Here is a 72,089-nt window from a genome sequence, read left to right as displayed (position 1 = left end):
TCTTTTTGCCACCCAGTTTTTGGAAATAGAAATAAAAGTGCCTTAGCTTGCTTTGCTGTTGGGTTTTTTTTTTTCATTCCATAAGTGTATCCACAGCCTCTTCTCATATATATTCTTTATACCAAAATTTTTTTGCACTATTGGTCACAGGATAACCAAGTAGACATAACGGCAAAAATGGAGAGACAGGACAAAAACCAGTTGCTGAGTATTCATGAGTTTTCATACAATTTAGATCACAGAAGACTATTTTGGAACATACAGAAGACTATTTTGGAACATACAGAAGACATATAGAAGGTTAAAACAGACTTAAACTTCATGAAGCTCACTGAAAGCTGTGTTTAAACTACTTGGAGTGACTAATGATAATGAATTACCTCTAAAGGAATTAGAAAATCCCTCTAAGTTTTAGCTTTTCTGTCCAAAAATAACAAACAAGCAATCTAGAACAATCTTTGAACTGCAGAAACACATTGGCAGAGGAAGGTGAAACCTTTGCACAGTGAACAGTAATATACCCACTGAATTTAGGTGTCTAATAGGGACAAAAATATTACAGAAAAGGATTATTCATCCTCAACGTTTCCTTTCTCCTTTAGTTTATTTCACCTCAAATTTACTCCCTTTTATGTTTCCATTTTAACGCCTTGAGAGCTTTATGTAATAGGAAGACACAATGAAATCAGTAATTCTGAAATCTTAGGATTAGAGACAGACTGTCTCGCTCTGCGTCCATGAGGCATTTTATTTGGAAAAAAAAAATGGTTCAGATTTATTCTAAGTGTTCAGGTCTTTTGCAGAGTCACTTCAACTATGAGAACACATAGAGATGATCTGGGGCTCGAGCACTGAAGCCTGATAAGTCTGTCCACACCTTTCTGTAGAAATACCCAAATTTCTACTGGTGCTGGCAAAAATAACTTCTTCAAAGTAGCAGTCATGGAAAAACACAAACCACAGGAACCTGCATCAGAATTTTACATGATAGGATTCTTGAACCCCAAACTTCAATGCTTTTGCTCAAAATTAAAAAATCAGTTGAGCAATAGCATTTAAAGACCAACTGAACTGACAGATTCATTTAAGTCACACCAGCAGACTCCCACATCTCAATGTTTATTACCATCTGTTTTACATTCTTTAGCCATCAGAACTTTTCAGTTTAGGAAGCAAATTATTATAATTGAGGGACACCAATAATATTCCAGTGCAGCCTGTGGGTTAATGTAGTTTGTTTTAAACAAGTACAAAGCATTGGCACTCTATCTCACTGTTTTTATGCTTCAAATTTATGTATTTGATCCATGGACTACACTAGAAACTCATCTGGGAAAGGCCTTTGTACAGATTATGTGAGTGACTGCTGCATTTACTGCTCAGTCAAGCACTGGAATGTACACCCTTAAAACAGATTCATCAAAACCGTGATTATTCAAGCCACCAAGGTGCAGGAGAAATATGTGGGAGAGATCTAAATCTCAGCAACTATCAATCCAGCCTTCTATAGTAGAAAGCAATTTCAGTATGATGAACTAAAGACAAACCACAGGATATATCTAACCATTTCTAATAAAATAAAAATGTTTGAATATTTTATTTCTAAAAAATGTAATCATATAGTCTACCTACAAAGAAAAAAAAATTTATTTCTGTGAAATTCTTACCATCCTCCTCACTGCCTCCCACCAAAAAATAAATAAGCACACATTTATTTTGAGAGGAAAAAAAGCTACACTAATGTTTTATGGCAGTGTGACTGTAAGGGTTTTTTTTTTCTATTTAAAATAACTGAGATTCCCATGCCTGACATTATATTTTGGTATAGCTAGCATTAAAAGGTTCATTTTCCAAAACATTAAAGACGCAAAGTTTCAAACCACAGGTGAATAGGGAGATTTTCTACTCATGTTTTTAAAGTATCATAAGAACTTAGTACAGGTGAAAAAAACTTGAGCAGGAGCTTGAAGAGTAACAAGTTTCTCTGAGCTGCACAATTATTGCATTTGTGCATTTGGTGTACTCAGCTGTGTGGATATCAGAATAATATCTGTACCAGAATAGGCTTTTCCTGAGTCCTTTTTTTTCCTGACAGTTTGCTGCTGCTAGAGACATATCTGGAGTACTATACACCATTACATCTAAAATTATGGACTATCCATTGAAAGCTGTGATTGATAAGAACTAACTTCAATTTGTCATACAGGTTTTAAACTTTCCTTAAATTTTGCTATACTCCAAATTATACTAAAATATCTAAGTTCTACTTTTCAGTGCAGGGGAAAAATGCTTTTGAAAATAATGTCAAGATAAAGCAAAACCCTTAATTAATTTACAAAAGTACAAAGATTTAAACAGTTTCAGAACATTATCTATAATTAGTTAGTTTCAGAGGTCTACTTCTTCTATTGAGGGGCAACATATGAAAATGAAACAACAAATCTGGGATGAAAAGATGGTGATTATATTTAATTTAAGTGTGGTAACAGCTGCTACATATGAAAGGCCCAGAGCATATAGTGAGTGACTTTCAGAGGTTGCAGATGAGGTACAGCTGAGTGAACTTGGCAAGGTACACAGTGAAGTGGGCTAAGGTTGTCAATCCACCACACCCAGAGCATTGAAAACAGGCTTAGTTTCAGGCATATCTTTCTGGAAACTGATATCTCCCTGGACTGTTTAAATACCTAGAAATATACATCCTTAATTTACCTGGAAATTGGAAACATAGGCAATCCTGTGTCTAGACTAAGCATAATTGTTCTAAAATGAAAAATTAAGATAAAAATAATAGTTTTAATCTGGAATACAGGATTGTTAAGAATGGCAACAAGCTCTGATGAATTTATTTTCTTATCACATGCATCTCCTTACTGAGTTTTTGGAACAAACTACTAATGTGTCATGACACACAATTGTCAGGTAGCCCAGGTGATGGACAAATCAGAGCAGCAAACGAATTTATTTTTCCACCCACAAGGCAGATTTCTTACTCAAAGAGGAAGACTGATTCAGAGCTCTAAAGTCAACTATGTAAGATTCTTACAACAAAGAATAGACTTTTCCTTTGTTGCAACAACTATGACCTAAGAAAAAAAACATATCAGTTGAAAGCTGTAAGTCAGCATTTCTGGCTGCAAAATTTAAGGTAAGAGGCAAAACTGTGCTTTGATTGATTATTTTGGAAATTCCACCAGACACCTGTTAATTATATTTAGAGACAGAATTATGATATTCTGAAGCTGATAAAGCAGGAATTAACTTTCTCTAGAACATGCCTATTCTTTCATGGCTCCAAAATTCTGGTAAGCTACCTGTTTTCTGCAGGAAGCAATAGTTCTGACTCTGTAATTTTTGTCCATCAAGTTACAATGACCTATCTGAGAGAAAACGTCTCTGTACAGGCCAGACAACTTGGAACCATTTAAATCAATGGGAATTTTGCCCATATGAACAAAATGCACTATGTATAAATGCACATTGTGATCCCGTCTAAAATGTTTTCAGTCTCACAAGCCCAGCAGCCACAGGATGCTCATCTTCTACCAAACTAACAGACTTTAACAGGAAATCTGATTCTTTTATGGCTTGAACTCAAATGTATTTTAATAATTTTCTTATGTACAGACAGAGCCATCTGTGAAGTTCCTGATACATTCCATGCCAGACTTTTGCACTACTTTGACCTTTTCAATATTCTGTACTTTAATTGCATAAGCCATTCTATAGTTTCCTCACAAATTAGCTGCCTCCAAGTAGTTGAGGAGGTGGCAGGGAGCATCCTACAGTATTTGTGAACACTGGAAAGGTCAAAGCTGTGTAGAGCAGTCTTAGGCATCAGGGAATGTGTAAGGCAACAAAATCCCCCTGATGTGTTCACCTGGTAAATGTTGGGATATGGAGAGAAAAATTCACCACATTAGCATCCTATGGCAATCATGAAGATAACTGCAGATAATTTTATATATTCCTAATGTGGTTAAAATTGTGAAATTGTGATTGTCAAGGTTTTTTGGATTTTGTTTTGGTTTTGGTTGGTTTTTTTTCCTCATGGAACCCATTGAAGCTGATGAGCAGCTGAGTAAAATGCCTGGCAGGAAAAAAACGCCTGGCAGAAAAATGAGACTAAAGTACTGGGTAATTAATACTGCCTTAACCTACACAATGATTTTAAAGACCAATCTCTAAAGGGTAAACTAAATCAGCATTCTGTGAAATCCATTAGTAATGATATTATACTAATAATATTTACAAAAAATACCGTAAGGATATCACTTTCTACTTAATGAGTCCCTTGCTGCTGACTAGAATATTCTCACAGTCTCTTTTTTTTCCTTCTCAGGCAGTAAAAACCCAATATTTTTACCATTTTCCTGCAAATCACACTTTTCCTCTTGTATTGCTGGAATTGTCCTATTTTTAAAAGGTCTCATTCAATATAGCATTATGTGATAATTCACGCTGCAATATCATAGCTAAAAGCATCTCCTTACATGTAACTTCATAACTTTTTAGTTTCATTAAAGCACAGTTCTAGGAAATGTCAATACAACAGTTCCCAAGAGTCATAAATATTACAAGGAATCCAGCCCTTGACTAAATAGACTTCCTATCTATGAAACAGTAACAATAAAATATTTTGGCAATTTCTTAATACTGAGAATTTGATTCAAAATAATTTATCAATGAATATCAGATACAGTTTTCAATTTTGGATATTAAATTGAATAAATAAGCATAAAAATGAACAAATTAAGTGCTACAAACTGAACAGATTAAGTGCAATAAGCCACGAACAGAAGTAGGTCTCAAGGGTCTGATACATTAAAATTAATTTTTAAAGTACATTATGTTGTTTTCCTACTGGATACCTTGAGACAAAGAAGAGGATGGTACTTCTATAAAGTAAAAAAAGGAGGATTTTCTTTTTTCTGCAGTTGAACAATTTAACGTAAACTGTAAATTCAACCATGGAGAGACAATTCAACCATTGGTGGGAACAGGTTTCTATTCTCAGATTCATAGTACTTGGTAATAAGAAGTGAATAAGTCTAGTGAATATTTGCTACTGGGTGTATGGCAATCAGAAACTATGGATAGTTCAGTCCCAATAGTACTGGTGAAAAATTTACCTTATTTTGCCTTTTTGCCTTCCTGACAAACAATATTTCACTTCTAGATGTAAAAGTTTGAATGTGGATATTTATGCTCTGAAAATAAATAACAAAAAGAAAAAAAAAGAACACCTCTTTTTGAGATGGTTTTTTTTAAGAAGAATAGTATTTGTAACATCAACAAAAACTACAGAAATCATTAAAACAATTTTTAAAAAATTAAAATTTAAAAATTCACAAGTATGCTGGTACCACAAAAACTTGCTGGTGACATGTATTCAGGTCCTTATTCACAAAATGAATGTGATGAATTCTGATGAAGACCCACACTTAGGACTAATAAATGTAATCCATATAAACAAGAAAACCAATATTATATTTTCAGTTTTGGAATACCTCTAGAGATTTAAGCTATCACTAATTCATAACAGAAACATACAAAGTTAGGGATAAAAAAAAAAAAAGAAAAGTAATTGCCAGTTTAATTTCTTCAAGAAATTGAACATCATGGATTGGTGTAACATCTCTTGCTCAGATCAGTTAGTGTGCAAATCAGGATCCAGCCAATTTGATCTCCTAAGCTGACTGGTATTCAGGAGCCGTCCAGCGAAGTACCAAGCTTTAAAAAGAGAAATCAAAAAATACCAAGTTAGATTTTACAGGGCCCAGACACTTTAGTCAGGATATTGAGAGCAAATGTTACTCTATTTCTCTCTGGTCAAACACTGGTGAAACGTTGATTTACACTGGACTAACATGCCTAATATGTTTGTCACACATATATAAAGGACTTGCACTAAATGTAAAGGTGAACTAAAATATCTGAGATGCTGGATTTTTCCACAAAACATCACCTGAATAAAGGTGGAGGCAGTTCAGAGGATCAAAATGCCAGCACCAGAGGAAGAAGATTTCTTTCAGTAGGAATAGAAATAATGTTTTGTCCTAAGTATTATTTTTTTACTCTTGTAAAATTTTACTGAAAAGTCTGAAAACAATCTTAAGTGAGTGGACAATAACATTACTTCTGATGAGAAATAAACCATAATCATCCCCAACAATTAACTAAGAAGTCTTCTAGTAATAGAAAATCTAAAAGTCTAAACATTTGGGATGAAACATTGACTCATTTGACCTCACTGAAAGACATTACCATGGGGGGGGAACCCTGGAACTGCACCAGTCACCATCTGATTAGGAAAGGATTTGAAGTTTAAAAACTCTGGAGGTTGATACATTGCCAGAAAAAGTCACTGGCATGTTTCTCCATCTAGGAAGTCAGTAAGGTGTACATATAAACTATTTTTAGTATGTTTTCTCCCAAATATTTTTGTTCCAAACCCCTCCGATTTGTGCAAACTGTCTCACAGATTTTGACATTGTTATGGTGCTTCAGGAAATGATGTGAGTATGGACAGAACTTGGGCCCTGAAAAGCCAGTGGAGGAATCCAGAGGTTGCTGGAGAGCTGGAGGAACTGCTTTAAGAGGCTGTCTCAAGTAGAAACGTATTTACCACATCAACCATGTGAATTCTACTATAAATGTAATGTTTTCTCATTACAATTCCCTTTAGCATCATTCAGTGAACCTACAATGCTTTCCCAAGACCATATTTTGTTTTATTCCACCATTTGGTTCCTTGGGTACAGATAAGAGCTACATGTTAATCATGAGAAGTAAATAAACCAGACTTTTTTCTAGGATTTCTTTACTTAAGATATCATTAAGGGTTCTAATAAAACAAGCCTACTCAGAGTTGAGCCACTTACTTGGATATTTCTCTCCTCACAGTCGGAACAGAAATATAATTGAACTATTTCTTGGTTTAGGAATCTCTGACAAAAACCTAGGATCATGGACAGACTTATCTGGGCCTAAAAAATTACTTTACACCAAATTTTAATGAATTCCCACCTTTAGAAGAAATAAAAAGAGACTCTTGCCTAATCAGTTATCTACTAAGGAAGACATCAGGGTATATAGTTCTGTCTTGGAGCAAGAGGATGAACATTCTGAGGTCTGAACTAAACTTACTTTTTATGTCTGTGAGAAAATAAATTTTTTTAATTTCCTTTGTCTTTGTTCACATATATTCTTGGGATACTCTTTTTGTATCAAAATTAACTTTTTTTATGTTATTACTATTTTGTCAAGACAATGTTGTTTGAGAATTTAGAGTTACTGTATCTCATCTCTTAGATTTGCTGGAGGAGGTGGACCTTTCCACTGGAGTAGCAATACCTTTTTCTTTCAGCATGCATTCAAACATTACATTTGCATTAGGAGAAGAAGCAAAAAAAAAAAAGGATACAAAATTAAAAGAAAAATTTTCAGAAATACAAAGAAGTACTTCTTCTGCCTACTCTATAATTAATCTTATAATAGTTCAGTTCAAGTATTGTACTATAATTTTGTGCTATTTGGAAAAGTTCAACCAATCCAGTAATGTGGTCATCGATATGTATTCATGCATGGAAATGTATTAAAAAATCCCATAGAATTAAAAGTATAGTCATATTGACAGCAAAGTGCAATTAGTAGACAAGCGATATCAGCATAAAACACTAAAAAACAAAACAAAACAAAACAACAAAAAACCACACACACAGAGAAAAAAATCCCTTAAAATAAACATCTGGATCACCTTCAAAAGGAGAGGCTGAGAAATCCTTTCCTTGTCTTTGCGAGTTTTTGCTTATATTTCCTTACGTTTTCCTATAATTTCATTAGGATACTTGATTAACATTTATAAAACATTAAGATAGAAAAATTGGATTGCTTCAGGACACAGGTTGAACCTGAACAATTCCAAAGTCATGTTTCATTCATTACTTTTGCTCACTTTTATGAAAAAAAAAGTTGATATGAAATAATTTTAAAATTAAACTACAACGTTCTAATTAGAAATTATTTACCAAAGGTGGGGGTTCTCTAGATTTTTACAAAATTATTCTTAAATTTAGAACTTTGCAAGAGCTGGTTTCCAGTAGATGTTTCTCATCTCAACAAAACAAGGCTGATAAAAGGTATGGAAACCAGAAATTTTCCAAGTTCTATTTCATTCCTCACAGGCATTACCATAATGGAATTAAAGGAGTATTCATCTCTCATTGAAGATTTTACACCTCTTTTCTAATATAATTGCTAGCATTGTGGTATTGCTTTCCTTACAGACTTTTAGATAGAGAATTGCTGTATTTTAAAGTGGAGTCTATTGAAGAAAAAAGTATTTCACTAAAAAATATTCAAAAATGGTCATAAAATAGATGCAAACAGTTCTATCATAATATTGGGATTTCTTAAAGAAGGACCCAGAACAACAAGGAAAAGGAGATTTACAGTGTTTTCTACTTGAAATTTCTTTATTTAACATGAAAAGCAGAGAACTATGTGAACTGAACTGAAATATCATGTGAACACCCTGTAAGAAACCTTAAATCTTTTAATCTTGTACAAAATTCACTTTTTCTTTTCTATTTTTCCTTTTCTTTTCAAGTCTTTCTTTACAACTCTTTCCTTTCTTCTTTCTTTACAGGGATGAAGGCAGAATGACAGAGCTTTGCTGCTTCTTAGGTCAGGTGGGAATTTCTCAGAGTCTCAGTGACAAAATATGAAAACACAGGCAAAAATTAACAAATATAAAACAAATATTAAATTTACCTGTTTATCTGTTATAGATGACTATCACAAATATTGGCTGATATATTAGTTCCTGAACAAATATCTGGTTATGAATGGTATTTCACAGCCATTGGTGATTCTTCATATTTTTTCTGCAATTGATTTTCTTCAAGACACCCAGATATTTCCACTCTCTGCATTCCAAAATGTCTTATATACTCTACTTACATCCTTTTTTTTTTTCTTTTTCAGATAAATAACATTCTTTTATCATTATGGAGCACAATATAGTATCAATACATCCACTGAAAAATTTTGTCTTGACGTAAAAACTTTGCAAAAATAATTGTTTCAATCCTCACATCCTTTTCTGAAAGTTTCAATCATTTTTACTGGAGCAGGAAACAAAAAACTTTCAGAGCATCAGGTGACACTGAAAAAGTTGTTTTGAGTGACTGAGAGATATCTACACTTTTCTAACTCAATAATACTACCTTTGCTTAGATAAAATATTTAAATTTATCTGAAAATATGTTAGCAGACCATACAGGACAGGTAGCACCATTAAGTGTTGGGAAAACATACAAGAAGTGCAAACACAATACAAAACCTCTTGTCCAAATATTGCCTCATGCATTCTGTGATATTAGCTTTATAAATATGCTCAGATAATTAGTTTGGTGATCACATAATGTGGCACCTCAGTTTTGTTTTGCTTTTCTTCTCTTGCTACATTTTTCCTTTTAAATACTGTTTTACAAGCCAGAACTTCTAATTCCACTGTGAAATAATATAAGGAATACAAAAAATAAAAATATATAAGTAATATAAATATGTTTTGCCATTACAGCAATCAGCAATATATGCCTGCCCTCTCAATCTTTGTGCTTGTCCCAGTTAGAACATCTGGGGTCAGTTCATCACTGGATGGGTGTAACCCAAAACTGTATATTCTATAACCTTCCATGCCATTTCCCAGAAGCTGTTATCAATGAACCATTTACACCATCTGCACATAGAGACTGACTTGTCAGGCTATAAACTGGGTGCTAAGAGGCCTGTGAGATAGGAGGATGCTCTTGTCCTCACACCCATTGTGGAGCTCCCCGTCCTGAGGGAAGTACTGAACATTCCTGCCTGAACTGGAAAATATATAATCTTGGAGTCTTGGAACTTTTTTAACCACTTGTGGGATCCAGAGGAAGACTGCAGCCACCACTCTCGACCGGACTGCAATCACCATTCTTGACCAGATTGCAACAGCGCTCTCACCAACAGGTTTTCCCCTCTCCTTTTACTTTGAACTCAGGGGGCCCAAAGAACACCACTTTGTTCATGCCCCAGGGTGCTGATTATGCATTTGGGTTTTGTGGGTTAAAACCAGTTGTTTGTCTGTATAATCGTACTTATTGTGTTATTTTATTAAATATTTGTTATTCTGATTTATAATCTCTCTTTTGAGTTGAGTTCATTTCCCCTGCTGGTTTACCTTTAAACCAGCATAGTGCTTCTGCATAAATCTTCTAGAAAACATGGATGTGACTCCCCTCATTAAAAGGGGCCCTTCCCAGCCCCTCTGAGGAAAAAAATAAAGATTACAAATATCTATCAGATCAAAACAGGAAGGTATTAATAAAAAAAAAAAAAAAAAAGATAATTACAATAACAAGAGTAAGCAATAATAATAAAAATATTCTACAATTAATATTAACATGAGGAGAAAAAAAAACCCTGGCAGTGATATCACCATAGTTTCTTTCTTTTACCTCCCTTTGCTGAAAAATGGTATTTGGTTTATCAACTAAAAAATACCATCAAATTCCCTTCTCTGCAAAGCTTTCAACAGAGCCAGGACGTGTTGTCTCCACTCCACCTCAGTCCCCCTCAGACTGTGAGCAGCTGAGCATGCTGACCATATTCCATCCAGGGAATACAATCCCATTTATCCCTATAATTTCTATGCTATTATAAATTTGTTATAACTTTACAGTTTTCTTCAATTTTAGCCCCAGTCTTTTTTTTACAGGTACATATTGGAAAAAATCAGAAGTTTGTTTTCAAACTCAGATATTATGCATTCCCTACCATAAATATTCAAATTAGCTTTCAAAGACCCATAGGAAGCTTGGGAAGTAGCCTATTGACATTCCTTGAAATACACTCCAAAAAAGCCACTTCCCACATGCTAATCCCAAGCTCCACACTCAGTTTTAACATTCAAAATTTGCCATTCTTCTACTTGCTATTTACATAAATTAACCAGTTGAAAGCAGAAGTAACACCATATGACTTACACAACCAGTCAACACATTCTGAATTATTAATATTTATAGCAAGTTCTTTGTGCACCAGACATGAAAGAAAATTACACATAGAAATTAATGAATATTTGTGAATAACTCTTAGTGGTGAATTTTACAACCCATTTGCAAGCAACATGCAAAAGAAGAAGCACTGAGTGTTAATGAATATTAGTGAATAATGAATATTATTAGTGTTCCTTCTTTTGTCTGACATACACAACCTCTCCCCTAGTCAGTTCAGTAGAGTAATGTGGTTGCACCAGATGGCAAAATTTGGTTCACAATATGGGTCGCAATTGCCATTCATATTCACGAGTAGTCAGATTACACCATGCTCTCAAGTAGTGTGTTGGTAGAGCATGTAGGTATGTTCCAGCTAGAGCCAGGGACATCAAACCGTAACACCAATTAGTTGTTTGAACCTGCAAGACTTTTGGCTGTGAGATTTTTGGAAAAGGTCATCCAAACTCTTGGGCACATAGGGCAGAAACAGAAGTTGCCAAACAAATTTTGAAATACTTTTAGTTTCAGCAAATGCTGCCTATTATTATAAAAAAACTTTTTAAACTCAGGGGGAAACTTAAAAAAATCTGTGCTTTTAAAAGTATTTACAACCTGACTGTTTTATGCAATCAAAGTGATATAAGCAAATCCTCTCAGGTTTAGAAAACAATCTGTAGATCAAAGGATAAAATCAGTGTCTGCAGGCTAAATTTGAAAATAGTTTAGGCAATGGGAATCCCACACCTTCCCATAAGAACACAGCATTAGGTTTTGCTGCATCGTTTTCTATCCACGGGTTGCATTTGCCCTGGTTTCTTTATAAGCAGAAGTAAAGATTAATAAAAATTATCAGTGCAGCATGTCATTTTATTTTAGCTGAGTTTTCTCTCTGTATTCAAATTGAAAACTATCTGTAACCAAAAGCAGCTGAAGTTGTGTTTTTAGCTTAGCCCGTGTTTTTCTGTTTCTTGTCTGAGGATAACCAGAAGCTTTTCTAAAACATGCATCCATATTCCTGAAGGGGGTAATACTTTGTATATCAAAATAGAATGTAAACTTAGAAGACCTCCTTTTGCTGCAAAAGAAGGCAACTACAGAAGTTATCCACTTTGCCCTTATGGCAGCTTGATACACATGGAAGAATTTCCTGTAGAAAAATATCTAGGAGTCTTGATGAATTCAACACTGGGTAGAGAGGAAAAAAAAAAAAGTCTTCAATAACACTAGAAAAATTGGCAGATACAATAGTAAATCCTAATTAAGAAGACAAAAAAAATGCATATTTCATGTCAGCTTGCAAATTTTGCTTTTCCCTTTTAAGTGACACTAATTATTTGAACACTGGGGACACATTCCGTTTCCTGGAAAAGAGAAATGCCCTAGGTGCTCATGTCTAACAATGCCAGCAGCACTGCCCTTCCCCTGATCTCTCTGTCCTCGGGTGCCTAGTCCCATTCCTCCAAATGAACCCACACACTCTTCTTTCCTTGTCCTGGATATGACAAGGGGAAAAGAAACAGATGATTCCTTTAATCTCACTCTGATGGAGAGTTGGATGTGATGAAAACTTGACCTGCACAGAACACATGGTTCCCTCAATTTTTATGCAGCTTCTGGGTGATGTAACTGAGATATTATCTCACAGATTTAAGGCTTAAGATGTGTCTCAGGAGTGGTAAAAAAAGTGAAACTCATGCATTTTTAGAGCTGCTCCTGATTTGATATATCACATGAGTCTTTCCTGAAGTGAAAAACCTCCCCAGTTTTACTTCAGTTATCACACTCTTGAGAACCTGTGAGAAGCAAACCGAAACATCCTATTTCCATTCAGAATAGGTTCAACAAAACAAAAAACAAAGAAACAAACAAAAAATTACTTTTAAACAAGAAATTTAGGAAAACCTTTGATATCTGCATGGATAATTCTCACACTCCCCTGTGTGAGACAATTTTTGTTTTAGCAAGGCAGAAATGGGAAGAAAAGGAATCTTATTTTGGAAATCTGGGATTTAATCAGGTACTGATTCACCCTCTAACCAAAGAAATTAATTTTTTCTTCTCACTTTCAAAACTGAGAGGATTACAACACTGTTTATCTTGTTTTTCTCTGTGTGTGCTGTGTGCTGGCTACACTCTCTGTTTTGTCAGAAACCAGCCCTCAACCTCCCCTTTAGCCCGTGTTCCTCTGTCTGTGCCTCATCCTTTCTCAGATCCACCTCAGTTTCCCCAAATGACCAGGGGTTCCTTGGCAGAGCACCCAAAATGTCTTGGAGTGGTCAAACACAGGATGCTTAAACAAAGACCCTGATAAATCCAGGTTAGAGGAAGCATTGCACTGTCTGAAATGACATGTCAGCATTGACACAGCCAGACTTTTCAGCATCCATATTTAGCAATAATCCCCTAGTTCATCACGTCTGTACTGAGGTGAACAGAAGAATATTGGTTTCCATCTAGACCTTAGAGATCTGATTCTGATCTTTTAAATTACTTTATAATAATCTTTTAAAGAGTCTGTGTAAATCAAAACAGTGTGGGACCTGTGGTTTCCTTTTGCAGATTTGGTTTGATAGCTAAATTCACCAGACCCCTTTTTATTATTATTAAAAGAATTAAAAACCTAAACCAAATCAAACCAAACAAACAAAAAAGAAACCCAGCCCACACACCTAACAAAATAAAGAACATTAAAATGCAAGTTTTTCTTCAAGACGTGCAAATGCCTCAGGATGTTAAACGTCCAGGGTCAGATAGGCACTGCACACACACCAGATAGTTGGGAGGGAAAGTTTACAAACACACTGCATCACTAAGAAATTAGAGAATTCCATAAATTTGAATAATCTCAAAGAGTATTAAAGACTTCATCAGCAACCTCGAATGATGGCCAAGAACAAGCTCCCTTAGTTATTACTGAATGTTAAAAAAGGTTTGCTTTTGTTTCAGTGAATGTTTCAATGGACTTGGTTCTGCTCTGAATGAAAAATGAATGTTTTAACAGCTTGAGGTAAAAGTTCAAAGTATTCTATTTATTTAAACAACAAGGTTTACACAAAAACAAATAAAACCACAAAAACCACAAATACACAAACAAAACAGAAAAAATCTAAAAACACACAGGTTGGAATCTTTGCAACTTCAAAGAGTTGAGTGCAGAATGGAGGGAAAATGTAGAGTTTTAATGACTACTTCACACAATACATTTCCCAAATCTTCGTTTGCAAAGCCTAGCCATGACACAATACATTTATTGTGACAACACTTCTGAAGAGTTTGAAATTCTCTTCATTGACCTCTCAATTACAAAGACAGACATGAACAAGGAGCTCAAGTTAGAGCTCCAGAGCAAGTTATACACACAAAAAAAATTGAATTCAAAGGGTTTCATTTCTCAATGAAAAGTTAAATTTAAACCCAAAATCACTTGTGAGAGCTCTGAGATGCAGGATGGAAATTAGAGATGAAGTAGCAACCTAAATGAAATATAAACTAAGACTCTAGAATTTCTGCAAGCAAATTACATTTATAATATATCTTGACATCTCAGTGCTTTGTAACCCATATTACCATGGTAAACCATATTTTTAGAATTGAAAGTATAAACTTTTTTCAAGTTCAGCTTTCCCTAGAATTTCAAATGCTCCTAGAACTTCTCTGTAGAAATCTCCTTGCAGCATTTATATTTCTTAAAATGTTTAATGTCTACCATGTTATACAACTAGTGGGGCCTCTGGTGGTCTAGTGGTTAGAGTGCAGGACTCGCACTGCTGCGACCCGGGTTCAATTCCCAGCCCCCCGGGCAGCTGGAGCTCGTCAGCCTTGTATGGCAATCCAGCTACGTCCTGGGGACCTCACTGCCACTGTCCAAGCTTTGCTCGGCCCCGGCAGATGAACCTCAGGATTAAAGGGTGGGCTCAGTTCAGCGCACGCTGTGTCTCACCTAAAAAATCCACTGCGCAGGCTCAAAGGGTTTATGACCTTTCCCAAATCTTCGCTTGCGAAGACTGGCCATTATTATTATTATTATACAACTGCACTTATTTCACTTCATGGAGTATATTCTAGTTCATTTTCCTGTACAGTATATGATGAAATCAAAGTTTATTTTACCTTTGCAACTAGACATATTGTTGTTGCATTAGACTACAATTACTAGTACTCACAGAATTAATGCTCCTCTACAGATTATATTTTTTTTTACTGAATTACTCCTTAATATTTATATTTTGATGTTGATTCATTGGTTCCTTAACAGCTATTCTCAATATTAAAAAAAGAAAAACATAGAAATGCAATATTTGACCAGGTAGTTAACAAACTACTAGAATTAGAAAAAAGTACCTTAGATTTTTAGTCCAGGCTACATCAAAATAGAGATCTGAATGTGAAGAGTTCTGCATAATCCTTCAAAAACATGATAGCATGGTTAGTAGCGGAAGTAACGCATTATTTTTGAACATTCCTTAAGCAAAGGAAGATGGTTAAAAGACCATCTCTCTTTCACATCCTCTTTGCAATTTCACACATATGCTCCAAAAGTATTCATTAGGCAATAATAACAATAAATAAATATAGGATTTTGGGAGAACTACTCTCTGTGACACCACAGGAAACACAGAGCAAAAATTCCGTCAGAACATCCTCGCAGCCTGTTGAAGGCACTTGTTTAACCAAGAAATGCACACATCCCTGTATTTTAGACCAAGAGACAGAGCTGGTTCCAGAGCTCAGGAACACCCATCGCCCCCAGAGCTGGGCATTGCCAGCATTTAACGGTCATAATTCACATTAGAACCACTAATGAGGCAGATCATTTAGGGTGTAAAATACCTGGTTTTCTAACTGATCATCTCTTAGTAGTAATTTCAGATGCAAAGCACAGATCTCAATGTTTATTTAGCAATGGCCTTTGCAGATACTGATTTATTTACAGCTGGTGTAAATGATGTTGTTGACATATACATTGTACTATTTCACATTTTATTACAGATAAAAATGTATTTTTTCGAAATACATAGGATACCTTGAGGCATTGATAATGCACAGGGAATCAATAGACTGTATCTTCTGATGCAATACGTTCATAAAACCTCTTAGCACTGGTTGTTTCTGAGCACAGAGTGTCAATAACTACAAAAGGAATCACTTGTGGGAAGGGGCACTTTCCAGAAGTAGAAGCAAAATTTCCTTTCTTCTTGGAAATGCTCTAGGTTCACATTTAGTTCTGTACACTGAGCTTTGTGAAACAGCTTTCCTCTCCTAGGGTCAGTGCAGAACCCACACAGCTAAAAATTATTTAGCTCTGATTTTTTCCAATATCGTAAAAGATAAAAAAAGAAGTTTTTTGGATAAGTTTCCATCAGTTGTGAACCCTGACACAAATCACCTAATAGAAAATGGAAATATAAAAGTAGTGCAATGTCCTAATAACTGACTTATTGCACGAGTGTAACTAAAATAGAGATTTATCTAAAAATAATTTTATTGCTAGACACAATACTTTATCTTCAAAAAGAATTTGAGTTTATAGTTCCCATTTCTTATTAAAAGAGAAGAGCAAATTCAAGTCTGATGGCAAAAAGGCACAATAAAGAGTTAACAATGGTTCAGTTGGTATACCTTGTCCTGTTTTCTCTACCTGTTTTGGTAGAAGAACATTTTAGGAGCATTGGTTAATATCATATTCTGTTCTGCTCACTGGACCAAAGGCCTTATTATAGAAAGAACAGGAGTAGTACACCCAAGGTAATAAATTAGTTAAGCTAGACATTTTAATAAGATATAGAAGGCCCAGAGCCAGGATTTTGCAAGCTTGAAGAATTCAGGTCACCTAACTTGAAGAGGTCAAATTGAGGAAGATGTCCATGGCGACCACCAGAGGGATGAAGGCTCGAGGAGAAGACCCCCACAGTAGAAGACTGCGCATGTCCAAAAAGATTCCAGAAAGACTCCGCCCAGAGACTAGCCTACTTTTTAATATGTATTTTAGATGATGTAACCATGCATGTAAAGTGTATAAAATGGCTTGGTTTTGCACTTTCAAGCTGAGCAAGTTTGTCCAGCTAGAGCTGGCTTGCTCCCAACCTTGAATAAACAAATACATTGCTGCTCATAGATGCAAAGTCTCTAAGGAGTTAATTATTCAAGGTTTTTTGTCATCAAGTCATAGATAATTTAGACATCCTTTGGATGGGTTGAGAGTTTTGAATTTGTACCTCTTCAGGAATTTTAGAGGAAAAATATTACTGTCCTTGAAATTCTTTTCTGCTTTGTTTAATCTTATGAGACAGATGGACAACTGGGCCAACAGGAGTCACAGGTTTTTTTAAATGCAATCCAGCAATCCAAAACCAATGGGAAAAGCAGTATTAACTCAACTATCCTACAATCCAGATGCAGTATCATTTGCTTCGAGACACGTGAAGATATTTGCACATTTTTACACATTGACTTTTTAAAAAAGCATCAGTAAATTTAAAATTATTTTCTTGCATATATTTGAATAAGTCTTATTTAACAAAATTACATTTGCACTTTGAAAATATAATTTAATCAGTTGCCAACCATGGCACAGACTGGACCATTTGCTCTTGCTTTCCTTCCTCATGTTCTTTCCTCAGCATTTCCACTTAAGTATCCTCTACTTAGAGAAGAGAAAAATACTATAGTAAAAATATATTGATACTGTTAGGGACTACTAAATCCTTGACCTTTGTTCAGGTTATCAGAAATATTATGGGGGGAAAGTTCATGTGAGCAATTTGTACATGTCCGTGTATAAAAATACCATTTCAACTACCTGTATCTGCACTTGTTTTGGAGTCCTGCTAGTATTTTCCCTAAATTCAATCCTTAGCATTTATACATTCACAGTCAATAAATTTCAAACATTTATCACATTGACTGGAGAATTCAGAGCACTGATGTTCCAATTTGTTTTCTGCTGAGCCAAGGCTTCCTAAAAAAACAAGAGCTTAGAGAACTCTTCAGTGCAGTGTTAATATTTCACACAAATAATGACTCACAACTAAATCAACATCTGAATTTTGAGACAGTTTTAAGAGTCCCCCATCAAAAACGGAAACAAATATTAGTCCTTGTCAGGGAAAACACACATTTTCCTCAGCTGGTATTTGTATTATTTGAAAGTAATCTTGAATGTGAGATTACTTGTTTGCCCACAAACACCCTGCAGTTGTGTTTTCAAAAGGCTATTAAAATTCATAGAAATCTCAGATTTATATATCTTCTAGCTATTTCAGCTTATAGAAAGGATCATAAGGCTATTCTATTTAAAATCCTTGGGGCTGCTTCTTTGGGTCAGGATTCTACAACTCTCTTTTTTTTTTTTTTTTTGACTCTTGTTGCCAATTCCCACAACCACCCTTAAGTCCTACAACCCTTCCTCCCTTCCTCCCCCACCACCAGTTCTTTCTTGAACTCAGTTTACTAAGAAAAAAACCAAAAGAATGCCCAAATCCCCTAGGGGTGGCAGAAACATTTTTTGTCTCCATCTTTATAGACAATACACGTTGCTACATTAATTTTGTCTTTGAAGGTCACAATTAATTACCAGCTTGTATATGTAATGAGCCTTTAACACCGCACTGACAAATATTAAAATGGTATGAGAAGAGGACAACACAAAGATACCTTCAAGGACAGCAACAGATTTTTAAAAAACTCCAAGATTCTACAAACTTTGGAAGTGAAACAAGATATTTTTTGTCAAGTCAAAATAATTTTTTTCCAAGTAGTAATTAATAGAACACAGTTACACTTATACCACAGGGAAACTGCTTTCCAATTCAGAAGCAAAGTAATCACAGATTGTTTCACATTGTTCTTGTTGGGAATTCCCCTAAACTTTCATTAATTCATAAAAGAGAAGTCCCACAGCCCTCTTAGCACTGTATACACTGAAGTGGAAAGTGAGACAAACCTTTGCCCAAGGAACATGGTATACAATGTTTGAAAAGAATGTAAAATGTTCTCCTTTTGTACATTTCCATTAACTTGAGATAATTAAATGATAGAAAGACATACTATTTACAGAGAGAGTAATTAAAATGAAAAATTGTGAAAATGTGATTGCATTGAGGTAGTAAATATTTTGATTGCCTCATGCAACCAATTAACATTGCACAGTATTTTGCAGTGGATTATGTTCATATCTTCTAGTCTCTTAGAAGAATAAAGAGATCTAGACAACTTACTTTTTAAAAAAATGAACTAACTCATGGAAAATACTAGTATTTTCTGATTAGTCTTGAAATTAGAATTAATTCAAGCAGTTCATTTTTCAGTGTGAAGAAACTATCATTTCCTGAATAGTATTGTTTATCTCCAGAAAACATCAGAATGGTCATATAAATATGCTGTAAGTATGAAAACTGCAGTAGAAATCTATTTTAAAAACTGGTAGAAGGCATATAAGGTATCAACATTAATACACTTAAAAAGCAGGAGAGAAAGCTCACAATAACACTGCTGCTTAACAACACAAAGGAAGCAGCACTTTCAAAAAGCACACAAACGGAATATGTTCTAAACTCTATCGAAAGGTTCCAAGTAAGAGAAGTTAAAGCTTATAAATAGCATTTTCTATCTGATCAGATGCTTGTTGTGTAATACATTTATTTTCTGTCTTTAAAGATTATTATTTTTAAACTGTCAAGAAGCAATCACAACATTGAAGTGAATAAAGGCATGGCTACTGCTCTTCACCTCCTGACATGTTACTAAAACAAGCATATTCCTTCACCCCATTAAGAAGTACTAAACAATCCAATGAATGAGTATAAAGAACAAACTACCTCAATGCCAAAATTATACATTGAGGAAATTAGTCAGGGTACTCCACTCATTGAACTTGGCCATGACATATTTAAGCAAAAGTAATATTTAATTTTCAGACAGCTATATGGGAAATAGAACACATGACAGAAAAAAATCCCTGTCCAAGTCCAGTACTCTAACCAGCTTATTTTAAATATTCCATTCTTGGATGGTGCAACATTTAATGTCAGAAGCGATTCATAAAATGAAACAAAAGATTTTTTTTTTAGGTTTAGTTTTAGTTTTTGTTTGTAAACAGAACCTACTTAAATTTGAAACTAGAAGAAAACCATTAGCTTTTAATGGAGCCAGATATTATAAAGACTCTGTAGACTTTCTATCATTACCGTCTTTGTTTAAACAAATAGCATAACCTGTATAAGTATAGACAGCATTAGGCAGTATTTCTAAAGAAAATTTTCTAGGTTGTGACAGATACCACAATTTTGTTTTTGTCTGTTTAAATAAAGAGTCTACATAGTTGAATTAAAGCTCTGAAACTTAATACTGCAGTGTTAAGGAACTGTACTCCTCTCTTTAAGGTAGTTTGAATTGGTTTCTGCAAACAACTGCATTTTATTGCTGCTTTTCATTTGCTACCATAATTAAGCTTTCTTGTACTGCTTGAAGAAAAGTATCTTAGGATGACACAGATAAAACATTATGACTAGCAAAAAAAAGAAGGGTGGCTGTCTCAGTCTTTCAGGTCTTAAAAGCAGCTCTACTGTAGAACAGTTTCTGGTGTTCTTTCTCTCCATTTCACTCTAATATTTCCAGATGGTAGACAACGATCAGTGTCAGATACAGTATTCCCTAGTTCACCTTCTGATCCCTCTCTTCAAAGCGTGAGATCACACAGAAGCAACAATATCTTTTCAGGCAGTGTAGCAGGGAAAGAGGTTTAACACTGCTTAAACCACTTCCCCCAGCTATTGAATTAGGTACTCTGTCTGCTAAACCGTTCTATCAGCCCAGATGCATGAGCAGATTCTGCTCCATTTCTCTCTGTAATGCTGCCAGCTTTGCTGATAGAGATATGTTACATACTTCAGCATTTCTTATAAGAAAAATAAAGCCTCTTTCGTAAACCAAGCTGGGGGATAGACATGTATCATACATTTCAGTTTTCTACAAATGAAGGATGCTTTTCTCTCTGATTTTTAAAGAAGGATGGTACTGATTTTGTTCATATTGTCTACACAACTTCTGTTCAATCACACTGTCAGGTGTTTCTGGTAATGAGTATATTGCTCTTACCCTTTCATGTGAAGTGGGAAAAAGAAAGAAAAACAGATTACAAACGTAAATTTGAAGTATTATAATCTCAGTGCTGTCACTCCAAATATTTACTATTCATAAGCAACCAATGAAAGTAATTCACAAAAGCTGGTGCAAAAGTGTTGAAGGCAGACCCAGGAAAAAATGAAACTTTCCAATTCATTTGGTTATTTCTAAATAACATAGGAACACACATTAACCACGACACCTAACCAGATTCTGTATTATCAGCAAGATTAATTCCTCTGAGAAATCTACACAAAATTCCCATTTCTTATCATCATTTCTGCACAGAAACTATAGGCATAAAACTAGCAAATATCCTAATGCCTTTGCAATCTGAAGACTAAGGTACTATTTGAATATAGAATTCCTATTATTATTTTAAATCTCCATTTTTAGTTTCGTAATCTCATAAATCCAGATGCAGATTTTGTTCAGCTAAGCATGTGTCTTTGAGATTGCCCCTCCGGGAGCCGGGGGGCCTAGAGATGACTGGGTGCCAGGGCAGTCTCCCCTGCAGGACCAATCACTGCTGGTTTTGTTCGCTCCTGTGAAAATCAGATATACACAACGGCCAGAAAGGAGTTGGCAGAGTCTGTCTGCTGCTGTGTCTGCTGCTGCGTCTGAGTGAGTGTGTGAGAGAGAACAGCCGAGGGGTGGACAGAAGCTGCCCCACACCACTCGGAGGGGCCCCCGCACCCCCACAGCTCTAGCCAAGCTAGGTCTGAAGGCAAGATGTAAGAATGAGCGTCTGTTGTGAGGGAAAGGACTCACAGCAGCTCAAGGTAAGCAGGAGAGAGAGGAAGCTCCTTGCAAGAAGCCCTCTTCCCCCCTCCCTTTCCAGCCAGACTGCGGAGTGGAGGCTTTTCTCCCTCTTACTGTAAGAGTGGAGGGAAGGCTCAACATTGGAGCCGAGCCAGGAGACGGGTGGAGGAGGCTCGGTGCCAGGAAAGAAAAACCCCAGGAGAAACTGGAGACGGACCGAGGCAGGTTCAGCAGTGCCTACATTGAATTTAGACACGGCTACCAAAATAGAAAACTACAGCAGCTACAGAACCGAGAGAGAGAGAGAGAAAGAAAGAGAGAGAGAAAGAGAGAGAGAGAGAGAGAGAGTCACACAGCACGGACTCAAACTATTTTCTTGGACTTCGTAAGGAAAAAGAGACTTCAGTAAGCAGCTGGAGTTTGGTGGGGGAGTGAATCAGAGGAAACCCTTTCACCTTTACACTCCCATGAGAGATAGACTGCTTACCTATCAGCCTGAGGGCTTCTCCTCGACTGAATTATGGGAGGGGCTTAGAAGGATGATAGAAGTGTGTAATACTGTACAATATTAGCTTATGTTTGTGTAGAATAAGTGTATATATCTTCCCTTCCCTTTCCCCCTACAGAGGTGTGCCTGCCTGAAAGTTTCTCTTTGGTGTTGAGGTAATATTGTGGGAAGGTGGGGGAAGTTTGGATTTTTGTGGTGGTTCAAACCATCACAGCATGATATACCTCTGAAAAAATATTTCTAAACTAGCTGAACACATTGTTAACACCCACTGTTTGAGAAGCATTTGTTGTTTTGTGACTGACTTCCTAAATATTTGCTGAAATGTAGCTTTCTATGAATAATAATTTAAGACACAAAAAATAAATTATGTGACCATTCAAAGCCTCATGGTCTAGTAAAGATGGTCTGTGCATTGCTTGTACTAGGCCACAGGTTGGGATTGACCTATACCTCCAGGTATGTTTGGCTGGACAGATCTCACCTACCTAAGATTTGCTTTAATTAATAAAAGCATTTATCCAATATTATTCTATCTTTAAATTGTTTTAGCTTTTCTTTAACTTTCTACATCTGTGTGGTGTAGCACAGTGTGTTTCTGTAATTAATGAAGTGCAGCGGAGTACAGGCATAGAGTGATGGCAGGTGCCTAAAAGTTGTGATCATGGACTGATGCCAGACAATAAGGCAATAAACAATTCTTCTCTGGTCAAATACAGCTCAGAGAATCAGTCATTGAATCACAGTATTGCCTGGGTTGGAAGGGACATTAAAGATCATCCAGTTCCACCCCCTGCCACTAGACTAGGTTGCTCCAGCAGTTCCATGTCCTTGCTGTGCTGGGCCCCCAGGGCTGGAGGCAGCTCTGCAGGTGGGGTCTCACCTGAGGGGGCAGAGGGGCAGAATCCTCTGCTCCTTCCACCCCCACTGCCCAGCTATTTTCACCTTAAATTTTGTAAGTATAATTCAGCATAAATTTTCTGAAAGCATAAACCTGTAGATTCAATTATAGTCCTTTAATTTAAAAAAATATAAGTTAGATATGGACATATTTAATTCGTTACAGATTTGGAGTTTTTTTTCCCATTAACAGCTTTATCTAAAACACTAAAGTGAAGTGATTCAAATACACATTCTTTTTTCTCCTAGAAAGAAGACTGAATGTCTCAAGAGGATAACATTTAAAATATGCACATACATATTAGGCTTCTTATCTATTATTTGCAAATACAGGGAAAGGCAAGTAATGAAAGCAAAACAGAGGTGAACCAATTAATAACAACTAGAAATGATTTCTTACTCTCTCTCAGTCACTCAGTCACAGTTTTATAAGGACAGAGTCTGTTAACCAAAGTGATGTCTTATTTCTATAGGAAAAAAATCAGTTTTGGGGAAGAGTAAAAATGCCCCTTGAAGACTCATCACAATTTTGGAGTCAACTTAAGAGACAAAAGCAATGCAAGTGCTAGGATGTAAGTAGCGAAAAACTAACATTCAAGCATGGTAGTCAGCAAAGTGCTGTAATTTTACTTTTACCAGATTAGCTAATGGCACTAGATGGACCTTTTTCTGTTTAAGTTCAGCTGTTCTTATAGCTTAAGTTAATTTAGTTCCCTTCCAAACAGCAGAAGCTTTTTCATTACATAGAGTCTTCCGTGCTGCCTCAGAAGATGTTCTTCCTATAGGTAATAAAAGAGCTGTGTTTCCGAATTTATATGCAATATTCAGGTTATGTTTTCTTCATGGTGACCCTTTAAAATACCTCACTCATAATCAAGCAACACAGTTTTGATTGTAAAAAGCAGCACTAGTCTGTTCTTTCAGTATTTGGAGAAGGATAATATGTTTCATGAGGTCTTTTCCATGAGCTTTAGTGATTCCATGATTCTGTGGTTCAATAAATACAGCAGCTCTTGCTTCAGGACTGTGGATACTTCAGTACAGTCTGATTAGTTACCATACCTAGAAAATTTATGGGAATCAGCCTCTCACTTAAAAACAAACTTGAAAACCCCTAACAAAACCACTCTTAAGTACTCTTTTTCCTTTAAAGATTGTTTAGTTTTTGTTGTTTGCTTAGCAGACTTTTATTGGTTTTTTTCCCCTAAAGTTCAATTGATTGCCCCACTCTGTTCAACTGATTACCTTCTGATTTTGCAATTTAAACTTACAGTTTAATTGCAGTTGTTGCTTAAGCTACTTAGTTAATTATTAGCATTTTGTAGTTGTAGCTGCTACGAACTGTTCTGTCATTTGCAAGAAGAGAGGTGGTGGGACTGGTTTGGTAATTTGGAAATTTCATTTTTTTGAGTGCAAGCAACCTGGAGTCCAGTCTTGAGGGTATATGAAGAGCTGTATAACATGCTATGGTGATGCTTATTCTTGTTTGAAAGCTGCTCTACTGCACACAAAATATCTGTCACCAGGATTAGCAAAGTGATTCCTCCCATCTGATCTGTTTCTGTTCTGGTAAGACTCTTTGGAATAACTCTGCTTCTGTAGATTATATAGGAGAGTTTTGAGAGGAGTGAATGTGAGTGTCTTGCAGCAGGACACCATTCAGTTGACAAGGAACTCATTAGGACAATCAGAAACTGGATTTCAACACTCAGCAGAGGAATAAAGGAGTCAAAGCTTCACTGCACAGACGACAACTGTTTACTTGTAATTTACTGTGTAGCACTTTTTTTTTTAGTACCTTTTTTTTTTCTTCATTTCAAAGCAGTAGATTTTAGACTGAGTGTCGCAAAGAGACTGTTAAAGAGAACTGCTCTGAATCCAGTTTTCAGAGCTGACTGGAAGAAACCTGGAGATTTCACAGGTGTTATAGCCTGACATAAATAAAAAATAATGTATTACAAACAGGATAAAGTCAACCAATAAGGCACAGCTGAGATGTGAGAATTTTCTAAAACATTCTCTCTGACCCCCAGTCACAGTATTTTCACCACTTCTCTATTTCTTTAAGTGCACCCTTCTATTTAAACAACAAGTTTTCTATTTGTTTGTTTGCTTTCCTTGGGGTTTTTGTTTGGCTAAGTTTGTTTTATTAAACTAGCTCTGTGTCATAGATTAAAAAGTAGCACTTTTTCCCAAAGCCCTGGTCCTGTCATCATGACCAAAATTTTTTCAAATGCCAGAAAAGAAGTGGAACACAATATTTGCCATGCATACACACTTGAATCTGTTTCATAATTAACTCAAAAGATATCAAGGTTGTATAAGATTATAATCATTACAATAAAAATATAGGAAAAAAAACTGCAAGCACATAGGTTTTTTGCTAACCTAACAAGCACCATCCGCTGTAGAACACATCTGTTAGCAACCTACAACTTAATTTCTCATACGATCGCAGGAGTTTTCTTTCTAGTACCAAATTTTCATTTTCGGTTTGTGATAAATAAATTAACTTTTACTAAGGTCAGTCTAACCTCAACAGGTATCAGAATACCCAGATGCAGAAGCTGGGGGCCTGCAAAAGTCGCTTTATTAGCACATGAAATTATCAACAATATGGGCAATCTAGTTTTATTCAACTGCCAATCACTGTAATCAAAGCAGTCTAACTCCACATGCTGAGGAAGAGTTCTTGCTCTCAGAAAGACTTCTGTCTGCCCAATAAATTAATTTTGAGATTCTTAAGGTTATTGAGATATGAAACAGGCAGAGCTGGATTGAATATCAGAGTGATTAAGTCTGAATGAATTCTAATTACCTCTGAGCAATTAATAATGATTAATCACAGCCCAGAGCTACATGTTTTGTAGGTACACATTATCAAATGAGTGTCATGAATATTTAGATAATGTTCACTTCAATCAGAGGACAATAATGATGACAAACAATTATTTTTTTAAAAAAAGAGAACCTTTATACTTCAGAGGCCAATGTAAAAAAAAAAAACCTTACCAAAAAAAAACCCCAAAAATCCCCCCAAAAAACCACACACACAAAAAAACCCCACAAAACAACAACAAAAAAACCCCCAAAAACCCCCAAAAAAACCCAAAAAGAAACAAAACCAAAACCAAAACTAAAACCAAAACCAACCAACAACAACCACAACAAAAACAACAACAAAAACAAACAAAAAAAAAACCCCAAACAAAATAAAAAACAAAAAGCAGAACCAAGGCAAATACTCTTAAGGAATAAGTGAATTTCATTGCCTTCACAATGTTTAGGCTTTGTGAAAAGGACATTAAATGTGGCTCTTACTCAAAATACAAAGTAAAGAGTTATTTTATGCTACTATGCTGCAGATCTCACAATAAAGATTTCAGCAAAATACTGGGTATTTAACTAGTAGAACTATTTCCCTCTACCTACTACTTTGGTAATCTCTGCTCTGCAATCAAGAGGAAAGAGGAAGATTAATGACCTGTATATTCTAAACAAATTTATTTCTCCAGCTGTTTTTAAAACATTTAATAGAACTGCACCTCTTCAACTATTATCCTGTAGCCCTATTTAATATCTTCTTTCAATTAACACCAGATGAACAACAAAAAAAATATTTCAGTATTCAATATAAGATTAAGACGACTGTCACTGAATAAATATGGCTTATAAAACTGTATGTGCAAGATTCAGAAAGTACAAACTCTGACATATGTCAAATAATGAAGACAAAAGGACAAAAATATTTTAAATAGAAATGTAAAGTCAAGCAAATGGAGGTTGACTTTCAAGGATTTCTTTCTTTTTACCAATTATGTTATTTCTCTTGCTTAATATTTTACATGCTTTCTCGTCCACACCACATAATTTGAATTATTAAATTTTAAAAAGAATGGACAAAATTAGGTCACCTCACTTTCCCTCAAGTCCATAGGTGGAATCCATGGAGTTTCACTTGGTTTAAGCACAGAAAGTGTTTTTGTGTCTATTGAAGATCCCCAAGTATCTAAAACTCTGCCAAAGGACATTCTGTTATCTCATCTAGAAAACCAAGGATCCACAATTTGAACATTACTCTTCCCTTGCATCACAGGGAATTAAACTCGGTAGGCTAGAAACACCTTGAATCCAACTGGCAGGATCAAATCCCTCACTAAATGCACTTGGGACTAATTTTTGCTGAAAAGGATTCAATTCAGCCCTGAAATAGCATCATTCAGATTTAATCCTGATCCATTTTTTATCATTTAAAATTGACACACTTAAAAAGCTAGTGAAATAAGATTGTGAGCATATCTCAGCTGACAGTTGACATCACACTTTACATTCTTACTTCATTCAGCCTTGAAAATCAAAGTTTTATGATTTTATAAAATTTCTAACATCCCGATATGTATGAGTAAGCATATTTTAAAAAACTTAGGTTTATTATACGAATTATTTCAAGTGCTAGTCTTAAAAATACTTTCATAAAGATATATTCTCTGAATGAGAATTTATTATGAATGGTTTTGTTTATATTTAGAGTTAATTGTGTTAGGTTCAGTGTTGCTCTTTATTAAGCTCATCACTGCTTATTCAGTAATTTATTAATATTTAACAAATATAAATAGTGTCTTAATCTAATCTGAAACCCTCTTTGATTCTAAACTGAGCTGTACCAACATACAGCAGTACCCTCTGCTTTGTTAACAAACCTTTACTTAGGCTCCAAACTTTGTTTAATTTATGGTGTGCTATATTCCTGTACTAATTTCTAATGCAAGATTTTAAAATAATGATGGCTAACACCTTTACAAAATTGAAGTACAGCAATTTTTTAGGTAGTAGTTGTATCATTAAATACTAATTTACCATAAAATTATTTCTTCCTTCTTTTTCATAATTTCTCTCCCTATGTGCTGCATATTTTACTTTTAACGTAATAATTCTTCTGCAGAAAAGAGCGATGTACTGCTTTGGCAAATCTTGAAAGTAGCCAAAGACTTCTTACCATAGTATTAATAGAAAGAAAACAAACTAGTTGCAGTAATTACCTTTAAAATAGATTTTATTAACTTTTTTATCCTATTCAGGTAGGGAGGGACTTCCAATGAGGGTAACAGTCATTTGTCTCAATAGAGAAGAAACAATTATTCCAGTATCTTTTAAATATTAATTACAATACATAGATATTGTCAGAATTTACAACTGACAGAGTTTTTCCACTGACCAGGAGCCAATCTGAGGTCAGATTGCTTGCTCACGGTGTTGTCCAGTTGGGTCTTGGAAACCTCCAGGCATGGAGGTGTTGCAACCTCTGCACAACGTGTTCCAGTGCTTCATTGTCCTCATGGTGAAAAGACATTTTCATTACAACAGCTGATCAACATAAACATGTAAAATCTGCCAGCAGAATAACCCAGTTAAATAAAAATAGTTAAAATAGCACAGTACCAGGCAGTTGTGAGTATTGCTACCTCTATGTAGAAACATCAATTAAAGAAATTAGGGCACTTGAAGAGAGAACAATAGAGAAGTCCAACCCTAAAGAAACTTGATAAAAAGTTTAAACTAAGAAAAAGCTTTAAGATTTTTAACCTGTTACAGCTTTTACCATTTGACTTTTTAATTAGAACTTTATATGCCTACTTGTAATCAGAGAGCCACAGAGCTTGTTGATAACAGGGTCTTTAAAGACCTAATTTATTTTCATGAAGACTGCTAATAGGATGGGGAAAAAGTAATTAACTATTATCTCTTTTTTCCCCTAATAACCATAAACTTATTAAATAACTAACAGCCAAATGTGGGCATTCAGCATTCATTTTAGCATCATTTAATCCTGAACACTTAAAGAGAAAATGTTTGAGTGTAACAAAAAACAAAACTATTTACAGAATTATGGTAATCCTCTGACAGCTTCACATCAACATATACATGACATTTCCCTTTCAAATGGTTTGGAATTTCAGGTTCTTTACAATTTTATGAATAACTTTTTTGTAAGAGTCCATGGAGAACTTTGTCCGACTAATTTTTTCTCATGCTGTGCTCAAAAGCTCCCAGTTCCAATCACGGTGACTTTAGAAAAACAAATGTATTTTTCATAAATAAAAGCTTATTTAAGTTAGAGTTTTTTGAGACCAGTTGATCAAGAATTTTGGTCTTGCTTCTACATAGAACTATACACTCTATAAAGAACATGGCTAAACATTAATCGCTGTTCTACAAGTAAATTTCTTGACTGAAAAAAAGGTGTACAAAAGAGAAACGTATCAAACAAAACTTTAAGAAAGTCTATAAAAGCACCCTTTAAGATCCTAAAATGCACATGAACTAGGTAATGTGATTTCAGTAGCTATTGAACACACGGAATCCCATAAAAACATACCAAGTCAATCATTGGTGTCAATCATCTGCACTCTGATGATAGTGAAAGTTGTGAAAAACATTTGGGTTTGGGGGTTTTTTTTTGCAATTTGTCACATGCACACTGCCTTGAAAAAATTACCATAATAGTTCACCCATGTCATTTGCATCATTTTATCTCCTTTTCATTAGCAAACTCTAGTATCATAATAATAACCAAAATGATAGCACAGGTCAGAAGTTAGTTTCCATGAATCTGCTGCTGGTGGTGAGCAAGTGATGTAATTAAGAGAATACATGTCTGAGAAGAAAAGATACCTTCAGAACTGAAAAAAGAAGACTAGACTAGATTTCTCCCAAAGTAAACTGAGAAAAAATTATTCTAAGGACAATTTTATAGAAAAAGAATTGTACTTCTCAAGAAAATAAAAGCATTTATGCCAAAACTTTTTGAATGAAATGTAACCAAGTTCCTAAACACATTTAGTGTTTTAATTTAAAGGCTGGGTAATGTCCCAAACGCATTCAAAGGTCATGAAAGTGAACCTTAGCCCAGTCTTCTAAGCACATATATTTGGCATTATTTGCAAAGCCAGGATCTTTATCCAAGACAGCCCCTTCTTTCAATTTTAGGGAACTGCTTTGCAGATGTTTATCTGTGGACAGCAGTGAGAGGAAAGTGCTCACAGGAAGTTTCAGTGTCCTTCCAGTTCCCCTGACATGCCCTACTGAACTTTCATTTCATGAGAGTTCAACCTCAGATACATGAAATGTTCTCTATCCTGGAGATGCTATTGACTGCTTTGCTGAAGGGAGAGGAAGACGCTCTGTTATGAGCACAAAAACGCTTCCTGAATAATCCTTTGATGATGACTTCACTCTTAGAGGCAATCAAAGGATGAATACAGCCTTATGAACCTCCCCTGGCATCATGTGACAGAGATGCATTCAGTCAGACACAATTGTAAGTCCTTATGAAATATGTCTGTGACTTTGCCAAGTCATGCTAGGCAATATCCACTCATGATCCAAACCCCATCCCTTTAAATATGAAGTAACTTCAAGCTTAACTGGAGTAACTTCATTAATTAGTGTATATTTCATAAGACTTTCTCATGGAAAGTGCTTGATAGTTTTGGGGGGAGGGGCGTGTCAATGAAATTAAAATTAACTATTTCTATAGGATAAAGAAAATGCATTTAATATCTGAGTGGTCTGAAAAAGACTAAATCTATTAAGAAATTTTCATTAAAATATATTATTAAGAATATTTCCTCCCTGCCACAGGTTGGTTCAAGTAATATCATGTTTATTTTATACATAGTCCTCATCTGTACCAATAAAAAAAAAATTATAGCACACATTTGGAAAGGATGGAAAATAACTATAGGTAAAAATGTCCCATGAACTATAGGTAAAAATGTCCCATGTTAAGTTGAAGACCAAGTTTTTGTTGAGTTTTTATTTTTCCCAGGTTGCCAAATGCTATATGTTCATGTATTTCTGTTAAACTGAAGTCAGAGATCTAAGTATTTATTTCAGTTCACTTACGTTCTTCATTACTTTGTTCTACCTTGGAGGAGAACAGTGCTAATAAACTGAAGTAAAAATTATTAAAGTTGTAGTTTTCAGGAAAGCAACAAAGCTAGAAAAACTTTACAGGCTTGCAGTCATAAAAATGGTTCTGTTGAGTTGGAAAGGATCCTCTCAGGATCTTCTGTTTGCTTCCTACATTTGATTCGTAACATTACTGATTTAATTATACCCTAAAGATAACTCAGTTATTATCATGAAAGTATTTAAGGATGGTCGTAGGATGATAATTTTCCTAATTATTCAGATACTGATTTTCCCTTTAAATTCACCTTGGACCTAAAAAACATTTCAAATATAAAATATAAATTTTCTTGGGAGAGTAAAAATGAAAAGGTTAATCCAGGTTCAGAGAGAAGCCTTTGTTCTTTTCCTGGAAATGCGGTACTAACCTAGTCCCTCCATTTCAGTAAACTATAACAGTCATTCCTTTCAGAAGAATCTTGGAGATCTCTGCCTTTCACCAGGATCTCCCAGTGATTCCATTAATAGACAATTTAGATGAAAGACACAATTTTGACCCTGAACTTCTTGGCAGGACTCAATCTATAACCATAGATCTGAAAGAAATTTTCAGTGCTTCAGAGAAAAATGAAAATTATAGAATATGAACTAAGAACAGCTACTCTACGTTATTATTCTGCCAGATGTTAGTCTATGCCCAGCACAAAAATGCATGTGAATCAAAATTAATGCAACATCAGCCCAAGTAATTACTTAATTCTCCATCTTCTTCCTTTTAAGGTTCTATATAATTTTTGTTAATTGCCACAACATTGCATTACTGATTCACTTCACTTTATTAAGTTAAATGATCCACATGAACTTTGATTCAATGATGGCCTTTAACACAGTTTGTACTTTCTAATGCATGCATTTGAATGACAACTTCTGCTCCCATCCATGCCTCTGGCCTGCTGCAAAAATGAGATAGTTTCATCACACTCTGAGAAGAGTGTGAAATGTAAGGTGCAGAGCGCACATTTCTGATACTGCACATCGCGCTTCTCTAGTATCTCTGTTAGCACTATGCCAACAGATTCCTCCTCCACGGATATCTGTGCTTCCATTATTTATTCCCCAATGGCTCACCTTCTTTCTAGGTGTCTGTAAATGAAGTCTGGACTTCCTTTTCGGCTATAAGGTCCACCGGTCAGCTATCGGTCCACTGACAAATGCTATGTTGCCACTGTTCTCAGGTTCACAGTTCTCTGCAATAAATCTTCTTTATTACTGCTCTAAGGTCCGCAGTTTAATGCAAGAAATCCTCCTCGTGGTAAAACTTCTTCGCAATAAATCGCGTCGGAGTTCACCAGATGCTGCAGTCAGGAACACGCTCAGACAGCAATTAAGCAGGGAAAGGCACTCGGCATAAGGTACAAGGCAAGGCACAAGGCAACTTTATCGCAACAGGTTACAGATATTTATACTCTTCACACAATACACATATCAGCCTGTTATTGGTACTTTCATGTAAACATACATCACACCATACGCATGTCAACCTACTACAGGAACACATACATCAGGCCATCAGGTCACGCATATGTCAATCCACTATTGGTCTTTTCATGTATAAATATATCAGGATTTGCTGCAAAATAGCAAAGTCATGGTGACTTGAAAAAGGTCCAGGAAAGTTGTTTACATTCTTTACAACTTCACAGCTGCAGCTGCTCAAATTCAAGGCCTACCATCCAGTTGTTTCCCACAACAGTTTAGTGTTCTTTCCTAAAAACTTCTATCCACCTTCTAGTCCATAAGACTTTTCTTTAAGGAAACTTGTACAAGTGTTGAAGGAAAAAATATGAGGTGTTCTTCAAGCTTAAAAAATAATTATTAGATTGGTGGTCATTAATAATTCTGGACAGCTGTAAGTGACACCATTCTCTGCTGGAGCAGAATATTCTGCTGTTGGTGGCTCAGTCTGTAAAGTGTTGGATAAATATTAGCAAGGGACAGTGAGAAACATACATGGCATGTTACAACAGCATCTTTAAATTATCACAGAATTGTGGAATGGTTTCGGTTGGAAGGGACATTAAAGATCATCCAGTCCCAGCCCCTGCCATGGGCAGGGACACCTTACAGTACACCAAGTTGCTCCAGGCCCCGTCCAACCTGGTCTTGAACACTTCCAGGAATCAGGCAGACACAGCTTCTCTGGGAAACCTGTGCCAGGGCCTCACCACCCTCACAAACAAGAATTTCTTCCCAATATCCCATCTGTCTCTGCCCTCTGGCAGTGGGAAGCCATTCCCCCTTGTCCTGTCACTCCAGGCCCTTGTAAATAGACTCTCTCCATCTTTCCTTGTAGTCCCTACGGTACTGGAAGGCCACAATTAGGTCACCCCAAAGTGTCTCTTCTCCAGGCTGAACAATCCAAACTCTCTCAGCCCTTCTTCACAGCAGAGCTGCTCCATCCCTCTCATCATGTTGGTGCCTCCTCCGGACTCGCTCCAGCAGCTCCATGTCCTTGCTCTGCTGGGCCCCCAGGCTGGAGGCAGCTCTGCAGGTGGGGTCTCACCTGAGGGGGCAGAAGGGCAGAATCCCTCCCTGCCCTGCTGCCCACACTTCACACTCTATAGCATCGTGGCTAGGCTTCGCGAACGAAGATTTGGGAAGGGCTCTTTGGGAACATTTGCTACAAGTGCGCTGGTAGCTACAAAAGGCCAATGCGAGATAGACAAGTCTGGTTGCAAAAGGTACAGCACAAGGACTCCTTGGGTGGTATCGACAAGATATTGTTCTTTCTGTGTTGTCTTTTCTCCTCAAGAGTGATCCTCTGTGCGTTCTCAAAGGAAGCAGCAGCGTTATGGATAGTGTGTCTCCAGACCTCTCGATCGGAGGCCAGAGTAGATCAGTTATGGTGATCAATGTGGCCAAGTCTGAGATGTTGTTTCAGGGAGTCCTTGTATCTCCTCTTGGGGGCTCCTCTCATGCAGCAGCTGGTGGCAAGTTCACCATAAAGCATGATCTTAGGGAGGCGGTGGTCCTTCATCCTTGAGACGTGTCCTGCCCAACGCAGCTGTGTTCTCAGTAGCATGGCCTCAATACTCGTAACTGCTGCTTGTTCTAGAACAGATGTATTGGTCACATAATCTGACCAGTGGATGTTTAGGATTGTACGGAGACAGCGTTGATGGAAGTGTTCTAAGAGTTGCAGGTGGTGGTGGTAGATGACCCATGATTTGAACCCATATAGAAGAGTAGACAGTACAATGGCTCTGTAAACACTGATCTTTGTACTTTTCTTCAGGTGTTTATTTTGCCAAACTCTTTTATGTTTCTGAAGGCACTCTATGCCTTTGCTAACCTGTTGTCTATCTCTCCATCAATCTTACCGTCCGAGGAGATGAGGCTGCCTAGGTAATTAAACTGCTGGACTGATCTGAGCTCTGATTGGCCAATGGTGATATGGGGATGATGGAAGACTTCCTGAGGTGCAGGTTGATAGAGAACTTCTGTCTTCTTTAAGCTGACTTCAAGCCCAAAAAGCTCAGTAGCCTCTGCAAAGCAGGATGTTAAACACTACAGAGCTACTTCTGTGTGGGCAATGAGGGTGGCATCATCAGCATAAAGCAGTTCATGGACAAGATGATTTCAGGTCTTAGTGTGGGCCTTCAGTTGCCTTAGGTTGAATAGGCTTCCATCAGTACGATATCGAACGTAGATACGTTCTATATAACGATCTATATAACAGGATAAAAAAGCACCAAAATTGGGTCTAGAGATCCACAGTACTTTTCCAAGTGCCTGATAGTCACAAAGACTACAAAATCTTACATGTGAACAGTTTAGTGAGTCATGCAACCAGAGCAGTTGCATGTGCTGTGTTTAACCAGGATAGACGCCACTGACCAATCAAGTAGGTGCCATTAGGTTTTGAACACAATTTTTGGAATGCAACCTTTTCAGGGTCATGTTTTAGGAAAAGCAGTAAGTTCTCAAGTTGTAAGCATTCTTTGCAGAGAGCTCTGAGTAAAATTCCCAAAATGAAACACTGCTATTGTCCTTTGTGCCTTTTTAGCCTCCACTACAGAGGATCAAACAAAGGGTGACGTTGAATTCAAATTTCTACTCTCTTCAATCAAACTGTTGGGAGGATGGTAAATCCCTTACCTTACTTCAGGGTTAAATAGAGCTGTATAATTATAATGTTCCATAGACCTAACATGAGGATCAAACTAAATAATTTTAAATCCATTCTGCAACCATGTTGAACTATTTTACATGCGATGTACTACATTGTTCTCTAATTAGCTGAATAGCTAGTAATAGCTGAAGTAATTTATATGATTTATTTAAAACTAGTCACAGAGTGGTGGCAGAATTCTGCAGATAAATTTGAACTTAGTTTAATATCACCATCACCTGATTAAATTCAACTCTCTCCCACGCCTCATTTTCCAACCTTCTACACGTAAATTAGGAACAATATTTGTTTTAGAGCCACAGTCTTGAGTTTCATTTACAGGAGAGGTTTGTGTCATCAGCAGCATTTTAAGCTTGAGCATTACAATTTAAGAAGAACAACATGAGGTAAAATAACTTTTAACCTTTTAACTTTTATAATATAAGCATTTAGCTTAAATTCTCCTACAAAGCTGAAAAGCAAGCACAGGGAGGCAATGGAAGATGCCTCTTTAGTAACTTTATTAAATCCATATTTTAAAATTTATATAGAGATAAATATACCACTGCCCTCCCCAGATTAAATTCACTTTGTGCTCAACCTGAGCCAAGTAATATTTAATCTTTTTCTTTTTAGCCTACATACCTTGGCTTCCTTAAAATGCCATGGAGGACCAGAAAAGTGTAGAAGTGGCATCAGTAGATCACAGACCTCTTCCTGCTACTGTTGGCTGTAACTACACAGCCATATTTCTTCCCCACATATTTTTTTTATTTTATTATTGATTTCAGTAAACAGTCATCTATTGAGACAGAGAGTAGCTTCTGTGGATGACAGGACAGACCAAGATTTGACAACAGGCTGCAGCCATCATCACTCCACACATCTATAAGAGGAGATGAGTTGCTGATTTATTTCCTTTTCCATGCTTTTTTAATGTCTTTTTCTGATGACAGCTGAGCTTGAGTGGGAGGCTTTGGGTCAAGTACTATGGACAGGGAATTTTCCACTGGTGTTGGCAGTGGGTTTCATTTTTTTAATCACTGTCATATTTGGCTATGAATACACCCGTTCAGCAGCAACACTGTAAGTTGTTTCAAAAAGAAGTTAAAGTGGTTTCTTTGGACTGATGTTCTCTCAGCTGAGCCAAGATTAGGCTGTTTGTTATCACAGACTTTCTTTAGCAGCAGCTCCGAGTAGTCAGAACTCCCCACATGGCATAGCTGAAGAGATTCCAATGGATGGGGGACAGAGCCATGCCATCTGCTACACTGCAGTCTCTAGAATTTCTTGGAGTGTGGAGTTTCCTCATGTGAAAGCCTCTCAGAAAAGCTAATACTGGGCTTGTCCTTACACCACTTTTATTAAGTCAGAACAGAACTTTGAAGTAACAGTTTTGCTGCTTCCTTCCCATCTCCTTCCCTTCCTGTTTTTAAAATGATGTTGATTGCACAGGTTGAATTTAGCTGAATCAGAAAACTGTTCTTTTTAAACATTTTAATTTTGTTGTTTAGTAACAGCCCTCATTGCATTGATTCAGAGTTCTCAAGAGATCGTCATGATGACTTAAGTGACTCCAAAACTGTTTTTTGGAGTTTTCAATAATTTAACCAGCTTTTTTTTTTTAGATTTTCAATTTTTTGTCAACAGTCTCAACTTTGTCAGCTTGTCAGTCAGTCCCATATTCCAAACGTCTTTTGAAGATTCTCTACTGTGAAATATATAAATTTTTTTTCTAATTTTTTTAAATGAAATTAGAGGAATATAAACTTGTTTCCAGTACAAGTACAACAAAACACCCATCCTTCTAGCCAGGGATTACATACTTTTAATTGACACTGAATAAGTCTTCTATTTTTTTTCTTTCTATTTAGAAATCTGGGAGCAGTGATTTTTAATTTTTTAATTTCTCCCCTTAAAAGTTTCTCTTTGCGAAACATCACATTTAAATTAAATTTCCCTGTAAAATTGTAAAGCGAAGCAAAACAGAATATTTTTAAATTTTGGAAGGTCCTAAAAAGACACCTCTTACATTAAAAAAAACAACCGTGAAATACTGTATTCAAATCTCACTGAATTATTTATGTGGGTCGGACCCAACTCACTCTGTGTGTGTGTGCGTGCATGTGTGCATGAGAGGAAGGGCTGGGCCTGGCTGCAGGAACGTGGTAAGACCTGCACATCAGGCCTGTGCTGAGGGTACAGGGCCTGCAGCCAACAGGGCCAGGTCCCTGAGAGCACATGGCAGAGCCAGAAGGCCTGTAGCCAAACATGGCTGTGCCCATGGAAAGCACATGGCAGAGCTGAAGACTCTGCAGTCGGGCTGTCAGTCAAGGCAGAGCTGCCTGGGAGCCAACCCACACCACAGCCCTGCAGATTGTGAGTGGCTACAGCACAACTCAGTCGGGCCCTGGCAGGGTATCCTGCCTGGGAGGGAAAACTATAAATACACAAGACTCCCTGTCATCTCTGTCTTCCTCTTTTCTTGTCTCTCATCTCTACTGCAACCTGAAACATGTGAAACATAAGATCTTGTATGGTAACTATTTTTTTTCTTTCCCCTCTCTACTTCTTTCTTCTGTCTTTCTTTACTCCTTTAATCTTTCTTCTTTTACTCTTTTTCCTTCTCTTGTGGGTAACTTAAAACTAATAAATTCTTTTACTAAGGCTGGTATATTGATTATTTGTAGTGGGTGTTTTCTGTGGAACGGGTTTTTGTGATGAATGTTTTAGTGAAATTGTTGTAAAACCCTTTTCTAAAACATCTTATTTTTCTCATTAAATTGAAAGAATTTCTATCAGAGAAGAGCATGTGACTCTTTCTCTGGATGCTAATTCGAGGTTATAACAAATAAAAAAGCTTTTAAAAAGCCTTAAATAAAAATGTTACCACTGTGGGCAGTTTATGGCTTTTAATCCAGAGTGTAACAGCAGCCCACAATTACCACCACCAGTACCCTTGTAAGTCAAGGATAAGTCCATGGCAATATTGTAGTTTTATAAGTGGTGTTTAACAGAGAAAAATCTATTCTTGATCCACAGTCATTTGTGGACCTCACTCTGCGCTACACAACCAAGCACTGAATTCACGTTAGGCTGTAGGAAGAGTTCACTGACACAAGTATTAATTGGCCACATTCGAGGTTGCTTTGCTACTATTCTAATAGTATGAATGGTGTTTCTGCATGTCTTAAGTGAGGAGAATTTCTCCCACAGAAAGAAGCAGAGGAGAGTTTCTTGCAGCTATCCTGAAAGTTAATGCACTAAGAATCGGTTCAGAATGGAAAGATTATTAAAAAAGCTATACAAAAGCTCAGGATTTTTTGTCGTAAGACAGAAATTGTGTGTTGCATTTCTGAGATTTTTGCCTTGGCATGGCTGGGTGCAGACAGTAAAAACTACTGTGCCATTAAGATGGCTACAGGAGCTAAAGTTAGAACAAAGGTGGATTCATGCCAGATGCCAAGGAGGAGTTTTGGTAGGTGAATAAAGTTTTCTCATCTCCTATGACCACCTGTTGTGGTCCAGTTAGCAGTGGACAGCAGAGTATGTTTTCCTTATGTAACCGATGTAGTGTGAACAAGAACCAAGTGCCATAACCACTATATATTTTGTCTTTCTTCTAATAAAGCCGACATTTTGCCTGATCACATTGACCTAAGAGCATTCTGTCCGTTCCCTTCCATCAACAGATTTTTTTTTTTTAAAAAATCAGAAATAGCGCCAGAATATAGAAAGATTTCCACTTGGTTTAATGCCTTTGTACACTATTCAGCCACTACAATTTTCATATGTGACAAGCAAAATAAGGCAACTGTTCACAATTGGCTTCTAAAGAGTTCCAAGTCAGAAGAATTAATCTGCAACTTCAAGAATTATTTTCTTCTTTTAACCTAAAAAAGGAGAATGGTAAGAGCATAAGGGGGAAGAGAACTCAACCAATTTCAAACTGAAAAATAAATTTTAAAATGTTCTAATATATGTAGTCCCCAATATTATTCTTGTCAGATTTGAATATGTTTACACCGGAGTACACTGATAGAGTACATTCAGAGTAAATCTGAGAATACTTAAATGTTGTCACCAGGTTTGAACACACCAAAATCTTGTTCTTTGTGTTAAGTCTCTGATAAAATACCATTTGTTGTGCACAACAAAACTTAATGAGGAAAAAATAAGAAAATTATTTCCATCTTGTTTTTTGATGACTTTTTCACAGGACAGCAAGTAAAATGAACCTTCTGACTGATTAGCAGCTTTTGAAGAAATAGAGCTACATAATTATAATGTTCCATACTTACATGGTTACTTTGAAGTCAACACTGAATTATTTGGAAAGGCTTTGTAAAAATGACTCAAAAAGCCTGTGTAATATAGTATATGTAAATATCCAGTGTAGCTGGACCTGGGAGAGTTTCAAAGAGGTAAAAAAGCAGAAGTGAATTTAACTTTCCAAGGAGAAAAATGTTTATATCGTTATACCTTCATCCTTATGGAAATTTCTGTTTTCACAACATGCAAAGTCTTCCTGGATATAAAACTACTACTCGAGAAAGGTCCTTCCTCTGTAAAACTGGAATCTCCCACCTTCTCTCTTTTCCAAGGAGAATTTTAAGCAGTTCAAATGTACTTTGATTCAGTTTGTCACTCCTGGCTGACAGAAGTTTCTTGAAGCACAGCCACATGAAATTTTACTGCAGTCCCAGGTGTTAATTAACCCCACAGTAAGTGTTATGCAGCTAAACACTCACAACACTACCCTTACTGTAAGCCATACCCAGTTGTATTCATAGCACCTAAAGGTTCTTCAACACGTTTACTGTGGAAGCAAATTAGTTTCTTCAAGATTAATGCATAGAAAAAAAAGACCAAAAACATCACAACACATACTAGTACTTGTTCACTTAGCAGAAGATTTTTATTAATAATATAAGCCTAGGAAGCCCAGTGTTTGAATGATCTAGAAATGTTTTAATGCAAAGAAGTTAATTTAAATAAAAGCTGACATACTTAACCTGTAGATGTTTCTACCTTTTTAGAGGCAGGATCTTTCTGGTATGTCTGATATGCTGCAGCCTTTGTTGTGCTCAGATGTAGTTTTAGGGGCTTTCTGAGCTTATTGATTTGCATTTTTAGAAGTTTGATCTGTCAAGGGTTCAGAGTATGAACACCTACTTGTTCATCCAAGGCGTACTCCTCGCTATTACTTACCAATTTAAATATATTAATTGAATTCCATTAATGACACTCTCTGAACTGTGAAACTTCTATTACCCGTGACCCGAAGTTGTCCTGTTTTGAATCCATTAAATTAAATTATGTGATACAAAAGTTAATTAATCATGCATACCCAGAAGCAGAAAAATCAGACATATAAACAGAATATTGATCTTCATGGAGTCTGCTACTACTTGAAATCATGATGGAATTACCCACAGGTGTCATTCATGAGTGTTAGTGGTATAATTAATGGTAGAATACTCTGGCCTTGGTAATTAATTTGATCAGCTATGGAGAACATATCACAAAAGTGATTTAAGAAGCTCATGAATTCTTTTAAAAACATCAAGTTATTCCCTTTTTCTCAAGAGTAGACTGGAAGTATCAGCCATTAACTAATGAAAGTTGATAGATAAGTCATGAGATTTTAGTTTCTCTTAATAGTCTAGTGCAGCAAAGCTGATACCATTAAAGCTAATATACTAAAATGTTTCTCTATTACCAGTGTAGTAATATTTTACATTTCCTTTTCAAAATGCAGCAGTACTACTCTGTCTTTGACATAAGATCCTTGCTGTCATAAAACTCTACCATTGCAACCCTCAAGCCTTTTGATCCCAAAGCTCTCAAAATCCTTTCTGTAAGCTACATTTTAAATTGCAATGAAATTTGCAGCTTTCTTTCCTTATAAACCATAAATGCAACCTTGGGGATTGGTCACAGGTTTGACTTAATGGTCTTGGAGGTATTTTCCAACCTAAATAGTTCTGTGATTAAGGTAACAAAAGTAGCTAACATCAGTGCTGTGTATAATCTGAATTTGAATTTTCATATATATACATAAGTTATTTAAGACTACAGATGTTGGGGTGTGTTAAAATATCATCCACACACTCTGAATTCCTATTCTTTTTATAGCCTGCATTATGCAAGTGGAAAGCCATTGATGCTGCAAAAGCGTGGACAGTGTCTTATAGCACTCACAGAGTTACTGTAAAATGCAAAAATGTATTTGCAAACACATGTAAACCCAACAGCATTATGTAGATAGCTCCAGTTCAGATACGGATTTAAAGACTTCAGTTAAGCCAGTGCCTTATCAAAGAAAAGATAGAGGTATTCAGATAATACTAATCTCCATTTGTAACTTTCCATGCTTAACTGGTTCTTGGAACCTTGCACTGTAGCTTTCTATTTTTAATGTGAGAGAAGGATTTTAATTCCAGCCCTTACAGGGAATTTTATCACTAAAGAAATCTTAATCACAACACCATCCTTAATCTGCCTAGAAGTAATAAAATGGTTAATGATTTGTCTCTTTTGGGATTGGTTGAGCCAGCACGAAACTATCTCATATGGACTTTAATGGAGTTTCATAATGGGATTAATTATGAGATGTATCATCTATACTGATCGTAACGTGTGTCTATAGGAGTATTAAAACAGGATTGTGAATGCTACACTGTGTTCAACCCAGTTTGGTTCTACAGAGAGTTTTATGTTTAGACTTCGTAGAAACCAGGCCTTATACCTGCAGGTGGGGAAAATGTTCATATTGCTGAACTTTTAACAGGTGGAGGAGTTTGTCTGTATCTGAAGTCCAAATTAATCTTGTAAGGCTTCCATGGGAAAGCTAGATCTTCTGGAAAACAGGTGTGGAAATCTGCAAATGTTTATTAATAATATGAGCTTAGGAAGCCCGGTGTTTGAATGAATTTAACTACTACTGAAGAGGAAAGAAAAATAAGTGTATTGCATGCTCTGTAAAAGATGCAACACCATCCAAACTGTAAAAAGAAATATAACTTACATGTAAAAAAAATTGAAATATATTTCTATATTTTTATATATGCTACCAATAAATATTATATCAATATATTAAAAATAGAGATACCCATATATTTATATAAATACATATCAATATATTATGAAAGATAATATATTTCTTTAGATTTAAATAGATAGATATCCATATATTAAAAAAAATAATCCATACAGAAAAACAGTCCAGGCTGCACAAAGACAAAAGCATTGAAACAGTATCTATAACAGAACTTAGGGAGAAGGTGGATTTCTCCATAAGTCTTGCTTATCCAGTTCTAGACTAAGGTCCAAGGCATGCACCTACTTGTTTGAGCCTAAAAAAAGCAGCACTCAGTTTCCTTTAAGCTCCAGTTCTACCAGTCTGGAAGCAAGTGGAACTCCTGGGTCAGGCACTGAGATGCTTGATGTTGCACAGCAGCATTCAGGTAATTTTATAAATAGGAAATAAAAATGGTGATTTTGTTGTTGCTTTTGTTAAAACCTTTTTTGTCAGAGCTGTCTTGCAGGAAGCTAGGGACCCAGCAGAGCTCCTGTGTGAATCTGTGGGCATCCAGATATACCTCCTGCTCTTTCAGAAGAATGTTCTCACTGAACTGCAGTCACTAAGCTCCTCATGGACTTGCACTGCTACGCAGCCCAGAGGAAAATAACTAATTGGTTAAAAATACTCAAGTTGGGACATGTGGGCTTGAGTTAGGCTCCCTGCTGTCCACATTATCAATTTTCTTTTTCATTCACAAGCCACCAGAGAAAGCACGCACAGTCACAGGAATAAAAAACTCCTCTGAGTCTTTTCTTACCTGCCAGGCCTTAAATACCTGGCTGGAGCCACGTGAAATGTTCATAGTATATTTAACAAAAAAAAGAGTTACATCTTTATACATAGTGGCCCAGTTTTGTCAGAGGAGAAAATATTTATTTCATCAACCCAGTTTTTGCCTAGGGGCAGGAGAGAGGTAATTAAAAACTCCTTTTTCCTTACTTACCTTGCACTCCAAAGACTGAGGAGCTGGGTCAAGACTTCCTGGTTAGAAACCACTCATTGCTGATGGTCTAGTTAGAAAACTGAAAAAGAGCTGGCAGACAAATGGAAGATTTTTTGATTTTGATTGTCAAATGAAGTATTTAAAATTTACCTGTGTCTTACATTATAAACTTAAAACCTCTGCTGGACCTAATCCCTTTTTCCTATATTTTCCTAATAACTTAAGGAAACTAATCTTTGAAGAAGGAGTGTGAAATGCAAAAAAAAAAATCCCAGAGTTAAAAAAGGAATGGAACTCTAATTCTAGGTGTCAAAAAAGGTTTACCAGTCACAGAAACTGGGTGGCAGAGTTGACATGATTAGCATAAAAAATGAGATAAATGGGACAGAACTGAGTTCCCATATGCAAGCCAGAGACTCAGGGGAGAGAACACATGCACCTATTTTACTCTCTTCATAACTGACTAACTTTCATACCTGTTTGTAAGGTTGTCATTCTTCGACAGAAGTGTTTTTACAAAGAGCACAATTTTGCAAGACTTTATCTGCCTCTTATAAATATCAAAATTCAAGCAAATAAAATAAATTTGGTATTTAAATAGTGCTCCAAATGAATGCAAAGGCCAGAAGTGCAAGAAAGAAAAAAATTTGGAGAAATATTGATTTTTAAAGTTAGCAATTATACAAATACCATTGAAAAGAAGGATTAGGAAAAGTTTCTAATCTGCTGGGTTTCTTGGTTAATCACTGCAGAAAAATCTGAAAGTATTGATCTCCCATCAGTCAATGTGAACATGATACTCATAAGATTATATCCAGTCACATTTGTCACTTTTTAATCCTATTGGCCCATTTCTTTTCCCCCAGAAAATTGCTGTTACTAAAGGAAACTTAAAATAAATAGGGCAAGCACAAAAATAACCTAAAAATCATGAAACACATATTTCATAGTGTATTAGAGCCAGTGTGCTAATATTTCTCAAACTCAGAGTTAACCTTTGACACTCAGTTTTTCTGTATGTAAACTTACTTTCAGAAACAATAACTGATAATTTTTGGTGTTGGTGGGAGCTGATTCCCTAAACTACTATAGAATAGAGTTGAATACTTAATGAAACCCTTAAAACACTGAAATCATATAGGAACAGAAAACCTTTATCCCACATCCCAGATGAATTTCCCTTCCGGCACAAGACAGTATGAGCTGGAACTGGAGAAGAAGCTGTTTGGACAATTAAGCCCAGGTAACTTTGCACTCAAAGAGTTGAGTCTAAGGTTGAAATTGATTAGTTTCAAGTTAATTGCATCACCAGCATTAGTTGTTGCTTCTTTCATCAGCATCACTGTCAGCTTCTGTGTCAATGTATATACACAGCCAGTACAGGAGTGAACAGATCTTGAAAAACAGAATTTATACAACTTCATGGAATAATAAGTGGATGAAAAAGATTTTAATTTGTCAGAGACAAAGCTCTGAAAGAGTATCCATAACTATAGCTTGCATACATCTTGGTCTAACACTAACGTTCAGTGATAAACTGGCCTTCAACGCTCAAGCCAAACTCAAGGCAATGCTCAAGCCAAACTCAAGGCAATGCTGAAAAGGAGTTCAGTTTCCCCAAGAAATAAACACAACAGGAACAGCCAAGGAACCAAGAGGTCTGTCTCCAGTCTTGGATGCCAGATTTTCTAACCAGTAGCAGCAGTGAAACACGGCAATGGAATTGTTTTCTACAAGATTTTCCAGAAAACAAAACAAAACAAACAAAAACAAGAAAGCAAAAAACCCCCAACAACTTAAAAATCTCTGATGGAAAATACTGGTGAAAAAGGCAGGTTAAAGAGTTGGTTCTATTTAAGAATGATGTTTAGATAATAATTTGTAGATTCAGTGTTAGACCTTAACTCTCTCAACTCACTAAAGCTGTTAGAGATCCCTCTTGGCAAAGGGAGCACACCAGCTGCAAGTTATAACCAAGCAGAAAGAAGGTACTGTCTGCATTGAGGCACACACACCATCAGGAGGAACAGTCTCTTCTCATCCCACCATTTTAGAGTCAGGACCACATGCAAAAATGCAAGATTGGAGGATTAGAGACACACTTGTCCAAATTTCAAAGCAGTATTTCAGCTTCAGAGACATGTGTATCTCCATAAATGAATATTTTCACTCCCCTTTGGCCTCAGAATCAACTCTAAGCACAATTAATAACACATTAGAAACTATTCTAACAATTTTTACAGCCAGAATATGAATTCCAAGGCAACAGATGCTGGACTTCCCAGGAAAGAGAAAAAAATGCATTAAGAAGAGCTTACAGTATTGAAAGTCTGGGGTACTGAAGTGAAAACTGACAGGTGTTAGTAGCATCCTTCTATTGAGTATTTTAAAGAAGTAGTCTATTTTTATAAGCAGTTGCTGACAGAACATAACAGTTACAAAGAAATGGGCTGCACCAAACTAAAAGGAGTCAGAATGGTCAGAATCTGGTCTTTGTCATAGTACTATGGCTTTGGAGAATCAATATTTTTATTTTGTTCGACACATAAGGGAATCTCCAGACATAGTGACTAGAAGCATTATTTAATTCACTTCCTTCAATTAAATATCTTAAGGACATTCCAATATTTACAGGATTCATCCTTGTTTAATAGTCTAAAAAAATATTGTGTAAGAAACCTTACTTCTGTTTCCATGTTCAAGATGTGCCTTTATATATACATATATAGTTAAAGGAAAAGTTAGTGTTTTGAAGCAATTTCTATGGCCATCATGATATCAGAGTACAGAATTCAATTCTTGCATTATTTATGAAGTCACCAGATATAGAATAAAGACCAGTGACTCTGCAGATGTGCCTACCTCATGTATTAATGAGATCTTCACAAAAATAACTTTCAGATTCAATAGCCAATATCTTGCATTCAGGACACCCTTCAAAAACTTTTTGGTGCCTGGGGCAGGGGCACAACACACTTGATGGAACTTTTCTTTCCTGAAAGGCTAGAAAAGCAACTCCCACCCATCTTACTGTACAAGGACACTTAGAAAAAGCAAATTAAAGTGAGACCTTAAGGAGAGAGATGAGCTACTTAAATTGGTTCCCATAAAGTGCAAAGCCAAAACTAATTGCCAGGATTCTGCAGATTTTATGTCTCACTGTGAAAATGGCTCTTCCTATACAGTGGATACATATATTACCCACTGCTACATATTCTGCCCTTCTTTGGAGCCCGCACTTCTTCTTTCAAGCAGAAAACTTGCAAGGGTTACATATTTCCTTTGGAATTGGGTGAAAGCTGGTGTTTGAGGAAAGAGCAGATTCATCATGGAATTTTGTGGGGTTTTTTTTTTGTGTTTTTTTTTTTTTTTGTTTGTTTGTTTGTTTTTGTTTTTGTTTTTGTTTTAGTTTTTTTTATTATTATTATTTTTATTGCTGTATTAAAGTCTGAGCTTTCACATTGATCTGAGTTTGATGAATATCAACTACTTTTACAGATGGTCAGAATTCTTCTGTACATTTTTGCCTCATTAAGTGCAGAAGAAATGACAAGTTACCACAGACCTCCACAGAAAATCAACATACCCCCTCAGAAACTTATGACTAGTGAGGTAAGTAAATGTAGAGAAACGATGCATTCTGTAAGTTTCTAAAAAGATCAATAAAGAAGGAATTAAGATTTACCTTTGTGGTTCTCTCACTGCATCGATATAATAAACTTTCTCTAGCTGAACATTTCTTTTATTCAGTTTACTTTGTGCCAAGTATCAGTGTCCTTAATCTTGCAGCATTACAATCCTGGCAGCGCAGCTTTGGAGCTATCTCCAGAACAACAGCTTTGTTCCCAATTTATGGAAGGGTGTTATTAAATGTGTCAAGGCTACTGCTATAAGGCTTAACACAGCAGTGGAATGTCTCCTGCCAAGATGTATACTACTGTGACCAGTAGTATACTGGTTTAAACATTTATTTAGTTTAAACATTGCAAGTGGTTATTAGGAAAACTGCATTCCTTTGGTTCGAGCCCAAGTTACATAAGACTGCTTCAAGCACACATCAGTTTGAATTTTATTCATCCTCCAAGTATTTTTGTCAGAAACAATGTTACAAATGTTTGAGAAACATCATGATGAAAACTTTTATAATTATATAATTTCAGCAGTTGTCCTGCTCATTTCATGAACACTGTAATAGGCAGTTTGGCATCCTTTTAAAGTGGTCTGCTAGGTCAGTTTGAGTAAAATACACTGCAGTGTCCTTCTCTAATGTAGAAATTCATTTTCTTTATATAACTATGCCACTATAACAGTGAAAACTGGAATATTCAGGAGGTATATAGGCCTTCAGTATTTGGAGATAGGAAATAGAATGAGAAAAAAAAAGCTGTTAACTATGCTTTACTTTTCTAGAGCTGTTTGGCACCAGCAACCTAAGTAACCTGCAAGTATTAACACTCAGATCCTCCAAAAATGTATTCTCTACCTTCTGAAATACATAAAAAACCCCAGCAAACATTCTCATATTGAAAACCTGGACTGATTACAAGGTGAATATCTACTCCTGAAACTCCTCTTTTTAATGACAGGAGGAGGAGAAATTAATGTTAAGGCACCCAAGTCTGACATTATTTAGCCCTTGATCAAGGCAACACTGCAGAGAAAATGCATGTTTATCATCAGGAACTCAGAGGGTCCCATAGAGTCCTCTCTCCACAGAGGTTAGAATTGAAGCCAATCTTACCATGTGTCACTTATTTGAGGTGCAAGAACCTTGCCCAAACTCTTACAAAGCAGTAGAACGCTGACTCTGGCCACAGCTGGGGCATGAAGACAAGAGTGCTCATAGCTTCAAGGTACCAGTTCCACCATTTGCAGCTCCAAAGGACAGGAACTCGATCACAAAAAATTAAATCTTGAGTCATCACTTGTAAAGTTATCATATGAGTATTAATAAATATAAATATAATGTTGGCATTTGCCTTTTGAAGAACAAATTGTTCACTGTATCAGATGCTGGAGATTTCCATAGTGTTGGTCAATATCCAAATAGTATTAATTGATATCAGTTTCACTGAAACTTTTGACATAAAAGGGTGTTATAGGCATATTGTCCATCTTTAAGGCAGATTTCTTCTGGTACTTTTCTTCAGCATTTTTCTGTGGCACAGAAATAGTTTCACATATGCAGCACCATGGATTTCATTCACTCAGAGAAAAGAATATTCCAAAGTGTGAGAATAGGGAAGAAAAAAAAAGGCAATAATCAACACATTTGTTACTAAATGCATATTTCTTCCAAATAATGACACTGATTTTGATTAAGACAAGAGTGTTCAGAGTGAGGTGCAAAATGTGTAATAAGAAACTCAATTAAGGTGAGCAAAACTACAAACCTGCAAACTAGAACTAACCTTGATTATTCAATCATTTTTATTACTGAACAAGAAGGAGAAGTGCATGAAGTTAACACGTAATAAAAACTCAGGCACAGCTGTATTCTGTTTCCAAAGATGAGTAGAAGGAAAGGGAACATCCCAGCAAAACACTCAGCTCCATCCCACTGTCATTCTGAAGACCTTTGAATAATGGAACATTGTTCACATGGAACATCACAGTGTTATAAATACACAGGTTTGAAACTGCGGGGCACCTGATGAACTGGTATCTTTTAAAGAAACAATAAATTTCCACCATTTAATCAATGGGAGCATTGGAGATTGTCAGTTAAATAAGTTATTTAGACTGCATTTAGATTTTACATTACAGAAGACATAACGCAGGGTCTCAGGACCTGTCTTGGCCTGAGCTGCTTTAGCCTGGGATATCGCTCAGTTACAAGGACTTGCTTCAACACCTAACTTTGTTTGGCTTGGGCTCTCTGCCTGCTCTTGCTGGTGAAAGACTCTGCTAAGTCATCATGACTTCTCCACACTCAGTCTTCTTGAGGAAGGCCAAAAGTATTAACCCCAAGGAATGGTAGAGGAAAGCACGACACAAGGAAAACTGAGACAGATGCTGAGAAATCTGCCTACAATACATTTAACTATATTATTAATGACACTTTCATGTAATAATTAGATAAACTGGATTCACTTTGATTGGATTTTGAATATTTGAAGTTCCCATAAAGTCCCTTAGAAAATTAGTGTATTTTAACCCCCAATGAGATTCTCCCAGACCAGTCATTTTGAGCTATGTTATTCTTATTCAGGATTAGAATTTCTGCTCTTCAAGTGCTTGCACAGACTCATTATCTGTCAAAGGTTCTCCAACAAAGTAGAACACTTGACATGTTGCTGCTGTACATGTATATATAGAGAGAGGCACGTGTACAGGACAGGGCACATCAAGTTTGCTCTGTATGGTCTAAAAGTAAACACTTATTATTTTCTGGCTACTCTTTTCATAATCTTGAAAAAGTTATTAAGACTTGCAGTATAAAAATCTGACGTTTTCTGACCTGGTACAGACACTTTTTAAGGCATGAAAGGTGTAACCAGCTATTGGAGTTCTCCACCTCTGGTGTAATAAACTAGAAACCTTACAAGTAAGCAAGGTAAAACTTTGTGTCATGAGAGATAACAACCTCTTCACTTTCAGACTTGAATACAACTCTCTTCTACCTGCACTGCTGTTTTAGGTTGACAACATCTAGTTCTCCAGGGACCTAGCAGCATTCTTCATCTGAAAGGAGAAAATGCCAGTATATATCAAATAAGACATTACATAACATATGTAGCAAGACTGGCATGTCAATAAAAAAAAAAAATCAAACTCTACTTTAAAGTAATGTGGAAATATGCAACTTCTCTACTCTTCCTGTTTATTGTTCTGCTTCACAAATGTAACTGACTTAAAAGAGTTATTTTTGTGCTAGACATTAATGAATCATCATGTATTTATTTTAATAACATTAATAAACTTCGTTATTAGGAATAAGCATAGCTTAAGTTTCTTCCAGGAGTATTCCACACTGTAGTGCATTGAACCTGGCTCTATCCCTCCCTTCTTCAACTAGACAAGCAAGAGAAAATACATCAAAAACCTTGTGGGTTGAGATAAGGGCAAACAGAGATCACTCCCTATGCAGTTATCATCCCTATGCAGTTATCATTCAAATCAAAAATTTGAAAACACCTTCCCTCCACCCCTCCTGTCTTCCCAGGTTCAACTTCACTCCCAAGTTCCCTGCCTCCTCCCCACTAGTGCCATTGCTTGAATCACTGGAGGATTCTGTATGCAAACACTTTTTGGGGGGGGGGGTAAAATGTTAATAATTAATATGCATTTGAAGTGATCCTGCTTGCAGTAGCTGAAGCTTCTTCTTTTATCTTTGTTTTCTGGATCTGTACAACATAGAGATCTGAAAGAGGTCCTGAGAACGACCTCATTGATTTGATTGATGGCATGACATTTTTGTTCTCTTCATTAGGCTTTTTATTTCCCTGTAGATCACTGTGGATAGTTCCTGAAATAACACCTTTTTTGTAGACACTGTCGGAGCTCTGGGAGTACTTTTTCCTTGCCACCTTTGCTTCATCAGTAGAGTATGCCTGGTTCTCTATACAACTGTAATCTTAAAATACATTAAAATAAATGTATTTTGTACCTCTGTGATTGTGGAAACCAGATCCAAAGTCGCAGAGCATGTCACGCACAATCAGAAAATTGGACATGAGCCTAGAATATCTAATTTTGCACTAGTATTTGATTTGAGAGTAATCCTAAAAGGTTTAGGAAGCTGTAGAATATTAGGAAGCTGTAGAATATTAAAATGCTGCTAAATTGTCTACTTTTTTGCCTACATGTTATCTTTAAAAGGTGAGGAGGAGGCAAAGATAAAAATGTTCATCATATTGCAGTGGGACAATTTTCTGCTGAAATAATGAAAAATAAATTAGGAAAATTATTGTATATGCATCTATCCACACCTACACTTTTCATAATGGAAGATTCGTATTATCAGTGTGGGAAAAAGTATAAGTAGGTTTAAATGAATTCTGCTGGTTCTCTTTCATCATTTTCATTTATCCTGTGTTCTTTTTGTACACTCTCTTTTTCTGTAATAATTAGGAACAATCTATTACATACACTTTTTGTTTACCTCTCACAAATTACCTTGTACCAGCAGTGATATGGAAATACAAATGAGCAGTATAAATCTTCTTGAAAATCATTTGAGATAGATTCATAAGAGCCCTGCTTATGTGAATATGAAACAAATGAGAAATATGATAAAGGCTGCAAGAAAAAAAATTCACCAGGGTGAAGTGGTACCTATGTTATTTCATAAGCAGTACAAGAATACTCAGAGGCTTGGAAGTCAGAGATAAATTAATTTTTTGGGAACTAAAGTCCTAAAATTATAAAACACACAACCTTCATACTCTTCGGCAGAGCCTTTGAGTATTCTGACTAAGAGTAAGACAAAGGAAAGCAAGGTAAAACCAGTATGATCTTACCTTTGGTATCTATGCTACTCAGAGACAATGTTTCTGATATGAACAATCTGTCCTAAAACAGAGATTGTTTCCCAGTTGCATCAAGGTACCGCTCACCAACCCCATCAAGGTATATCAAATAAGCACAAATAAGTTTTTCTTATTTGTAAAAAGAAGTTTCTTGTCTCTTGCTTACAGAGGAATCAAGGTACAGAAGTTATTTTTAAGTCCTCTTATTTGAAACTGTCTCATCAAGGACACATTTTTGTTTAAGAGTTATCTTCTTTTTAAAATTATTAGACTACATGAGAAAAAAAACAGTTAAATTTAACTAGTTTAAGTTTTCACTGGGATAAATTATCACAAAAAATGCAAGACCAAGAGGGACCTCCCTTCACAACAGTATGAAAAGCATATTATCCTTGTGTTTATAGGGCTGGATTTAAGACAGGACCAGAGATATCCTGCCTACAGGATGCTCCTGGGTTACACTATCTCTATGTGTTGTTCCTTGCATATATTTTTGTATCTGTGAGGTATGAAGCTATGAGTGAGGCACAACGAGAACAGCATAAGCAGTTCTGCCTTGACCATTGAGAAAATGTCATTTCAGGTCTTAATAAGCTCAAAAAATGGTCATTATGTCATAGCAGTGTGTAATTTTGTGATTGTCGTTCACAGTGGAAAACACAAAAGGTTTGTCAAAGTTAAAATGAAATGGCTTTACCGTACAAAAAATAGCATACTCAGTGATTTGAGGAAAGCTCACAAAATGTTTCAATGCCCAATTGGAGCTATGGCAGAATTCCATAGGGAGTTTATGACTTCATAAAGTACTGAACTTTTAAACTGAAACATCCTAACATTTAATCTAAACCTGCCCTCTTTCAGTTTAAAGCCATTAGCCATTAAATGATGTTTATAATTGTCTAACAATAACAAATAACATTATGGAGCTACAATGAAAGTGTGTTATATCAAAACAGACTACTTTGGAAACAAGAACCATAAAGGTGTTCTATTTCTGTCCTGTTTATGGTTCAGACTTTGTAGGTGTACAGGTGTGTAGAAAGTGTCAAGAGGATGACAGTTTCCCTTTGTACCTAGAAGCAGAAAGGATGTAACTTTATAACACTTCATCCAAGTCACCAATAAAATGACTCAGAATAGTGTTAGTGTAAGTAAAAAGACTTAAAAAAGCATAAATGACAACCACTTCATTGGTATTGAAAGATAAGAGAAGTACAATAACAGCTCAAAAAAGCAAGACACAAGGAGGTGGCTGAGGATATTGATGGGGAAAAAAAACCCCTCAATATTAGATTCTGTCATTTTTTCTTTTTAGAGAAATCTGTAATAAGTTCCTTAGAGACAGAAGCAGAGGAAGAAGCAAAATGTCTGAAGTTTGAAATTAATCATACTCCCAAATCTGTTGGGATTGAAGGTGAGGCATTAAGTAAAATTATAAAAGTTGTTGTTTACAAATAGCAGAACCAAAGATAGAAAGTACATTTCCTACTATTGAAAGACAAGTTGCTTGTTGGATTTTTTAAGTGAATCATATCAAAGACCCTGAAGTCACAGTAAATGGTCTTACAATCAATTAACTTGTTCTAATTAACCTTGAAGAAATGGTTAATTTATTACATTTCCTATTCTCAATTAATTAACATATTCTTCTGAAATGAATTTCTTTCTCAAGCTTATTCGATTAAATCTCAGGGTTTGAATTCAGATTTTAACCTGGCAGTAAGGGTGAAAGATGTAGGTGTGCAAATGTAAAACAACATAGTTTAAATGTTTAAAGTAATTTACTTAAAGACATTCAGCACAGAAAACGTAAGTTTATTATTTCACAATAACTGCAGAAAACCATAGAAACTTCTATGCTGAATTTGAAAAATACTTGAATATTTCAACAGCAGGAAAACACTTGGCACTCTCCAAATAATATTCTCTGGTTAAACTGATGTATTCTTTCCTTTCCAGGGTAAAGACCAAAAGAAAAAAAAAAAAGGAAAAAGGAAAAATAAAAAAGATATTATAGACTTTTACTGAAGAAATTATGCTGAAAACTTTGGCTTTAGCACTTATTCTTTATTGCTCTCACCTCAGGCAGCACAACTGACAGCTTTCTGTGGCTTGGAAACCAGGCTGAATTGTCCCCTTCAGCAAAAAAAAGTCTGACTTTTGCATATGTTTAGGTGATTGAGAGCCCTGGCCTCCTTAGACTTCTCTTTTGTCCCTTTTACCTGCTGTTAATGGATTGAGGATTTTTTTCATGCAAAAGTAGTCATTTAGAAGAAAGTGCTGTGGCAAATACCTGTTCTGACACTCACCCAAGGCTGCAGAAGAGGCAATTTCCCCTCCCTAACTCAGTGTGGCTGAAAGGTGTAAGGGGTCCAGCTCTGGGGGCCCGGCACAGGAAGGAGGACATGGAGCTGCTGGAGTGAGTCCAGAGGAGGCACCAAGATGATGAGAGGGATAGAGCAGCTCTACTGTGAGGAAAGGCTGGGAGAGTTGCGATTGCTCAGTCTGGAGAAGGATGATTGGAATTCCTTCAAAGAAGGCTGAAATTTGCTTTGTTTTTTGGTTTTTTTCCCCCCCAGGAAAGTTGCTGTGTTGTTGTGGCCTGAAACAATCTTTTGTGATGGAAGAGTGAGCAGTTTCACAGACGATATCTAATTATGTCACTATGTGCAATTGTCACATTCACATTTAAAAATGCAATGTTAGATGGCATAACAGTATGCTGTTTCTGCCTTGAAACATACTAATATTTGTTTTGCATAGCTGCTCTGCTGCTGCTCTGCTCCCTTTAGTTTATGTCTTTCCAGTACAATTTGACTGAGTCCATAATGCTGCTGGATATAATTTGTTAAATATATGCAACATAGATTCACTACCTATTCTGAATGTTAGAATAGAAGGAACTGCTGGATCTGCCTCATGTCAGATCTCATGCCTCATCTAGAAAGCAATTTTAAATACATCTTTGCTTTCTCAATATTCTTGAGATGCCAGCTGTGGCCTTAGAGAGTTGGTCTTTTAAACATCATCCAAAAAAAAGGTGACAAGCAAAAAATCTTAATGAAGTTTTTCTCACATGTAGCATTTTTCAGTGTGATAAACAAAGTCGCGAGTTTCTGTAAGTTTTTGAATAAGAGTTTATTATATGGTAAAAGCAAGCAGCCGGCTGGATGACAGAAATGGGGACCAGTTTCCCAAATCTGCACGTCTACTTGGTGCTTTTCTTCAAGTGTTCATTACGCCACACTCTTTTGTGGAGTTTTCCAAAAGCTCTCTATGCCTTTGCTAACCTGTTGTCTATCTCTCCGTCAATCTTGCCATCCGAGGAGATGAGGCTACCTAGGTAATTAAACTGCTGGACTGATTTGAGCTCTGCCGCAACAGAGGAGCCCCGAAGAAAAGATACAAGGACTCCCTGAAAAAACACCTCAGCCTTGGCCATATTGATCACCATAACTGGTCTACTCTGGCCTCCAGTCGGGAGGCCTGGAGACACACCATCTATAATGCTGCTGATGCCTTTGAGAACACACGCAGGATCACACTTGAGGAGAAAAGACAACGCAGAAAGAACCGTGTCTTGCAGAATATACCACCTAAGGAGTCTTTCTGCTGTGCCTTTTGCAACTGGATATGTCTGTCACGTATTGGCCTCATAAGCCACCAGCGTGCCTGCAACAAATGTGGATAGAGCCTTCCCAAATCTTCGTTCGTGAAGCCCAGCCATGACTTCATGCATATTAATTATATCATATACATATACATTCTACAGGTTTTTGCTAAGTGTTTAATATATGGGTTTTCTTACTAAGCTAAATGTTTATCTCTACAACCAGTCATAATTCATGCATTCTTGGATGAACAGGCACCTAGAAGATTTAAAGTTCTACCACATTTTATTCTTAGGATAGTAAGGAGGTTTAGGGCCCCTTGACCTTGTAAGAGTCTGTTTTATTTCTTTATGAGGGTATACTTGAGTTTTACAATCCGTTTGTTTCATTTTGATGTAATTATCCATTTGTTTCACGAATCAGAATTATTTATTTACCACATTCAGCAAAGCTAGAAATTCCTGGTCTTCAAAATGACACTCAACAGCTTAATAATTCAGAGAGAAAAAAAGAAATAAAAAGCACTCCTATGAGAAAGACTTGTTCAGAACCCAAAGGCCATGCAGGTGCATTCACAGCCATGACATCCAACATTTTCTTCTTCAAAACAAGGCGTATTTGGGACTCAATAGCAAACTGATGGCCAGTCCTGGCCTTCCATTCTTTGTTGGTGATACTTAAAAAAAATATAGCTATATAATCTATTAAGGAAGATAGACAAAGTGAAGACACACTAGTATTCCCTGCAGCAATAAATGACTCTTGGAACCAATGAAGATTTTAGTGTCAATTAGGCAAATTCTAATTAGAACTTATCTTCTAGAGACAACAATGAAATGGTTTTATGTCTGTCAGGAGGAATAATATGACGTTTCCTATGACTCTATATCTAGAATCTTTGAATCTTTCTCTCTCTCTCTCTCTCTCTTTTTTTTTTTTATGAAAACCAGAGGAACGTTTTTTCTTATCCAAATGACAAGATATTATATTTTGAGTATGAGATCATAATCCAAATCCTCGTTCTTCAGAAGATACTCAAAATTCATACCCACATTTCAGATAAGTTTTCTAGCAGTGAAAATGTCTATTTTGACTAATCTCCATTAGTCTTCATATACACAAGAAAAGAACAGTGAAACCCCAGAAAGTGATCATAAATCTTGGACGATTGCCCAGCCCTCTGATCTGTCAGGATCTCTCTGCAGGGCCTCCCTGCCTTCCAGGGACTCAACAGCTCCCAGTTTTGGGTCATCTGCAAACTTGTTCATTGTCTCTGCCAGTCTTGCGTCCAAGTTATTCATGAAGATGTTGAAGAGCACAGGGCCCAAGATGGAGCCCTGTAGAACCCCACTAGTGACAATTTACCAGTCTGATGTTACCCCAGTCACTGTCACCCTCTGTGTTCGACCCGTGAGCCAATTAATTGCTCACCCAGCACATGATGTGTTTATCCAGCTGTGTGCTGGACATTTTGTCCAGAAGGATCCTGGGAGAGACAGTATCAAAAGCTTTACTAAAATTCAAAAAGATCACGTCAACTGGCTTCCCTTGATCAGCCAGATGTGTCACCTTGTCATGGTGATTTTCCCCTCATGACTCCTTGCTGGCTGTGACCAATGATGGTATTGTCCTTCAGGAATTTTTCAATAACTCCTAAAATAATCTTCCCCCTAATTCTACCAGGCCCTGAAATGAGACTGACAGCCCTGTAGTTGCCAGAGTCATTCCTTTTGCCCTTCTTTGAACTTGGGACAGTGTTTGCCAGCTTCCAGTGGACTGGTGATGAACAACCAGGTAGTAGAAGGCGAAACTTCGAGTTTAGAAGCCAAATCATACAAAACAGGATTGTTCTTGACTGCCTCCAGAATCATGAGTTTAAATCATCTTAATGATTTAAAAACAAGTTACTGTGTTAGCCACAGAGATATCTGACTGATCTATCTCTGCTGATTTTCCAAGGGATATAGATTAACTAAGGAATTCATAAATCAGACACCAGAATGGTTATAGTCTGGCTGCAAATTCATCACCATTGCAATTAAATACATTTAGATATCATACAGACAAAAATACACTAGGAGTACATATATCCACTAGTCTCTCATTAAAAATGAAGTCTGACTATTCTGGGATAGGCCAAATCCCAGGGCAAATGTCCAGGAAATCATTTCTAATATCAGTGAACCTCCAAAGTCTGAAATATAATGATGTAGGTTTTGTCTTTGCTCAAATACAAAATTAATGGACTAGTTTAAAATTCAGAAAAAATATCCTTTTTATAATATTCCTTATGTTGCCTTCATAAATTATATTCAATATTGTACTTCAATAAACCACTTGGTACATTGTAAAAATAACATATAAATTCTCTTTATAATGGAGGTGTGAGAGAGATCTCAACACAAAAGAACTTTTAAAGTATTAATAGTTCTAGGTGCTTCCACTGGAAAAAAAATTAAATTGAAAGCCTTTCTCTTGGAAAAATTGTTGGCAACTTATATATGTTATTCTAGCTTCTACTCAAAGTTACGAGATAAAATTTTTCTTTTAAATGAGATATCAGTGAGGTATTTTTTCAACTTTTAGACATGACAGGAAATCTAAAGATTATTTTATGGTCAGTTCTTATTAATGTGTTTACATTGTTTTATTTAGTATATCATTGGCCAAATAAATATTGAGTCACAACAGATTATTGAAAATGTAACTGCTAATGATGCTGTGAAAGTCATTTTTCAGTCACATCCTACAGCACAAACTTTGAAGGCTAAACTTACTCATTTTGTAAATAGTCTCATTTCCAGTGGATCTGGGCTCCCTTCAGAGATTCAGTTGCAGTCACATGAGCAAATTATAAATAGGAAGAAATCACACTGTAAGTACATACCACATATGTCAAATTTAAGACCAAGTAATGAGCGAGAGTGTAATGTTCCTCAGAAAATTTCAATATCAAAAATAAAAGCCTTATGAGCTAACCAGCCACAAAATACTGAGTTTTTCTGCCATTCATTAGACTTTGAAATTTCCAACTTAGTTTCCTTACTTACAGTTGATAATGATATAATATCTGATTTATATTTTTCGGTTTGGGTGGTTTTGCTTTTTTTCTGATTTTATTTTCTTGTTCTTTTCTTTGTTAAAACCAGTCCTTGAAAAATATCTAATTTAAATTTAAAAAGCAAATGAAAATAAAACAATGTTTCACAGTTATTGGAAACAAATCAATGCCCTCTTTCTCCTCTATTGGATTGGAAAACTATTGAAGTAAAATAGGAAAATAGAAGCAGGTATTGATCTCAGAAATTAATACTTGTTAAATTACAATGAAAAAAACCCCTAAACATGACACATCTTGAGCTTATTTTTTTAAAATCAACCTACATAAATTGCGTACGTGAACATATGAAATATCCTTGGCATTGTAGCTGCACTTGGCTAAGCAACCTAATTAAAAATATGGTGCTAAAGATAAGTATGTCTATTTCACATTGAACTTAAACACTGTGATATTCCATTGACAGGAAGTTAGATTTGTAAATCCAGTTATTAGCAAAATGTCTTAATTTACATTTGATGACCATTTTTTGTAAGATAATTATCTCTGCTTATATTATTGCTTCCTTGGTGACTGAAGGTAAAGTTTAACCCCATGTCCCAGGATCTGAAGAAAATTTTTCTATTAATATGAAGGAAAAAATGGCACAAGGAAAATATAATATTACAGGTGTGATACACCTAATGAAACCAATTTCCAAATAGCACATGCTGCAGCACCCTCTGTTTGTACATGTTTCTTAAGTAAATATGTAGTTAGTTTGCACTTCAAATAAAAGATCAGACCAATCTAAGAGCAAAAAAAAAAAAGTCTCTTTGAACTTGTAAGACTAATAATGGATACAATTTCATTGTTCTGGAAGTGCCAAAATATTTTGTCTAAAGAATTAACGTAAGAAACTGCAGTGTACTCAAAAAGATAATTTTTGCCGTTTTCATTTTTCCTCTTTCACATTAAAAAAATTTAATTTAAGCAACTAATTATCTTTAAAACAGTATCCACACTTCATAGTTTACCCTAGTATACATATATTTATATAATGGGTTCTCTATTAAATTTTTTTTAGAAAATTAATTTCTGATTTAAAATCTAGTCAGAGCAGAATATTTCCTTTTCAATTATCAAGGAAAAATGTTACATATTTTGCAGCAATTAGTAGAAAGTATAAGAGCAATTAAGAAATATGAAACTACTTTTAAAGCTGAGGTGTGCCTTTCAGATATCTAGATCTTCCCAGTTCTTGTATCATCACTAACAGTAACTAATTTGCTTATAGCTATTAAAGTTGGCTGAGAGGATCAAGGAATAACAAAATTCTTTTGAGATGCCCAAGTAACATCTTTAACTGACCTCTGTTTTTTTGAAAGAAGTTTTATAGGGTGATTTAATAAGTTTTAATAAACAGACTGTCAAACAGCTACTATCTAATGGTAGTGGTGGTAAACTCCCCACAATTCAATAATATGTTAGTCTACTACCTGTGATTTTATCTTCATTATTAGCTAGATGTTTAATTAAGTGTTGATATTCTCAAGTGGGAAATGTATTTGAAAATGATAAATAAAAATGTAAATATTGCCTTACAGAATGGCTAGGGAGCCAAAAAGAGACTCACCAGGTAGTTATTAGTAGAGATAAGGTAGAGAGCAGCTTTAACAGAAGGCCTTAAACCATCATGGGGATATGGATGTGCGCGTGCATCCAGGGGTTTCCACAATTTAAGGTATTAGTCCACCCAATCGCAGATCTATCCGCCCCCCACTTCCTCCCAGTTCTGCCTCCAGTTCTACCCCTGGCACATCCTTCTGGAAATTGAGTTAGGGGTCTCTAAGATCCCCTCTTCCTCATCTTCCTCTTCGTCACAGCATGTCCAGTCCTTGGAGCTCCTCCAAAGTTCTGGATTTTGAATGATGCTTTTTCTGTCATAGTATTTTCTTGTAGAGGCCTGGGATGCAATGTTCTTAAACAGAAAGAAAGCCTACCTTGAAGAAAGTCTAAACAAGCTAAAGGAATTTAGAAAGTTAGATATGAAATGGGGTAATAGGGTTGGGTAGATGTGCAAACTGCTGTGTTAAAAGGGTGAGCTAACTACAGTTGCTTCTAAAATCTACAAAAAGCTAAAAATCCAAAAAGTTCAGTGGTATCACAAATCATTCTCTATTCCTCCAGTCATCCAGAAATTGTCTCGTTATAGATTGAACAGCTGAATTATATGTCTCGTATGAGCAAAAAAAGCAGGAAACCTCTTATCGATTTTTTCTTTTATCAGACCCAGTTCTAGACTTTTTCAATGTCTGATGTCAGACTGAAAGAACAAACTGTGAATGCAAACAAAAGTTAACAAACTTAAGGAGATTGTGATATTGTTCTTCATAGGTTTTTTCCTTCTTGCTGCCAGTATAACCGAATTAGATATTTGGAGATTTATTACGTTTTAACTCTAAATTAATGGAAAAAATATAAGGAAAAGACCTACACCACAGCTGGAAAATTATCTATAGGGAGTCAAAGCAAAGGCATGTCTTTCACAGTGTCCTTGGGAGAGGTGAGTGAAGGATGCTTACAAGAAAGAAAGGATAAGAACAACAGTTTTCCAGTCTAAATGATTCTGTGATTCTATGAACAAAGGAAAAATAGAATCCTAGAATCCCAGATTTACTGAGGTTGGAAAAGACCTCCCAGTCCATTGAGTCTACCCTGTGCCCAATACCCACCTTGTCACCCAGCCCAGACCACTGAGTGCCATGTCCAGTAGTTCCTTGGACACCTCCAGGGATGGGGACTCTGTTCCTGGGCAGCCCCTTCCAGCAAGAAATTCCTCCTGATGTCCAACGTGACTCTCTCCTGGCACAGCTTGAGGCCATTTCCTCTCATCCTGTCCTTTGTTCCCTGAGAGCAGAGCCCAATGCCCCCCTGGTTTCACCCTCCTGTCAGGGAGTTGCAGAGAGTGAGAAAGTCCCCCCCCCCCGAGCCTCCTTTTCTCCAGGCTGAGCCTCCCCAGCTCCTTCAGCCACTCCTGGTGCTCCAGACTCTTTCTCAGCTCTGTTCCCTTCCCTGGACACGCTCCAGTTCCTCAATGTCTCTCTCGTCTGAGGGGCCCAGAACCAGACAGAGCACTCGAGGGGCCTCAGCACCTGTGCTTACCTATGTGCTTGATCTGGCCCCACAACAACTCACCTCAAATTCTGCTGAAGAAAAATGACATTTTCTCTGCTTTGAAAATATACTTGCACCTTCAGAACTGACCATAAGTAGCTGTAATATATTTTCTCTTGAAGGAGAAAAACATAGTTAGGATTAAATGGATACACTGCATAAAGAGTTCACAAATTGATTTTACCGTGCACATACATAGCTTCTATTAATCATGATTTAAAATAAATCTAAAAGCAAGTGATCCCATTAGCTTATATTTTTGAATATTGGCTCAATCATGCAAGAAATATTAATCAGCAGGTTTTGAGGACTAAAAAGAGCAACACAGCCTTAGAAGAAGACCCATATCAAGAAACCAATACTCAAAGAGCTACCATTAAATATTCATTATTCATGTATTGCATTGGTACATGTATTTTTGATTCATTCATGCTTTAGAATTTCACTCTGATTTTGATCATTTTCAATAACTCTGTCTTTACAACTGGAAAAAAGTCTAGAGGACATTTTGAAACAAGGGTCCAAAAAAACTTTTTTATTTCAGAAGTGTGAACTTCTACTTCAAAACAATTCTGTGCTCACTTCTAAATGAGATCTTCCTTGAAAAATGGATTGAAAATCTAAGTTAAAGATAAAAATTGAAGAGCATATCAAACACATTACCTCAAAATGTGATATGCTCTATGATTAATAAGAATTTGATTTTTGAAATTGTTGTACTACAGCTAATGGATTGGGCTTAATAGGAAGCCATTCATACCATGTTAGGGATGCCAGTTCTTGTTGCTGATTACTCTACATCCATCAAAAGTTATTTATGCCTGTATATTTTTATCTTCTTTCCTGAAGATTGTGTGTTCTGCCTGCCAAGTGGCATGATTTGTCACTCTATATAAAGATCCATGGGTTTTTCCCTTTCCATTTCATGAACTGCTTCCTCAGAGGCAGCATCACTCACTGAGTGCTGCCACTTAGTAGTCACAGTGCTCCAAACATGACAAAAACTTCCAGTAACAACCACAATCCAGAAGTGATGGTGTCTTATCAGAAGAACTAAATCTATCATCAAGCATAATTTAAAGCACAGAATGTTTAATTTCTTCAATGCACAGATTGGTTTGACTCTGCTGTTTTCAGAACTCACTTTGGTTTTTAATTCTCTTTCGAGTCCTCCAATGTGGTGGTTTGAAAAACACAGGAATTTCAAAAAGCTAATTTAAAAGGTTTGTTAAAATTTGTTCTAATATGTGAGAAAAGAAGTTTTCAGACACACACACACATAGAGTATAGGGGGAGGGGAATATATATTACAATTTATTATTAACTTAAATACACACACACACACACACATATATATATATATATATGTAACAATTTTACTATCTCTTCTATGGTAAAGCAATATATTTACATTAGATCAAGTCCCTCTTTTCTTTCAAAAAGAGTCCAGGAAGAAAGGAGAAGAAGTCCTTTTTAACTTTCAGGCCACAGCTCTTCCAAATTAATTTTCTGTGCCCTGGTTAAGTGTCTCTTGTTTTTAAGGCAGCAGTTTTAATTTGTTGCAGCTAGAATTCTTTTTTCTTCTAAGGGGTGGGGGTGGTGGGAGGTCAACCCCCACTTTTTGCTCCTCAGCCACCTCTCTCTGAGGGTATTACTGTGGTTTTCGGGGAACACCTGTGTTACCATGTCTGCAGCACAAAGTGCTAGGGATTAAAGTTTAAAGTCTTTATCCCCTCCTTTTGCTCCGTGAACGTCCCGTCCCCTGAGCCTGAGCTCTTGGGAGACTTCTTTGGGGATTTCCACCCCTCCTCCCCGGAGTCAAAGAGTTAGAAGAGCTTTTAGTTTAGTTCTTACCCTAGAACTGATTCCAGCTGATTCACTGGTGCTGCCTCTTCGACTCATCCTGGGCCACTCCATGACTGTGTACTGCAGCCGTCTCCCAAAGGTCATGGTTGAACAGCTTGGCCTGCTCTGGCCACCTCTTGACTCACGCTGGCTTAGTTCCAGCGCTGTGTCTGCCTGCTGGTTGCAGCCCTTTGGCTAGATGACCAGGCATCTCGCTACCGTTTTCCTCCCCCACCACTTCGAGGGGAGAGAAAATGCAACCCAGGAGGTCTTCCCGATCTTTCGGGGTCCTCTTCGGTCACAGGCTTCAGGGGGGCTCCACTCCATGGCTGGCTGCTCCTGGCCCAGCCGGCGCGTTCAAAGCATAACTGCTTCTCCGTCTCTGCAAAATTGAAATTCACAATGGGGAAAAGTTTTGTTTCATGTTTCTTACACTGTGAAACTTTATTTTTAGGGGGATAGCATTACTTATACATACCTATATGAATTTAGTGGTGTGCCCTTTTTCGAGGGATTTTTGGTTTGGGTTGGGTTTTTTTTTTTGGCAGATCAAGCTAAAACTACTTGAAAGTTTAACTTTTCAGCTTTCAGTTCCTCCTACTTTCAGTTTGTTCTTGCCTTTGTTTTTTCTGGAATGCTGAGTCATGTAATGTGCATGAGCCTGTTCTCAAGTTAACTACAGAACCCATAGAACTTCACACAAAACAACAATTCCATAGTGGCAAAAAGTCAAGTTCTTAATATCTCCTACAACCTCAGAGTAGAGAAAAAGACATTTAAATTTTTTTATAAAGCCTTAGTTGCTTAGGCAAAGCCAGAGTGTGAAATGGATTGGTCAGTTTCAAATTTGGTTGATGTCAGATGGTGTTGGGTAAACAATAGAATGAGAGAAGAATTAAATATTTCCTCCTGTACCCATGTTAGAAGATGGTTGACAGGGTGTAAAGAAATTGGACTCACTAGTCCTCAAACGCAAATTTATACCTCCCAAAAGTTTCATTATTCCCACAGACACCATAAACATAAACTTTGGTTTATGGTCTGAACAAAGTGGCATGGACTGCCCATGTTGATTTTAGAATATTTTGAAGGCAGAGGTAAGTATTAAAATAGACAGCAATCTTGTGATAAGGGAAGTATCTGTCTATTTACAAAGAAAGACTTGTAATCGTTCAGGAATTACTCTTTTAATAGGTTTTTCAACACTCAGATCCCCACTTGCATCATTTCTAGCTTTTGAAACATAGAAAGTGGAAGGAGACATTAACATAGAGTACGATTGCATTTCCAAAAAAATGTAAAATTTTTCATTTCTCTCCATTTTTACCTTGGTTTTTTTCTTTTTTTTTTTTAAGAAAGAAAATACAGAAAATCCAAAATTCTGTAATCTGTAGGTGCTTTCAAGTTTCATTTTTCACACTTTTCAAAGTATAACATTTTATAATATAACTTCATGCTTTGTGAGAGTATTGATGAAACATCAAATATGCTCGTATACAAAGCTAAGCACAAGAACAGGCAGAAGGAAATGGCTTTGTCAAGATGTAACACTTTAAAGTTGAACTTATTAATGGTTTGAAGTTCTATGCCAAAAAAAAAAGCAACATACAAACCCTTAAAAAAACAAAAAAAAACCAGAAGATCCAGCAGTGAGTGCAGTGAGTTTGAATTTCAGGTATTTGTAGCTGATGTTGGATTGTTGTCTTTCCACATCTGAAAAACAGAAAGTGCATGATTAATGTAAAAACCACATTTCATACATATTGATATACCCAAGCGCATGCATACATGAAGAAGGTTTATAGGTTGCAAAGTTATATCCTTCACTGTATTTGAATTGAACAGCATTTACCAGTTCATTACTCAGATTAGGTTCTGTTCAAAGTTAAAGAAAAACCAAAAAAACCCCACGCCAACTTTTCAGAATAATTTTAACAGACCTTGAGTGGTATGCAGAGCATACACTCTCAGTTTGGATCAGTGAACATTAAACATTTTGAAAACTGAAGCTCTGAAGCTAAAATTGGGTAATTTTACTTGACTTAAAATGATACAAATTTTATGAGGTATGACAACTGTACGTGTTAAAGATCAGATACACATTTCTGGTCACTGTTAGGTTTGCAAGCCACAAAAAGTATTGCTGCGTTAATCAAATAACATTAGTCTGAGCATAATGGCTGGTGACTTTGGCTTTAGACGACATTATTCTGCCATACACCATTCCAGAACTTTCAGGTGAGTTGAGAGGAATTTGTGTGAGCCTAATATGAATTTGTGGGTTCTGAGAGTGTAAGACTCCTGTAAAAAAGAGATAGATTCTTATGGGTATTTTGGCACCACTGTAATGGTATTTAAATCCCACAAATCCCATCAAAATCAGAGTTATATGTGTGTGTATAACTGAGGATGTGAACCTAAACAGAGCAGAAACAAAGCAGAGCTAACTATCAGCAATTCCAGTTAACAAGCACAGTCAATCATCATGGCTTGGCTTTGTGAATGAAGATTTGGGAAGGACTCTACCCACACTTGCTACAAGCATAGTACTGTATGAATAATCCCCTGAAGGAGGCTAAGCAAATTTTTAAATAAAGTATTATTCTATTTGGGTAACAGCATTGTAATCTGGACCATTTTTATTTCATCCTATTATCTGCTGTAATAGAAACCAAAATGAAACCATGAATGGAAAACAAATAAGCAATTATAAAAGCAGTCCTGAGATTAAAAGAATAATTTTTTCTTTTTTTTTATTTTGTATTTTATCTATTTACTATTATTAGTGATGCACTATTTTTACAATGTCAAATGTGCTTGGCTCAGTTCCTATGTATTTTAAGAGATACTACAGAAATAAAAGAGTCATTTATGTGCAAAATATAATAAGCGCTTCTCCCACTCCAGGTGACAGCTATCTATAGCATTAATTCGCTTTCCTTTTGATTGTAATACTGTGTAGAAAGTGTGTCATTAAACCTTAAAGTTGATCGTAATCTTGCAGGAACATTTTATAGTCCTCTCTTTGTCTAGACAGTGTTTTCTTTTAAGGCCTTTAAAAGTGATCCAATAGCTAAATCACTTTTATAAAGCATGAATGCTACACATGCAATACAACTTTTTGATGGAACTATAAAACATTAAAGTCAATCAGTAACCCCAATAACTGTTCAGTGACCTTCGGCATGTCATAAACTTAGATCTCCTTGCCATGAGATGTGACCATCCTGTTTTAGAGGTATAATGAATGATTAAATCACTGAAAGTATTACATGGAAATAAAAAAGGCACTAAATTACAACAAAGGAGTTATTTATTCTAATAATAAAATGTGTATGTGTGTGTGCAAATAATTAAATGAAGTAACTAGGGTTTTGCCATGGCTCTTAGTGGTAATTTGAGTTCAAAACTACTTGCATTCAGAAATGTTTAAATAATTATCAATGTAAGACAACTTCAAGGGTAAAATGAAAGACATAGAGCTTGTTATCTCATATTTAAGGTGCTTTAGAGCTGTGAACATACCGTTCACCCCTTCAACACCACAGCCAGTATAACGAGCAGCACAGATGGGATAGGAAGTTACATTCTTCTCCTTTCATTTACATGTGTCCTCTATCATTGATATTCCCTTCTGAAAATAGCTTTATTTTAAAGCATGATGGACATAATGGAGGTAAAGAAAGTTCTCCTGATAGTTACAGGAGACTTAGGAATTCACCCTGTGTCACGTCTTCCCTCCCCTCACAAGTTTTACTTTCCTCTAATACAACAGGTCCTCAATTCAGAGTGAAAATTAGACTTTCAAAAAGCAGATTGCTCCCCAGCAAGGGCAGGGAGGGATTTATACAGTGATCTTTGCGAAAGTGCAATAGTTTTGGGCAGAGGATCCCATATCCTTAAGACCTATGATGTATTAATGATGATTCATGACTGCAAGGAAATAGAAAAGTGAAAACTCCAACGGATAACAAGAAATGTCATAATGTATATATTGTTCTGTCAAATCTGTTTTGTCAGCTTATTCAGGCAAGGACTAAGATTTGTGTGAACATAGGACTGCAACAAGGGTTTTTTCTTGTTTAAAGTTTGGAGCTTTCTTGAAATAGACATGCTTCTTAAGAACAACCTCAAACCATTTTCTACTCTGTCTCTTCATGTTCAACACTTCTGTTGACAGATTCCTGACCTGGAACATGATTTTCAGCCACATTTTCAAATAAATTCACTAACATTGAATTTTTAAAGTTCTAGGGGGCAGAATCTGTTTGATTCCTGCAGTGGATGAAAAAAAAAAAAAGAAACAAACTTTGCTTAACTTTTGGTCACATTTATAAATTTGAAGAGAAATCACATAATAGAAAATCTCTTTTCATATTTTTTCTTGAACAATTTTGATTTTTTTTTTTAACATTCCTGAGTGAAGGACCCAAGAGACCCCTGTGTCTTCAACAGGATGAAGTGAACTTTTCTGTGTCACAGACCTCTCCATCAGCTGACAGAAATGTTCAGGAAATACTTTAAGGATTAACATTTTCTCTCCTGTCATGATTGCTCTCCTACAGTTCCACAATCCCCCGCGTCTGTAAGCAATTACTACTGATGTCAACTAAAGACTAAATTAGAGTCAGTGTCTTGAGGAGACAAGGACCAGGAATTGAGCTCATAATGAAAGGGACCAGCCATGCTATTTTTCAACCCAGCTCTGTTCAGACATCTGATACTCAAAGCCCCACAGGACACATGTTCAAACCCAGCTGAGGCATAAGCATAATTATGCTGTATAATGTTGTCTTTCATTTCTCACCCAGAAGTGCAAATCAATGTTGCTGCAGTGCTACAGTGATTTAAAACATGTTTTCAGACAGCCAAAATTCCTCTTTAAAAAAAGAACAGCTTACAGGGCCAACACAGTCCCTCAACTATGAAAGCAATATTCAAACATGAGAGGAGAACTCTTTAATCTACCCAATGGAAATACTTTTTAATCAAAACTGAGAAACAGAACCTGCCATATTTACGTTAAACAGAAGTCTTATGTGAGATAGAAAAATAATATTATGAACAGTGGTAAGTGGGATTTGTCTTTTGGGAAAAAGCAAAACAGCCAATTGAACAACCCTTATATTATAAATAACTGTTCAGCCTTGCCCACTACCACTGTCTTATCAGAACCAGATAGAAATTGCCATTTCATGTATATTTCTTTTCCAAAATTTGTTCAGTGTCTTTTGGGATTAGGGCAGAATATTTACTTCTTTCACTGCCTTGAGCAGCTTTTTCCATAATTCAAATTCATCAACTTGGAACATCAAGAAATATCAGAGACACCATTAATCCAAAATGTCTTTCTTTCTGCCTATAAAACAGTGTGAGACATAAGCATGTTACCTAAGAAGAAAAGTAAATTTTATAATTTCTACCCCTGCAGAAAAAGAATAAAACAAGGACATCTCTTGGTGACTTTCTTTCCTAAAATGTTTTGGTGTTTGTTTGGGGTTTTTTTTGCATCCAAGCTATTATTTTAGAATAATAATAGAGCCTGAAAAGACAAGTATTTCTAAATTATTTAGAAATATCTATTTTATTAAGATACTTTCAACAATTATAATAAAGACAATGATTTTATCTAGCTAAAACATTCGTTCTTCATGTTAGGCATCAAAATTTTTAGCTCTCTTTGTTTTGCTTTCAGCAATGCACTATTCTAATGTCATAAGATATGACCCTTTTTTTCTGTTTACAAATAACATAATGAAATTTCTCATTTCACATTTATGTAAAAATAGAATTAGATTTAACAATTGCTCTCCCTGTAATCATTACTTTAAGAACTTATATTATTAGCAAATATAAAAATATGACATGTTTATTATCATTATCTTTTGCAGAAATTTGTGTCATAATTCTGCAAGAAAAAATTTGTTGTTGTTGTTTTGCTTTTACAAATCTGATGGATTCTCTTTTCAGTAGTTATTATAACAAGCTCAAAAAATAAAGTTTTATATCTGTATTCAAGTAAAAAATGGTGAAAGACTTAAATGAAAATAATTCAGGATAATATTTATTGTGGTTGAAGATTCACGGTTTCCTATAATATGAAAAACAGAAAACTTAACTTGTATGAGAGAACCTACTTTGGTTTGGATTCATTTTTTTGTGGTTGAAAAACAAATATTTCTGGTTTACAATCTTTTGCCACATTTCAGTTCCTACATAACCCACCGCATGAACTGCACGTGGGACCTTCAGGTGTTTGACTTGGCATATAAAGCTGCAATTATAAATTACAGATAGAAGTTAGAACTGAAAATTTAAAATTTTGAAAAGGCTACTTCTTGAAATTTTATAAAAATATTTTTTCCATAGTTCTATTTTATCTTGTATTTAGTTTTATAAGCCTCAACAAACACATTGGCATGTCTAATAATGAAGTTTGATTATGCACATTTGAATTGGGAGTAATTCTGTAAACGTTTACCTCAGCTAATTAGTTAGGCATCTACTGTAAGTATGTGAGGTAGTCTTAGGGAATCAATACATTGGAATATTAATTCTTTTAATTATTTTTTATATTACTGGATTTACAACATTGTCACTGTGCTGTGAGTTGATGTATCTTGTCATCAGCAGTCCATCAGTAAACTATATAGTTATTTATACCATAATACAAATCCTAAAAGCAGATCACATTGTTTTATCTGTGATTAGTATATAAAATGCCTGAATATGTATGTAAACTAACTATAATGTAAAAGGTTTCAAATCTTTCCTATTTTTTAAGCTATCTAGCAATACTTTATCCTCAGTACTCAGGTACTTAGAAATGGTCTAATTCACCTCATCTTGCTCTATGTATGAATGCTCACAATATAGAGATTTTGAAGCATTATTCCACAAACTAGTATACCAGTATAATTAGTATAGCTCAATTATTATACCAAAAAAGTAATCTCCTGTCTTTCAACATTAATACTAAAGAAGTATCAAATGTAAACTAACAATTAATTTATTTTAAAGGATGTTTCTAATGATAGAGAAAATATTTCAAAGGCTTAGCAGAGCAAGAGTAAATAGAAATGAAATGCTATTGGTTTTAAGACAAACGTTGGCATTTATAAGCAAGATTCTCCAAGGGCAAAACTTGAACCTGAAGATCCAAATTACGTGTAGTGTCTTCAAGTCCTAAATTGTAATTTGCCTCTATAGAAATACCAGATGCCAAAAATTTATGCTGTAAAAAAATTTAAAAACTTCATTGCTTTTATTTTAAAGGTCTTCGCCGTTTATGTTGTTACCAATAAAGGAGAAATCCAAGCAACTGAAAAAAGTTATGATGACATTGTTTAAAAAAATATCCTTCAGAAACATTTTAAAACACCTATGGATGGCAGGAGTTCAGAAACACACGCAGATGATCAATATGATCAGGCGATGTTCAATTTATTATTTAAATGAGTGAACTTTTATACAGTTTAGTTTTTTCCCGGTATGTGATCATGGTGATTGGATAGCTCAGTCTGTACACGCGTCTCATGCCTTCAGTTCATTGGTTCTGGTGCTCTGTCCACGTGGTCTGACATCATTCGTGCCACCCAAAGTCCCTCCTATCAATCTGCCTTTAGGGGCTTTTCGAGATTTTCCAGGTGTCCCTTTATCTCCAGTTTTCCCACAACTATAAACACATGATTTTCTCATACCTTACAACTATAAATATACAGTATTCACACAGCTAACAATTATAAATATGCATAGTTTCACACAGTTTGCAAGCATAAACAAAGAGTTTTCACACAGCTTGTAACCTCCAAAGTTATGTCAAATGAGGCCTAGTGCTTCTTAAAAAGATGGATTGTTCATAATGTGTCCATTTTTTTGCAAATATTCTACAAACGCGGTATAAAGTAGGGTCAGAATCAATTTTAAATGAAATTATATCCAGAATCTGAAGTTCTGGAGCAGTCTTCCAAAGGTCGCTAAGAGACAAGAAACTTTGATTTCATTGCAGTGGAGATGGATATAAATCTAAGGTACTGCATGACAAAAATAGATGAATACACGGTTTAGAAATGTTGACTTGTAAATCCTATGTATTTTATATTTTGATATTCCTGAGATTTAAAGAATACTAGTTCTCCGTTAAGAGTATGGCATTTAGAGTTAAAACTGTATATTTGAAAATGTATGAAACATATTTCCGAGTAACCACTGAGCATCCCAAGAGGACTTTCATTTGTTGTCGATGTTTTGTTGAGATTTCAGGGTGTAAATGTCTGTTGATTAGAAATGGGACAAAACTGGTGGAATATCTCAGTGAATACTAGGAGTAGTAATAATTTTCACTTGTTTGGTTGATCTGTCTCCCAGATCAACCTTGGTTGTGTACTCAGGCCACGAAAAGCAGGTGGATGGTGCTGTTACTTACAGAAAAAAATATGGCAAGAAAGAAACAAAATACACAATCTATTTGGGGTCAATAGAAGGAAAAAAAATTGATACATA

This window comes from Pseudopipra pipra, chromosome Z (genome assembly GCF_036250125.1).
Source record: "Pseudopipra pipra isolate bDixPip1 chromosome Z, bDixPip1.hap1, whole genome shotgun sequence".
In the NCBI taxonomy this organism is placed as follows: domain Eukaryota; kingdom Metazoa; phylum Chordata; class Aves; order Passeriformes; family Pipridae; genus Pseudopipra; species Pseudopipra pipra.
Note: the sequence above shows the minus strand (reverse complement) of the source record.